Here is a 72089-nt window from a genome sequence, read left to right on the forward strand (position 1 = left end):
TTTTCATATTACAAACACTAATTTGAAAATATTCAAACTTTCATGAATTTAATGATGTTTAATGAAACTAGTAGAAAATATTTTATAAATTTATTGTTTTTGTTAACTAAAAATGTTTAGATCTTTGTAAGAAAAATCGAAATCGGAATTTGGTACCATATGGTGTAAACCCCTTTTTACAGTTATAATTCTTTGGGCCTGGCCTTTTCGTAGGCCCAAGGCCAGCCCAACTGTAGGACCCCCCATACCCCTTTCAGTTCATTCAGTATGCTCTTGTCTCCTTTTTCAGAAAACAGTTTCCTCTCCTCTCTTGTCTTCTGCTAGGAGCTCTGCTAGGGCACGATCTTCATCCACTTTTGAGCTAACGAAACCCATCTAGTGCCTTCTGGTAAGTTGAACTTCAGAGTCCTTTGGTCTATTCCCTCATCTTTTCGTTGTTTGAGTGTGTTGGTTGGGTAGGGTTCCAAGTAATTACCTCGTATTGTCCTGGTTTTCACAGTTCACTATTCGAGTTCTTGGAGTTGTAGTACCTCTTAGTTCAGATCGATTTGCTTTTGGTGCTCAATATAGAGGTAAGGGAAGCTAGACTCATCGGTCCTAAGTTACTCTTGGCTGTTTTTGGTCGATTTTATGTTTATATGCGTGCATAGTATGTTTTTATTGGATGAAATGGAGTTGCATGTGTATTTGGGCGTTGATCTGAGTTGTTTCCGCCACTGCATGTGGGCTGACAGTGGTGAGATCTGTTAGTCTCGCCCAAGCGAGCTCGTCTCGCCTAGGCGACAGTATCAAAATGCTCACTCTGGTTCTGCCACGAGCACTCGCCTAGGCGGCCAGTTTCCGTTTTGAGCGACGCATAGTCTCGCTCAGGCGAGAAGGTCTCGCCTGAGCGAGAATTCGGGAAGCCTCCACTGTCGCGCGTCTCGCCTGGGCGAGAATCCGCTGTTTCAGTAAGGCCAGCTTCTTGCCTGAGCGAGTTTGCGAATGTGTGCTATGTTTTCTTGACTGTTTGGATGATTTGTTGCATGTATTGTTTAGATTATTCCTCCTAAATATGATGTACGTGAATATGCTTGGGTGTTTGGATTTTATGAACGAAATTGGCATGCTTGGTATGAGATTGATCATGGGTTTGTGGCTTCGTGATGTTTTAACATGAAAATTGGATGAATGACCAAAAAGAGGTGGGAATTGTATGAGAAACATGATTCTGATTGTGAGTTAGGCGTAATTTCATAAGTCTCGTGGGGAGACTTCATGGTGGCGTGTAGTGTATATATTAAGATAAGGATTCAAGTAAGGACCGCATCCCGAAACTCTAAAGAGTCAGTGAGTCTCAAGTAGAGCAAACTGACCCAAGTGGTGAGAGTAGCGGGAGGCCCTAGTCTATGGTAGGATAATGGCCCTAGACGTTTAAAGGCTAACCTTGTGCGTGGTAGGGTGAAACCCATTGGCAATGGCTCTGCAGAGCAGTAGAGGCCACCACAAGTGCAAACGTCCAATGAATCCGATCTTAGTATATTTATCCGGATAATTGAGTCATAGTGTCTTGCTTGTTTGCTATAACATGATGTTCTGTGCCTGTTGTGTTGCATGTTAAGGAATATTTAAGTACTTGTCCATGGTATCATGATAAGATTAAATTATACTAGCTTACCCTTGCATTTCTGTTTGTGTTCTTGTTGTGTTCTTGTTGTGTTTTCTCTTTTGCGATGATCACCCTTGGTGGGAGGAGATGGAGGAAATTCTGGGAGTAGGCCCGGTGGTAGCAGTGGTGCAGCTTAGGGGATCTGTCTGTGTGACTCTCAGGATCGGTCTATGGCCCTAAGTGCCTTTTTGTAATCTCATGCTCTAGAGGAGCAACGCCTTTTGTAAAACTATTAACTTTCTCTTAGGTTGTTTATGGCATGGTGGTATGCCTAATTTTGTTTTCACCATACACTTCTGGATGACTGTAACAGTTACCTTTTCTATGTTTATGTTCATCTGAGTGCTTCTCGTTACTATAATTTTGTGATGCTTTATTTAATAGTTTAATCTATTGAGAATGGGATGTCACATTTATGGTATCAGAGCCTTCCTTCCTAAGTGTCTGTGGGCTATGTGTTTGCTTAGCTTTCGTTGTGTCTTTCTTGTCGTGTTTAGATGAGTTTCCGATCTAACCGAGTTCTGATGGTTCTTTCTGTGTGTCCAGTGTTATGGCACCCCCGCGTATCGCTCCTCCTCCACTCCCTCAGGGCGTTGGGCAAGATCTGGCTAGGGCGATAGAGGCAATGGCTGCTGCTTTGACCCAGCAAAGCAATGCCATGTTGCAGCAGCACGAGGCGACGATGCAGCGCCAGGAAGCCTCTCTTGAGCAACAGAACTTTATGATGCAGCAGATGGAGGCTGCTAGGCAGGCTGCTGAAGACGCTCTGAGGCAGCATGTGGATGCTCTATGTCAGTTAGGGGAGAATGCTGCAGGTGCACAGGTGTATGGTCCTCATCCCCAACCTCCACCCCCTGAATGGAGTTTGGAAGACTTCTTAAAGCACCACCTCGCCAAGTTTGATGGCAAGAAGAGTCCCGATCAGGCGGACCAATGGATGAAGGATATGGAGCGCATCTTTGATGCCAAGAGGTGCCCCGATGAGAGCAGGCTTGCTTTCACTATCTACATGCTCACTGGAGAGGCTGAGCATTGGTGGGCCAGCATGATACTAGTGATGGAAGAGAAGCATGAGGATATCACATGAGAAGCCTTCAAGAGGAGGTTTCTTTCAGAGTTTTTCCCTTATAACGTGAGGTACGCTAAGGAGGTAGAGTTCCTTCAGCTGACGTAGGGGAACAAGTCAGTAGCTGAGTACGCCGAGAGATTCAAGCATCTGGGGCGTTTTTACACCATGCCGCTTAATGAGGAGTGGCGTTGCAGGAAATTTGAGAATGGTCTCAGAGGAGACATTCGGTTGATGGTGGCCCCGCTGTCCATTAAGGACTTTGCGACCTTGGTGGAAAAGGCCAGGGTCATGGAGCGTATGAAGGTAGAGGTGGAAGCCCAGCAGCAGCCACAGCAGAGAGTTAGCGGACCATCTGGGTCCAGGCCACGAGTTGAAGAGAAAAGGAAGCCATATGCTAGACCTCACCCACAGCCACAGGGGTCTAGAGGTTTTTCTTCCCCGCCCAGCAGGATCTAGTGCTATCATTGCGGAGGGCCGCATGGGAAGAATTTCTGCCCGCAACTATCAGGTTTCCGCAGGTGCAACCATTGTGGCAGGGAGGGCCACTTTGGTAGGGATTTTCCCACTCTGAGGAGGGCAGTGGCACGACCCTCACCACAGACTCTGAGCCAGACGTCTGGTCAGACTCAGCAGAGAAGAGGAGCAGGCCTCAAGCTACAGGCAGGGTTTTTACGATGACTGGGTCAGAGGCGGCGAGTTCAGGTAACCTTGTGTTTGGTTGTTGTGTGATATCTGGCAAGTCCTGTTGTGTTCTTTTTGATTTCGGAGCGACACACTCTTTTGTGTCAGAGTCTTGTGTGCGGGAGTTGAGTCTGCCGGTGTGTGAACTACCGTTCGACCTCGTGGTATCTACCCTGGCATCTGGGTTGATTAGGACTTCCTCTGTGTGTGCTAGATGTCCAGTTGAGGTAGAGGGGCGCGTATACAAAGTCAATCTCGTATGCCTCCCTCTGCAAGGGCTTGATGTGATATTGGGAATGGATTGGCTCTCTGCCAATCATGTGCTCATAGACTGTCGGAAGAAGAAGCTGTTGTTCTCTAACTCAGAGGAGCCTGAGTTGTTGTCTTCCCATGGGGTAATGAAGGAAATTCAGAGTGGCGCATAGTGTTTTATGATCTTTGCCAGGATAGAGGTTGAGAAGGAAGAGAGGATCACTGTGATACTAGTGGTCAGGGACTTTGAGGACGTGTTCCCCGAAGAGGTACCAGGTTTGCCCTCGAGGAGAGAAGTTGAGTTCTCCATAGACTTGGTACCAGGAGCTGGCCCCGTGTCGATAGCCCCTTACCGCATGGCCCCAACGGAGTTGGTGGAGTTAAAGAAACAGATAGAGGGGTTGCTAGAGAAACAGTTTATACGGCCGAGTGTTTCGCCGTGGGGAGCGCCTGTCTTGTTGGTAAAGAAGAAGGATGGCGGCTCGAGGTTGTGTGTGGACTATAAGCAGCTGAACAAGCTGACTATCAAAAACAAGTATCCTTTGCCAAGAATAGATGATTTGATGGATCAGCTACATGGGGCATCGGTGTTCTCCAAGATTGATCTCCGGTCGGGTTATCATCAGATTCTGGTGAAGGCAGAAGATGTTGAGAAGACTGCTTTCAGATCCAGATACGGGCACTACGAGTACGTGGTTATGCCGTTTGGTGTGACCAATGCTCCGGCTTTGTTCATGGACTACATGAACCGGATCTTCCGCCCGTTTCTAGATAAGTTTGTCATGGTCTTCATAGACGACATTCTCATCTACTCCAGGACGCATGAGGAACATGCCAAGCATCTGAGGATAGTGCTTGGTATCTTGAGGGAGAAACAATTGTTTGCCAAGTTGTCAAAGTGCGACTTCTGGATGAGAGAGGTGTAGTTCTTGGGGCACGTGATATCAGCTCAGGGTATAGCTGTGGATCCAGCTAAGGTAGAGGCTGTGATACAGTGGGGATGTCCCAAGTCAGTGACGGAGATTCGGAGCTTCGTGGGTTTAGTTGGCTATTACAGGAGGTTTATAGAGGGGTTCTCCAAGATAGTAGCACCCCTGACACAGCTAACCAGGAAAGACCAACCGTTTGCATGGACTGATAGGTGTGAGAAGAGCTTCAGGGAGCTTAAGCAGAGGTTGACGAGTGCTCCAGTGTGGGTAATCCCAGATGTGAGTAAACCCTTTGAGGTTTACTATGATGCCTCTCATCAGGGCCTTGGGTGTGTCTTGATGCAAGAGAGGAAGGTGGTGGCCTATGCTTCGAGGCAGTTGAAGGTTCATGAAAAGAACTACCCCACTCATGATCTCGAGTTAGCAGCAGTGGTCTTTGCTTTGAAATTTTGGAGGCACTACCTGTATGGTGCGCAGTTCCGTGTGATTAGTGACCACAAGAGTTTGAAGTACCTCTTTGATCAGAAAGAGTTAAATATGAGGCAGAGGCGGTGGATAGAGTTTTTAAAGGACTACGACTTCGAGCTTCTCTATCATCCAGGGAAAGCAAATGTGGTGACAGACGCATTGAGTAGGAAGACAGTGCATGTGGCACACTTGATGATGAAAGAGTTAGAGTTGCTTAAGAGTTTCAGAGACATGAAGCTACAGTTTGAGTTGGAGCCGGAATTCATTAGGTGTAGTACCTTGGTTATATCTAGTGACTTCCTGGGCTTAATCAGGGAGAGGCAAGCAAGGGATGTTAGTCTACATAAGTTAAAAGAACTACTGGGATCAGATCAGGCTAAGGAGTTTGCCTTGGGCAGTGATGGTGTGTTGAGATTCAGAGGCAGGGTTTGTGTACCAGAAGATGCTGAGTTGAGGAAGTTGATCCTTGAGGAGGGACACAAGAGTCGCCTTAGTCTGCACCCTGGCATGACTAAGATGTACCAAGACCTCAAGGAGAACTTTTGGTGGCAAGGCATGAAGAAAGAGGTCGCACAGTTTGTATCCGCTTGCTTGACTTGTCAGAAGGCTAAGGTGGAGCATCAGAAACCTGGTGGAACGCTTCAGCCCTTGGATATTCCGGTGTGGAAGTGGGACAGCATAGCTATGGATTTTGTTACCCACTTGCCTCGCACCGTGAGAGGGCATGATGTTATATGGGTGATGGTGGATCGGCTAACGAAGAGTGCTCACTTTTTGGTAGTGAATCTCAGAATGTCTATGGCCAAGTTGGCCCAGCTCTACATCCGAGAGATAGTGAGACTTCATGGAGTGTCTAGTAGCATAGTGTCTGACAGAGACCCCCGGTTCACTTCCAGGTTCTGGCAGGCACTGCAGGAGGCTATGGGTAGCAGGTTGAGGATGAGTTCTGCTTATCATCCTCAGACGGATGGCCAGTCAGAGAGAGTGATTCAGTCCTTGGAGGACTTGTTGAGGACGTGTATCTTGGACAACCTTGGTAGTTGAGATGAGGTGCTACCGCTAGTGGAGTTTACCTACAACAATAGTTACCAGGCGAGTATAGGGATGGCGCCTTATGAGGCTTTGTATGGGAGGAGATGTAAGACTCCCTTGTGTTGGTACCAGGATGGTGAGTCATTTTTGGTGGGACCTGAGTTGTTGCAACAAACTCAGAGTCGGTGCAAGGGATAGGTTGCAAGCATCTCAGAGTCGGCAGAAGGCATATGCAGACCGGAGGAGGAGGCTCCTAGAGTTTGAGGCTGGAGAGCATGTGTTCTTGAGAGTGACCCGAACCACTGGTGTGGGGAGGGCTATCCGATCAAGGAAGTTGTCTCCTAGGTTCTTGGGTCCGTATCAAATCTTGAGGAGGATAGGGCCCGTGGCTTATGAGATTGCTTTACCACCCCAGTTGGCTAATCTACACCCAGTCTTCCATGTCTCATAACTACGGAAGTATGTTTTTGACCCATCACATGTGTTGGAGGCGGAGGATGTGGAAGTCAGGGAGGATCTCCAGGTAGCGGTACAACCCGTGGCCATAGAGGACCGTCAAGTGAGGGAGCGCAAGGGAAGAGCCACAAGTCTTGTGAAGGTCATCTGGGACCAGAGGACAGGGGACTCTACCTGGGAGCTAGAGGAGAAGATGAGGAGTTCATACCCACATCTGTTCTGGTAAGTCTAATTTTTCGAGGACGAAAAATTTTTGTTGTTGGGGAGATATTGTAAACCCCTTTTTACAGTTATAATTCTTTGGGTCTGGCCTTTTCGTAGGCCCAAGGCCAGCCCAACTGTAGGACCCCCCATACCCCTTTCAGTTCATTCAGTATGCTCTTATCTCCTTTTTCAGAAAACAGTTTCCTCTCCTCTCTTGTCTTCTGCTAGGAGCTCTGCTAAGGCACGATCTTCATCCACTTTCGAGCTAACGAAACCCATCTAGTGCCTTCTGGTAAGTTGAACTTCAGAGTCCTTTGGTCTATTCCCTCCTCTTTTCGTTGTTTGAGTGTGTTGGTTGGGTAGGGTTCCAAGTAATTACCTCGTATTGTCCTGGTTTTCATAGTTCACTATTCGAGTTCTTGGAGCTGTAGTACCTCTTAGTTCAGATCGGTTTGCTTTTGGTGCTCAATATAGAGGTAAGGGAAGCTAGACTCATCGGTCCTAAGTTACTCTTGGCTGTTTTTGGTCGATTTTATGTTTATATGCGTGCATAGTATGTTTTTATTGGATGAAATGGAGTTGCATGTGTATTTGGGCGTTGATCTGAGTTGTTTCCGCCACTGCATGTAGGCTGACAGTGGTGAGATCTGTTAGTCTCGCCCAAGCGAGCTCGTCTCGCCTAGGCGACAGTATCAAAATGCTCACCCTGGTTCTGCCACGAGCACTCGCCTAAGCGGCCCAGTTTCCATTTTGAGCGACGCATAGTCTCGCTCAGGCGAGAAGGTCTCGCCTGAGCGAGAATTCGGGAAGCCTCCACTGTCGTGCGTCTCGCCTGGACGAGAATCCGCTGTTTCAGTAAGGCCAGCTTCTCGCCTGAGCGAGTTTGCGAATGTGTGCTATGTTTTCTTGACTGTTTGGATGATTTGTTGCATGTATTGTTTAGATTATTCCTCCTAAATATGATGTACGTGAATATGCTTGGGTGTTTGGATTTTATGAACGAAATTGGCATGCTTGTATGAGATTGATCATGGGTTTGTGGCTTCGTGATGTTTTAACATGAAAATTGGATGAATGACCAAAAAGAGGTGGGAATTGTATGAGAAACATGATTCTGATTGTGAGTTAGGCGTAATTCCATAAGTCTCGTGGGGAGACTTCATGGTGGCGTGTAGTGTATATATTAAGATAAGGATTCAAGTAAGGACTGCATCCCGAAACTCTAAAGAGTCAGTGAGTCTCAAGTAGAGCAAACTGACCCAAGTGGTGAGAGTAGCGGGAGGCCTTAGTCTATGGTAGGATAATGGCCCTAGACGTTTAAAGGCTAACCTTGTGCGTGGTAGGGTGAAACCCATTGGCAATGGCTCTGCAGAGCAGTAGAGGCCACCACAAGTGCAAACGTCCAATGAATCCGATCTTAGTATATTTATCCGGATAATTGAGTCATAGTGTCTTGCTTGTTTGCTATAACATGATGTTCTGTGCCTGTTGTGTTGCATGTTAAGGAATATTTAAGTACTTGTCCATGGTATCATGATAAGATTAAATTATACTAGCTTACCCTTGCATTTCTGTTTGTGTTCCTGTTGTGTTTTCTCTTTTGCGATGATCACCCTTGGTGGGAGCAGATGGAGGAAATTCTGGGAGTAGGCCCGGTGGTAGCAGTGGTGCAGCTTAGGGGATCTGTCTGTGTGACTCTCAGGATCGGTCTATGGCCCTAAGTGCCTTTTTGTAATCTCATGCTCTGGAGGAGCATCGCCTTTTGTAAAACTTTTAACTTTCTCTTAGGTTGTTTATGGCATGGTGGTATGCCTAATTTTGTTTTCACCATACACTTATGGATGACTGTAACAGTTACCTTTTCTACGTTTATGTTCATCTGAGTGCTTCTCGTTACTATAATTTTGTGATGTTTTATTTAATAGTTTAATCTATTGAGAATGGGATGTTACATATGGTAGCAATCAATTTTTTGAAAACCGGTAGTTAACATAATATACTTTAACTTAAATTTTTAAATTGAAAAAATATATAAAAAATCTAACAAAATCATTTAATTTAGAAAATATATTCATATGTTTTACTTTAGTTTTTTTATTTTTTTTCGTTGATTAGCTAACATAATAATCATTTTACTTACATACATTAATATATTAATAAATGTATGAAATTTTATAATTAATGTAAAATAATATTACAAATAATTATTCTTAATAATACATTGGATAATAAGAGATGATTACAATCTCTATATTAACGAAGGTGATGACCATAATCTTCTAATTTATGCTAGTTTATGTAGATATTGACTTGAAAGTTATAAAGAGATATAAAAACTGTTTTATCCACCACATCTTTAATAATAAAAAGACAATTATATCTATGACTCTCTCTTTCTCTCTATATAAATGGTGTTAATAATTTTTTTTAATTTTATTTTTTTATGTAATATTATTTTAAATTAAAATAGCTATCTTAGAAACTAAACCACAAATATAAATAAAAATATAATAATTTTAATTTAAAGTAACGATTACATAAAATATAAAATAAAAAAATTATGTAGATTATATATATATATATATATATGATGAATATAATTTTATTTTTTAACTATTGTTTTAAATTTAAATAATCATATTTTTATTTTTATTTTTATCCTTTAAAGATTGTTAATTTAATTTTAATTATGTTTAATTTAAATAACTATTATACTATTTTATTCTTTTTAATTATTATTTATTTAAATTTAGTTATTTTTATAAATTTAATTAATTATATAAATTTAAAAAGTCACTCTATGATTATTAATAAATGAACATATATAAAAATGACAAAATTCACAACTATTTTTGTAACATCCCAATTTTAGCAGTTTAAGAAAGCATATAGTCCAATATTTATGGTATATTAGTACAGTTATATCAGATAAGACTACAATAATATCACATACATACATTACTACTCCAACTACTACTATTTCTTTTATTTCCAAACTATACCTAACATGATCTAATCTTGCTCGACCACCCAAACTGATAACGCCTCAACCACAAGAGGTACCACTACACCTGCATCTTCATTTGCTCACACCAATAAGGTGATCATTGCAAAAGAAAACAGACAACACAAAGGAGAAAACACAAAAGAAGGGTAAGCTAACTAAATAAGAGACTACAATTGCATTATAAAATATAGTCCACATGCATACAATTTCTCACATTCAACAGATACAGCACAACCACACAACATATTATATTATGAATCAAACTTTTCTAGACTCAATATTATCCGAATACATGCTCTTGTGTCAGACTAGTAAAGTCGTGCACCTGTGGTGAAATAATGAAATAACATTCTCTCCCCGAGCTACCACACATACAGTTAATCCCTTTTATAGTCATAAGAAAAATGGAATCATTCTTACGACAAGACCTCCTGCTACTCTCACCACCTAACCATTCTCCTCTACATGAGTATGAATAGCTAATAGAGTTCAGGATAGCTTCACAAAAATGGAACAGTACCCTCCACAGGATGCTCTATCTACACATAGAAACATCACAAGAACGATCAGAACATATCATTATGATCACTGACCAGCAGAGCATACAAATGATTAAAAGAACACATGCAAGTAGTAAAAACTTTACATGCGACAGAAACTAGAAGAAGACCAAGGAAAAAAAGTTGAAACTTAACTTACACGAGCGGAAAAACTGATCAGATAAACCTAGAAAAGTGGTTTCTAGAGAGATGATGTGTTTTAAAATAATGAAACTTGTTTATAACAATTTTATTTATACTAAAATCGTTTAATATTAAAATAATTGAGTCTCACTATTTTTAAATCACTATCAATTTTAAGACGTCATTTTCTAGATTCTTACGATTTTTATTATATAAGGTTTGAAATTAGATATACTTTTAGTTAATTTTAACGTAAAATTGATATATTTTAATCTTCCATTTTAAAATGAATAAATATAATTATTTTAATTTAAATAAATTAACATTTATTTTATAGCTTAAATGATTAATATATTTTTGAGATGTAATGTAAAATTATTTAAAATAATTAAATTAAAAAAGTTATATGATTTATTTTTAAAGCTCGTAATCAAAAATATATTAAAAGTTTAATATCCATAATAAATAATTTTAATTTTATATTAAAATTCAGAGATTAATAATATATTTAATTTAAAAATTAATTGAAAAATATTAAAGTTTTGATCTAGTAATAATTAAAAATAAGTTTAAATATACATTTCGTTCCTATTTTTGTTGTTTTTATTCAATTCGATCCCCATTTTTGTTGTGTTCAATTAGATTCTCATTTTCGTCAAATTTTGGTCAATTTTGTCATTTTCACTAACGGTGTTTAAATAGTTAACGTTTTTGAACCGTACATGTCACGTGTTAGCTCTTCATTTTTTAAATTTTTTTAATTTTTAAAAAAAAATTAATTTCAAAAAAAAAATTCATGTGTCACGTCACAATTGTGCGTGTCAGTTTGTTGTTGCATTATTTCTTTTTGTTCAATTTAATCTCAATATTTGTTATTTTTGTTCAATTCAGTCCCTATATTCGTTATTTTTTTTTTTTAATTTAGTCCCAAATTTTGTTAAAATGGAATAACTTAATTTTTAAAATTGACATTATTATTAGTTATTTTTGGAATTCAACTATAAATTATAATATTTAATTATAAATTGAATATAATTCTTAGATTCAATTGTTAAGTAGAATATAAATTGACACGTGACACTAGCATTGACACGTGACACAATTGTGACTTTAAAAAACATTAAAAAAAATTAGTAGCTGACACGTGGCATGTAATATTCAAAAACTTTAACTATTTAAACACCGTTAGTGAAAAAGATCAAATTGACCAAAATTTGACGAAAATGAGAACCTAATTGAACACAAAATGAAAATGAGAACCAAATTGAATAAAAACAACAAAAATATGGATCAAATGTATATTTAAGCCTAAATTAATTAAAGAATGAAGTTATTTTATTTTGGTTTATAAAATTTATTTTCTCAAATGATTTATATTTTAATTGTGCTAAATTAATGGATCTCAATTCTTTCTTTTTTTTAAGTCAATTTTAAGTTCCTAACAATTTTTGTTTTTCCAACCGGATTTTTAATAAAAAATTGTTTTTTCTAAATATTTTCAACTTAAAAATAGAAACAAAATAGTATTGATGTGAATTGTGGACCATTGTGTTGTGTGACACCAATATAAACGTGATATTCTTGTAAGTAATTTGAGTAAAAAAAATTTCATCATTTTGATAACTATAAAAAAATATATTATAAAATTGTTTGAATTGATGAAGTGTTACATCATCGATAAGTTTTCGATAAAAAGAAGAACAATTGATTAAGGTTAACATAATTAAAATAAATATTTTGTTTTGTTGTGTTCATTTTTTATTTTCAATTAAATTAAAAATTCATTTTATTTTAAATAAATAAAATAATAATTTGTTAACGTTACAAGAACAATATATAATACTAAATAAACTATAGATGATATGTTACTTAAAATAAAAAAATAAACGGAGTAGAAAAATATATTACCAAACCCCATATATATAATACTTGTAGTAAAATCTTTGCACAAATTACAATAATAACATATTACACAATTAGGTATATTTAAATATTCTATCACAAATGTTTATACTTTTTTTATAAAATTCCAAGAATTAAAATTATAAATAAATTATACAAAATATTCTTAAGAAAAGTAAATTTTATTTTCTACTCATTGTTTTTCTTTCTCTTTTTCGGCAAAAACTTTTATTTTCATTAAATTTTTAAAAATATTTTCACTTTCTAATCAATCGTAAGGGTGAATATATTAAATGTATCACAATATATTGTAAAAGAAATAACTTTTGTTAAAAAAATATAATATTACAAATTAATGAAAAAAAAACATTAATTAAATTGGAAGTTTTAATAATCTCACATTTTTAATCGATAACTCTAGGATATTGATCCTTAATTAATCCTAAATGAGAAATTAAAAAAAAGTTGATAAAAAGATATAGAAAAGATATGAACTAAATAATTAATTACATTTGAAAAGTATATAAAAAATAATTAAATATCCTATTTTAATTTAAATTTGACATGTTTATTTTTTTCATTTATATTTTTAAGATATTTTTCATTTATCAAATTATTTATCTTTTATATACTTTTTACTTATGTTTTGTTAATTTCAAGACCACTTAACGCACAAATATACATGTATTTATTGACAGTGGATTAAATATATTTTGGATTTCATGATATTCATTAATTCTTTGATATCATGATTTCTACAAAAGTATATATATTTCAAGACACTTAATATATTAATTATTTTGATTTGTATTTAGATAGAAATAAAACAAAAAAGAAGATATCATGTGTTTATACCTATTATACTCCTTTAGTTCTCTCGTTGAGTCAAATAAATAATTGATATTTTATTTTATGTATTTATTTCATAGTTTTGTTCTTCTTGTGATACTTATTAAATTAATTTTTTATTTTTTTAAAAAAGATAAGTAAATTAATGTAATAAAAATGACAATAATATAAGCATGTTTTTTTATTTTAAGCTTAATGAGAAATATTTTAAATGTCAAATAAGATTAAAATGAGAAATATTTTTATCATTGTGTTGGTTTATTAATTTTGGCTCATTAATTTTCTGCATGTGATTTCTGAACCAATTTCATATTCCAATGAATAAGACAAAAATGAATTGGTTTGTATGAGGTATTTATTATTGGTTCCTTCACTTATCATGTGTAAGACCCGAGAAATTTAAATAATTAAATAAATACTTATTTAATAAGTGTGGGTAATATGAGCCTTTATGGCATTTAATGCAAATTATTATGATGTGAAAAAGTATTAATTCAAGTGATTGAGAGTACTTTGATTGTGTGAGAGGTCTTGGGTTTGAGTCTTATGATGCTAATTGTATGTTATTTTAAGTTGTGCATTATTTTAAGGATAGGTTTGAATGTGATTAGTGATAATCTTAACTTGGTAATTGAATGGTTGTGGGTTCAAATCTTGTTAAGAATGAAATTAACTTTCTTTTTGCCAAAATTTCATTTTTGCATGGAGATGAAAAGGAAAAGGAACCCTAGCTGTCAAGAGAGGCAGCCTAATGGGGGAGAGACATTCTGTTATAACCATTAAGTCAATTTTAATTAATTTTCGTTTTAGTAGTAAAGGGTGATTAAGGGAGACATTAACTTTGAGAGAGAAGAGAATTAGAGGGGGAATCAGGACTGTATTTTCGTGGTGCTGAAGGGAGAGGGTTCAGAGACATCAAAACGTGCTTTTAGAAGAGTGGAAGCTGAGAATTTTGGTAGAGGAGAGGAAGGTTCTTGGACCTCTTGAAAGAAAGGCTTGGGCAGACCATTTGGGAGCAAGGATTCCAGGTTAGGGGAGTTCCTTTATGTGTATGAATTATCTATGATTATTATCGTGTTGTAATGTTTGAATATGATGCTCTACATGATCAAAAGCCTGTTATTTTCACGTTTCTGGAAAATTTCTAGAAATCGCTTGGCAGTGTCAAATATACCGTTAGGCGACGCATGAGAGTTAACCCAATTCTGGATTTTTTGTGATGAATCGCTTGACGGCAAGGGTGACTCTTCCAGGCGACGCGAATACTGTGCAGAAAGCTATTTTTCATACTTTTCGAGCAGCAGGGACCGTCGGGCGCAAGTTTCATACCGCCAGGCGCCAAGCTTTGATTTTTTGGGCGCTAGGCGCCACAAATTTATCTGGTTTGCGCAGTTTTTGTAAAACTACGTTTCCCGATTCGTTAATCGTCCGATTTAGGTAAAATTTTGACAAGAGATTCATAACATATTGTTATTCACTTTGAACAGCGGAGATATGAATTGGATGTATGCAGCTAGAGATATACATCACTCATGATTGGTTGTTTTAATTCCCTAATAGTATGATTATTAATGGATGATTAAGTGTGCTTAAGTGCTGGTATGGTCTTCATTGGTGCATATATATATATATATATATATATATATATATATATATATATATATATATATATATATATATATATATATATATATATATATATATATATAGTATAGATGTGTGATTGATGAAAATGTTTTTAGTAGTGCTTGTTGGGTCATGTTGAATATAGGAACCTATATATGTTATTAATGGTATTGTGTATGTATTGACTCTTTGGGAAAATGGTGAATGATGAAGCATGAATACATGTTAGGAATTTTAAGAGAAGTGATTGGAATCCAATTCCAGATAGTAAGGGTTGATGAACATTAATAATTAAAATTTGGGAATGAAATTTTAATGAAGCGCATGCGATATGGAGTGTTTTGGTTCTTTTAACAATTAGAAAACATTATGGAATAGGGCCTTGGTTACTCGCAGGTACAGAGATAGGAGGTTCTGTCTGGTTCTGATACACTGCTTGGCGGCACCTTGTTTGCCGTCAGGCAATGACAAGGAGCAAGTGCACTTTTGCGAACTGGAGTGGTTTGGCAAAGAGGGAAGAAAACCATGGACGTGGATGTTAAAATAAAATTAGGTGATGAAATGGGAAGGGATAATATACGTATATCATTAGAGAATGAGACTAGTAGAGGGAAGTGATGATGTGTTTTATGTTTATGAGTGGTGTAAGAAGGATAGTGAAAGGAAGGAAATGCTAATCCTAATAAAATTCTAAGTGCTGGAATGCGTAGTTTTCTTTAGGATTGGTGTTCTTTGTGATAGTCAAGCCTTAGTGAGTTGAAAAATCAATCTTAAAATTGTGCAGCTTAATGAGAAGAGAATTGAATAAATAGGGTTGGTATTAATTACAGTATAGCAAAAGTAGGTTGCCTGATTTTAGGATATTGGGTTAGTAACTCTTTTCTTAAGCTTGATTAAGTCATCTGCCAAGATTAGAGAACTTGATGAATCACGTGCCTAGAATCCAGGAACCTCTGAATATGAGTTATAGGAAATTGAATTGATTAAGGTATGACAGGGTGATTAGGTATGATGTCCTTATACTTGAGGGTGTAGTGATGCCTTTGGTAGTGTATTGGATTAAGGAATGACTTAATCTGGGTGCCAAAACCAGCAGAAATGCGCTACTAGTATGGCGCCTAGTGGCCAGAGTGTCTACGCCAGGCGATAGGGGCAGCAGGGATGTTCCTGCACTGCATGGCGCCTAGCAGCAATGTGTGATTCGCCAGGCGATAGACCCTGCAACAGTGGGTTTGTTAAAGGCTGGCGCCTGGTGGCAAAAGGTGTTCTGCCAGGCAGTTTGCGTAGGTTTCGCCTAGCGGCGCTTAGGCTACGCCAGGTGTTAAAGCTGCAGGTACCTGATAAGTGTGAGTTGTTATATGCAGTGATGTTATACTTGGATTAGGAGATGTTGTGCCATGAGCGGGTAGGTTCATGGATGGTGGTGAACACGTGATAGTATGAGCGAGGAGGTTCATATCCTGTTACTCTCGTGTGGGGATACGAGCGAGGTAGGTTCGTATGTTCTGTGCTCACACTTGAAAGATGCTGTGTGCGGGGAGGTACGTAGTTGGTGGATCACGTGTGTTGGACTATGGGCGGGCAGGTCGGTAGAGCAGGACTACGAGCGGAGAGGTTCGTAGAGCAGGACTATGAGCGGGGAGGTTCATAGAGGCAAGACCACGAGCGGGCAAGTTCGTGTGAGCATCATAAATCCTGAATCCAATACTAACTATTTGTGTGATTGGAAGGTTGGAAAGCCTTGGGGTATTAAGGTCTTGGCCAAGAACTAACTAGACTGAATTAGTTGGGTAATTGATATTATTAATGTATGTGCTATTTTCATTATGAGCTCACCCTTTCTGTTTGTGTTTGGTTTGGTGATGATCGTGTGATTCGTTACACGGGAGCAGATGATATTACAGGTGATGCTGGCGATGCATAAAAACATAGAGAGGGCTAGCTTGGGGACTTGAGCTATGAAATAAATTATGTTTTCTTCTGTTTTGTTGAATTTTGGAAATTGTAATAAGATTATTACTTTAGCTTTAATCGAATTTTGGCGCATTGAATAATGTTTTAAATTTTCCTACATTTGGGAATAATAAAATTTTTTCGTTGATCTTCATTTCTTATTTATTTATTTTAATTAAGTAATTTCCAGTAGGGACGTTACATCATACATTGTAATTTAAATTAGAGAATGAAGTTATTTTAGTCTAGTTTATAAAATTTATTTTCTCAAATGATTTATATTTTAATTGTACTAAATTAATGGATCTCAATTCTTTCTCTTATTATTTAAGTCATTTTTAAGTTCCTAACAATTTTATTTTTTCAACTAGATTTTTAATACAAAAATTGTTTTTTTCTAAATATTTTCAACTTAAAAATAGAAATAAAATACTATTGATGTGAATTGTTGACCATTGTATGACACCAATATAAATGTGATATTCTTGTAAGTAATTCAAGTAAAGTTTTTTACATCATTTTGATAATCATTAGAAAAATATATTATAAAATTGTTTGAATTGATGAAATGTTACATCATAAATAAGTTTTCACTAAAAAGAACAACAATTGATTAAGGTTAACATTATTAAATAAATATTTTATTTTGTTGCATTCTTGTTTATTTAAAGTTAAGTTAAAAATTCATTTTATTTTAAATAAATAAAATAATAATTTGTTAATGTTACGAGAACAATGTAACAGTAAATAAACTTTAGATGATCTGTTTCTTAAAATAAAAAAAATAAACGGAATAGAAAAATATATTACCAAACCTCGTGTATATATATATATATATATATATATATATATATATATATATATATATATATATATATATATATATATATATATATATATATATATATATAATATTTGTCATAAAATCTATGTGCAAATAAGGATAATAACACATTACAAAATTAGGTATATTTCAATATAATGTTTATACTTTTTTTTTTATAAAATTTCAAGAATTAAAATAATAATAAATTATACAAAATATTCTTAAGAAGCAAGTAAAATTTATTTTCTACTCATTATTTTTCTTTCTATCTTTTCGCAAAAAAAAATATTTTCATTAAATTTTTTAAAATATTTTCACTTTCTAATCAATCCTAAGGGTGAATATATTAAGTGTATCACCATATATTGTAAAAATTTAATATTTGTTAAAAAAATATAATATTAAAATTATCTAAAAAAAATTAGTTTGTAACTTTTAATAATCTCACATTTTTAATCGATAATTCTAGGACATTGATCCTTAATTGATCCTAGATGAGAAATTAAAAAAAGTTGATAAAAAGATATAGAAAAAAAATATGAACTAAATAATTAATTACATTTGAAAAGTATATAAAAAATAATCAAATATCCTATTTTATTTTAAATTCTACATGTTTATTTTTTTCATATATATTTTTAAGATATTTTTCATTTATCAAATTATTTATCTTTTACATACTTTTTACTTTGTTTTTTTAATTTCAAGACCATTTAACGCACAAATATACACGTATTTATCGATAATGGATTAATATATTTTGGATTTCATGATATTGATTAATTCTTTGATATCATGATTTCTACAAAAGTATATATATATATATATATATATATATATATATATATATATATATATATATATATATATATATATATATATAAATAAGATATCATGTGTTTATACATATTATATTCTTTTAGTCTCTCGTTGAGTCAAATAAATAATTAATATTATATTATATTTATTTATTTATTTCATAGTTTCGTTCTTCTTGTGGTACTTAATAAATGAATTTTTTATTCTTTTAAAGAAGATAGAATACAAGATAAGTAAATTAATGCAATAACAATGACATTAATATAAGCATGTTTTTTATTTTAAGCTTAATAAAAAATATTTTAAATATCAAATAAGATTAAAAAGTAACTAGTGTAACACAGGCACGATAGCGCTTGTGTGTATATATTTTTTAAATATACGTGATATTATATTAGTAAATGATAATATTATAATGTTATTAAGTTAATATATAAATTAAAATTATATTTATTAAAAATAAAGTAAAATATATCAGAACAAATAAAAGAATAACCATTGATAAATAAAGAAGAAGAGAAGAAACAGAGACATCCAATTTTATAAAAAGTTTGTAAAAGTAATGGTCAATTTTTAAAAAGTTAATAAATTATTATATTTAAAGGATAAAATCGGTATTTTGAAAAGTGGACACAAAAAGAAGAATTCCCTTTATGTATTGTTATAGATATAATATAAAATACAAATAATTAAATATTATTTTTATCATTATATTGGTTTATTAATTTTGACTCATTAATTTTCTGCATGTGATTTCTGAACCAATTACATTCCAATGAATAAGACAAAATGAATTGGTTTGTGTGAGGTATTTATTATTGGTTCCTTCACTTATCATACATTGTAATTTAAAGGTTCAAATATACATTTGGTCTCTATTTTTGTTTGATCCATTTTCGTTTTATGTTCAAGTAGGTTCTCATTTTCGTTCAATTTTGGTCAATTTGATCATTTTCACTAACGGTGTTTAAATAGTTAACGTTTTTGAACAGTATATATCACATGTCAACTCCTGGGTTTTTTAATTTTTTTTTTAATTTTTTTTTTAATTTTTAATTTTTTTTATTTTTTTAATTTCAAAAAAATTGTTCACTTGTCAAGTCACAATTGTGCTCCGTTTGTAGATGTATTATTTCTTTTTGTTCAATTTAATTCCGATATTTGTTATTTTTGTTAAATTCAGTCCTTATATTCGTTATTTTTGTTTTAATTTAGTCCTAAATTTTGTTAAAATGAAACAACTTAATTTTTAAAATTGACATTATTGTTAGTTATTTTTGAAATTCAATTATATACTATAATATTTAATTATAAAATGAATATAATTCTTAGATTCAATTGTTAAATAGAATATAATGATTTAAATATTATTAAAAAATAATTATTAAAATTTTAAAAATATATATTGACATTTGTAAAATTGACATTTAAATCTAAAATATTTAATATTTTTATTGCATTTTAGATATTAAAATCTAAAATATTTTATATTTAAATGTTAATTTTACAAATATTAGTTTACTTTTCTAAAATATTTTGAATATTTAAAATATTTTTAAATATCAATTTTAAAAGTATTTAAAAATATAAATATTAGAAAAAAACATTTAATAATTATATTCTTATAATATTTTAAATAATTATATTCTATTTAGTAATTAAATATAAGAATTTTATTCAATTTATAATTAAATTTAATAATTTATAATTGAATTTAAAAAATTATAAATTCAAATGTCAATTTTAGAAAAAATATTAATATAATTTGTATAAAAGATATTAAATTTAGTGTTATTTTGAAAGGAATAAAATTGATTTATTTTATGATATCCTTCTTTTTAATTTCCCTTAAACAAAAACACAACACCATCCCTCATCTTTCTCAGTCCTCTGCTCCCCAACTCTCTCCCTATCTTTCTTTCTCTCAACTTTGCTGCCATCTCACAGTCTCTTTGTTTCTGATCAGATTCTGGGGAAGTAACCACAACTGAGCCTCCTGCTGCCTCCACTCTTAGCCTCCTTTCCTCTAGGTAAGTCTCTCTTTTAGTTTTGAGGTTCAATTTCAGAATTCAACTCGAAATTTCTGCTTCCATTCAGAGTTTAATCAAGTGTTCCTCCTTTCCCTGTGGCTGGATGATGAATTATCCTAGGTTAAACTGAAAATTCTGCTTTCTTGCAATTTGCTTGACTCCACCAAACTGAATTCTTGGCAAAAGGTAAGGGAAGCTGACTTTTCGCCCAATTTTTGTATGAAATGTGTTCATGAGTGATTGAATTGCTTGATTATGTGTTTAATTTGTGTTTGGGACTGCCTGTTGTGTGAAATTGAGTGTTGGATGAATTTGAGTGGTTCTTCATGTGAAGAACAGATGAGAAATCCTGGTAATTTCGCCCAGGCGAGCAACTCTCACTTGAGCGAAAATATCAGAAGATTGCCTCTATCACTGCGCGAAGTCTCGCCTAGGCGAGCTGGAGTCGCTTGAGCGAGAGAACTTCTCGTCTAAGCGAGCCAGCTTAGCCTGAGCGAGAGATCGCTCAGGATTATTGAATTGCCACTGTAAGAGGTCTCGCCCAGGCGAGAGCAGCTCGCCTAAGCGAGACAACTCTCTAGCTCAGACGAGACCCTCTAGCCTAAGCGAGATTCCCTGCAGAAATTGAGTTCTTTCTCTGTTTTTGATTAAATGAAGTTTTACTAATTGGATTGATGTGATAATGGCTAGTCTTGTATGTGATCCTTATGCATGATAGTCAGTGTGATGGAATTGTGTGAAATTGGTCTGTATGAGAATATGTTGGAGTTAGGATTTCAAGGGAAATTCTAAGGAAGATGGTTTTAAAAAATGTAAGGACATGAGGACTCATATTGGTGGCTTCCTGACGCTCCTAATAACCATTAAGACTCATATAGAGTATAATGGATTATGTCAGGAGGAGTAGCAGGAGGTCCTAGTCTATGGACCCGATCCGTCATAGACGCGAATGAGACTTACCTTGGGAGTGGTTGGGTGAATACCCCTTGTTCCTAAAACTCTGCAGAGTTTGGGAACCGTCACAAGTGCAAGCCACCGAGAGCTCCAATGTCACTTACATAATCCGGATATTGAGTCTAGAATGATGATATTGTGTTATGGTTGTGGTGATTTGGATGATTCTGATAATTGTGTGATCAACCCTGATTGATGCTTAACTACCAAATTGCATGATTTATTCTTAATTAAGTTAGCTTACCCTTCTTGTATGTTGTGTGCTCTGTGTGTCTTCTATTTTTGCAATGATCGTCCTTATTGAATGGTGTGAGCAGATATAGGTGCAGGTGAGGATACACCCCTCCTGGACAGAAGTTGAGTGCTATTTGGACGCTTCCAACAGTAGTTGTCATCTTTTGTTCCGCCTAGATATTTTGGGCGTTTTGTAACCCCTTTTGCTTAGTATAGGCTATATGTATAGACAATATATGTATAGTTATTTTGAGGATGACTGTATTGTTACCTTATACTGACCTATTACTATCATCTGCTTCTGAATTATCATAATTTAATGTTTTGTTTGATAGCGTAAAAACTATTAAAACGAGATGTTACATATTTTAACAAAAATTGGGATTAAATTGAACAAAAATAATGAATATAAAGACTAAATTGAAAACCAAATAATAATATTAATACAAACTGACACGTGGCACTAGCATTGACTCGTGACACAATTATGACTTCGACAATTTTTTTGAAATTAAAATAAATAAATAAATAAATAAAACTAGGAGCTGACATGTATTGTTCAAAACCATTAACTACTTACGCACGTTAATAAAGAAGAACAAATTGATCAAAATTTAACAAAAATAAAGATTTAGTTAAACACTAAACAAAAATAATGATCAAATTAAATAAAAACAATAAAAATAAAGACCAAATATATATTAAAATAAAAAAACAAATTGAAATTCACCGCCTTCTTCAGAATTTAAAGGATTAAAAAGTATTCTACGAGATAATTACGAAACGTGTCCAGATATAAAAACGTAAATGGATATAACAAGTTTCCCAATATTCCTCTGTTTGTCTTCTCTGATCTCACACAATTTTTCTCTCTTCTCCACTGTTCTTCACTCTTCTCTCATCTCTGGTAAGCAATATCATTTTTCATTGCAAGCTATCTCTGTTTCCCCCTTTTAATTTTTGTTTTATCGTTCATCAACGGATCGTTACCTTCCTAGCAAACCCTAATTTTGTATTTATTTTGGGATTTTCCAATCTGTGTCTTTTGCTACAGAATCGTTGCCATGGCTAAGAGCTCGTTCAAAATGGAACACCCTCTCGGTTCGTTTTTCTCGTTTTCTTCAATTTTCATCAAATGTTATCGTGCAGTTTTAATTGGGAATTTAAGTTGAGGTTTGGGATTCTCGAAGGCATTTTTAATTTTCATGTTTCTGCTTTGTATTTTCCCACTTGGAGCTTGGAATATTTATTTCCTAATCCCATGATGTGTGTCCTCCTCCCTACAAAAAATGGAACTTTTTAGTCGATTAGTATTTTCCGTTTTATTTTATTTTGCTTAGTATGAAAGTGATCTGTGTTATATCACCTGAGTATGCACTTTCCTTTGTTTTGTTGAGAAGATTGTGTAGATTTTTGTTTTTATATGATATCCTACTTTCTATTAGATGGGTTTGTTGTTGCTAGTACGTCTTGTCTGGTTTATTTACTCTTCAATTTCATGGGCGATCTGATTTTTGCATCATGTTAAAGAAAAATGACTCTCTGGAAACTAAACATCATTAGTGAGTGTGCAAGTTTGTATTTCTCTAATATGTCCTAAACTTTCATGCCAGAGAGGAGACAGGCTGAAGCAGCTCGCATAAGAGAGAAGTATCCTGACAGAATTCCTGTAAGACATAATTTCTTTTGTCTGTATACGTCCTTATCATCCTCTTTTTGCTGATTAACCTGGATGCCTGTTTCAATGTAGGTAATTGTTGAAAGGGCAGAGAAGAGTGATGTTCCTGAAATTGATAAGAAAAAGTTAGTCTTTTTTCTATTCTTTGGAAACTGCAATTGTAAACATTGGCAATGTTTGTTTACTCCAATTATATTTGTTTAAGTGTTATTACTTTTTGAATGTCAGAATAGCTACCAATTTAAATTTTGGTAAGCATACACCATAGACACTTCAAGTTTCTTACTTTTTACTTGAACTTGAGCTATACTGGCCTTTATTTTGTTTGGGGTATTTTGAGTTTTCCCCCTTTATGTCTGTTGTTGCATCGATTGAAATTGTTCATAAGACCGCAAACCTATATAGACTTTGCTTCCAACATGGTAAGCAGAATCAGAATCCGTATGTTCTCTTCCTAATATGGAATTAAATGGGAAAATAGTAAAGACTATATATAAAAAAGAAGAAGAAGATGCTTTTGCGATTTAGTTTATATGAAAACTCACAAATTTCAGTATTGGAGGATGTAATAACTGGTTAATTTGATCACACAGAGAACTTGGGTTCTAGCCAAAGCTTATGTGAGTTAGGTTCTAGCTAATGCTTGGGTGTTAAGCAAGTGAAAGTTTAAGAATTTAGAGAATATTGGCAATCATCTAAGTGTTCAAGTGGATACATAATTCATCTCCTTTGTTTCCTCTTTATTTACTGTTTATATTATTGTTCTTTTGGATGACTGTAGGTATCTTGTTCCTGCTGATTTAACTGTTGGGCAGTTTGTGTATGTGGTGAGGAAGAGAATCAAGCTGAGCCCCGAGAAGGCAATCTTCATTTTTGTGAAGAACATCTTACCACCAACTGGTAATGTGTGTGTGTGTGTATGGATTTTTTGGGTTTGTACGTGGAATATTTGTTTACATAAAATAATGAATGTTCTTATGGTTAATTTTGTGATGTAAGTTGTCATTGTCTGTTCATGCAGCGGCAATGATGTCTGCAATATACGAGGAAAACAAAGACGAAGATGGATTCCTATATATGACTTACAGTGGAGAGAACACATTTGGACTTGTGTTCTGAAGTAATCCTTGACTGGCAACCATACCTGAATAGAAAATCCTAAAATGACCAATGTGAAGAAAATGCTTAATTGTAAATTCTCTTGTTTGATGCTTTTATTGTAAAGTGTACTTTTATGTCTACTGGAAGTTATTTGAAAATTGTCGTCTTTGTTGTATCACTTCTAAGTTGTTAATGTCTAAGGGTATGCTTGTTATGTGTTCACACTAATGTATTTCTGATTGGCGTAATACAATTATATTTTACATATCTTAAGGGCCCAAAATATCATCTGTGATAAAATTTGACAAAAAATTGGAAGAGAAACTATGACTTCAGAGCAAGCGTAGTAGGTCATTTATTTGACATCAGGCTTTCTTACGTGAAGTTCTTGTGCAAGTTACTCAAAATTTTGTCTACTTATAGCTTGCAAGTCACATTTAGGTAAGAGAAGTATTAACAACATAGTTTAACGTGACTTTTGGAAAAAATCTTCCTTGATCATTGACATTTATGATACATTATAAAAGTATGCGTCTTACTTAACAAGTTACACGATTGCTTATGATTTTGAAAAAAAAAATTATAACTATACAAGAAGAATATAAATTATATATATATATATATATAGAGAGAGAGAGAGAGAGAGAGGGAGTTTCCTAGTTAAAAATAATTATGCGTGATTAATTATAATTAAGTTTTGGATAAGAAAAGAAATAAATTGAAATTATTGGGCTTTTCAGAAGCATATTGGAGTATGTACTAACATCGGGTAAACTTTTTTTATTAGTCTAGTTTAGATGAACATAATCTAATTCAATCTAATGTAAATTATAAAAATTGAAAATGAAAAACAAAACAAAAGAAAAACTGAATACAGAACTAAATAATGGAAAGTAAAACCATTAAATTTTTTATATAAATTATAAGTATTTTCTGATGGAGATAATTGTGATCAAACTGGGTGTTGACCATTAAAGATATCTTGAGATTGACCTGCAAAATTCAAATATTATTTTCCAAAGCGTGCAAGCACAATTCTATTTGTAGAGTTACCGTACCTACCAGCCACTAATCTTATTATTTAAATCGAATCTTATTTTTCTAATACTGTTTTTAAAGTGGATAATTTCCATTGAATAAATTTTCACTATATTCGTTGTGTATTTTAAGGTTGAATTCTTTCGTCTTGAGAAAACAGTAAAAGCCAAAAAACAACCCAATTTTAATTTCTTCCGATCAAATTAAAATCGGTATACATTTTAAATTAAAGTGATAACAAATAAAGAGGTTAATTAAGAAGAGTTTTCTCTTTAAACAAATACTTCAAACAAAAGAGTACATAAATTATTCCTCCCCAAAATGAAACTGTCTTACGCAGCCATATTTGAAAAATTTTCTACTTTGTTAGCGTACGACATAAACTCATCATGTTGTGCTACTTCAAATATTAAAATCAAACAACATATCTATATTGAAACATTAAAATAATTTTAATGATTTAGTTTATCTGATTTGGATTAAATTATAACAGATCTGATATTCAAATTCATTGGCATTGAGTTGGTTCATGTGAGAAATAAAAACCAACCTACGCAGCCCCATTTGTGTATATTCTAGTTTCTAGTTGTTTGTTTCTGTACAAATAACGGTTGTGTATTGCGTAAAAGGTAAAATAATGTTACCATATCACCACTGAAATGTGTGCCTAAAGTAACAACGGAATCTAAAACTCACAATATAATATTTGTAAAGCATCATCACCCTGCAGTCACAGAAAGATTCAAGGTAAACTAATAACAAGATCAACATCCAACAATTTTCTACAAACAAATGAAAAATACAAATAACAAGTTCATCTGAATTGTTGTACTGGAAATTGCACACAAACAAGCAAAACACTTTACTAGATCATCATGTATTATTTACCAAAGCTATGAACTGAAACTGTCTCAGTGAAACTTCACTTGGAAGTCCTTTTCTGATACTGATTTTTGACCCATTTGATTCCAGCAGAGGTTCCACTCTTCACCTTCTGGGCACCCACAACAGCAGCAGTTTTAGCCTTGTCAGCACCAACAATGGCTGCAGCTTTTGCCTTGTCCATACCAGCAGCCATCTTCTTGCTGCTTCCACTGCTCTTCTTCACTTTCTCATCCTCCACCTCATAGTGGTCACTGCCAAAACCTCCATTCCCCCATTGATCAGACCAACTTGGTGCCTTGCTCATTTTCTTTTACCCTTCAAAACATATCAATTCATTAGAATTTGTGTTGTTGGATGTTGAATCATTCAAAATCACATTGAAATATCAACCTACCTGATCCTTACCACCAGATTCTAATTTACATGTTCGACTTCACATTGGATAATTTGATTTTGATCTAGAATTGATTGAATTGAAACAAATCTACCTAACTTAATTACAGACTCAACTCTTTTCTTATAGATATTAGCACAAAATATCTATCAGTCTCATTGAGGAATAATTTTCACTGAGGAATTTTCTCAGTAACCTTTGACAAAGTCTCCCTCTGTACCATGTTTTTCCAATCCACAAAGCTCAAAATGAGAACTGAAGGAGATCAAATTCAGTCCCACTCAGACCCAGTGTTCTAGAATCAATTTGATTACAGTTTCTTTCATACTTTTTTTTATACTAATGCAAACATGAATCACTTCCCTCCCAAAACAATTCTAGCTAGAAACAAATTACAGAATTAATTTGACAATTGCTCAACCAAAAAAAACTCTGATTCTAATCACGAATCAGATCAAAGGCTGAATTGAAGAAGAAAATTAAGAGAGGAATATAAAAAGACAAGAAAGGGGCAAACAGAAAACCCATCTGAATCCAAGTCTAACTCAGTCAAATTAATGCTAAGTCCACGCGTTTGCATGGATTGTGACAGATAATCCATACGATTATTCAACTTTTTAACACGAGAAAAGAAAAATAATTTGGGGGTCATGAATTGGTGAGAAGAATCAAACAAAGGGTACATCAAAATCTTCCTTCCATACAAGATCTCTCCAGAAATTCCAAGAAAAAGGATCGAAAATTTTATCAACCCAAATTTAATTCTAATGCCCAACAAACATTATATTATAAACAGATCAAGATATGAATCAAAAACCAAGAAAACACTCATGTTTATTAGGGTCAAATTTTCTTAAAGAAATTTATGCCTGAACCAATTAAGGTTAATGGGGGTATTTTTTAATTTCTTTTTTCTCATGCATGTAGAGACAGAGAGAAATGTTAATAGAGATAGAAAAAGAGAGTACCTTTGTAATTGGTTGGTGAGAAGGGAAGAAATTTTCGATTTGAAAGCAGAGAGTATGGAACAGCGATGGTGGGGTCGAATGAGACCAACCCTTTGGTTTTGATAGAGTGGAAAAGTGAAGGACAAGATTATGAATTGAAACCCCTTTTAATGTTTGGATTTATACTTAGTTTTTCACTTCTTTACTAAGTTCTGTTTTGTTTCTTGTTCTATCTTTGTACAGTTCTGGTCAGCAGCCAAAACAGTTGACTTTTCCTTTTACTTCTTCTTCTAGTTTGATATTTTTAATTAGATTTTATATGATTACATTTAAGATTTTAATTTAAAAATGTAAAAATTTGTTTTTTCTTTCTTTAAATTGGTTAGAATTTGGTTTTATAAAATATCTTGATTTATTCTTCTTATTCATAGAGTGTTCCATTGAGAGTATTGTTGATGAGGAATGATACTCTAACAATTATTTAATGCTAATTGATGACATCTGATTAATAAATAACATACAAAAATTTCAGGATTTTAACTAAAATAAGGCATGAATAAAGCGTTTTTTCTAAATATTTTTATCAATAATTAAATAACATAATAATAAGAGTATAAATCTCATCAAATATCTATATAAAAGAATTTTTAATTACTTGTTGAATCATAATAAATTTTAATAAATTTGAAAATTTTAATTTAATTTCTATTAAATTCTTTTTGTTTATTAAATTTCAAATTTTTAAAACTTTTCAATTAAGTTATTCCTATTAAATTTTACTTTTAACTGTATGACGTATATGATACTTATATTAAATTTTACTTTTAACGGTATGACGTATATGACACTTATCTTACACTGACATTATATCTCATTATATTATATGTGATTACATATTATAATATAATATTTTATTACGAGGTACTTTAATGATACATTTTCTCAAAAAAAAGTTTAATGTATTTAACAAAAATTATTCTCATAACAAATTAAAATTAAAAAATGTAAAATTATATAATTATATAATAATAAAATTATATAATATTTAAATATAAAATAAAAATTGTAATTTTATAATTTTTAATTTTTTGTACTATCTAATTTTATTGTAAATTACAAATTATAAAAATAATAAAATTACGAAATCATAAATTTTAAATTTCGAAGTTATGATATTACGACATTATAAAATTACGATATTATAATAGAATATATGAATTGCAAACTTAGATAATTAAAAATTATGAAACTAAAATTATCAAATTATATTTTTTATTTTTATTTTATAGTTTAATGATTTTATTTATTTAATTTTTTATTTTCAATGTATATTTTTTAATTTTTTATAAAATATTATTTTCTTTAAATATAGTAAATTTTTGAGGTAAGTCTTTATCATTAAAGTTTTTTTAGTATTACGTGTCAACATTTGACGGTATAAGGTAACATGTAGTATAATTAATAGTAAAATTTAATGGCAGTGACACAGACTCATTTAAAAAATGAGACTCATTTGAAAAATGTTAATATTTAAAGGACTCAAATATACCACAAAAAATTAACAAGGAGTCAAATGAACTACAATTTTTTTTTACAAGAACTCAATTGAAAGTTTCAAATTTATTGGGACTCAAATAATTAAGCCTAAAAAAATATAATTTTTTAAAAGTTATGTAAAATAGTGAAATTTATATAAATTAAATTAATACCTCATCAAAGTAACACTGTTTGAAAAAAAATAGTTAAAAATAATTGTGAAGTTAAATAATTAAAAAGATTATTAGTTAACTTATTAAATGATAAATATTCAATTAGTTATTGATAAAGATGGCTAGCATTTTACATGAATTACATGGTATAGAAGAATATTATTTTTCCTTATATTTAAATTACAATTTTATAAATTATCATTTTTATATAATATTTTATTTATATATTAACTATTATTATTTTAATATGATATTATTTTTTATAAAAAGTATTTGTCAAAATACATTAAAAAAAGTGGGTTTTGATACTTGCTCTTTTATTTTTTATTTAAATTCATTTGACAACTCCTCTTTATAATAAAATAATTTAAAAGTTTGAGAAAAGTGGTGTCACCCTTTCCCCATTTGAATGACATATATACCAACATGGGAAGTTAGGTTAAACTTTCACACTTTATTTTTTGTGAAATATCACAGTTTTGGAATGCTTCAAGTGGTTTTTGACGTGACGAAGCTTCTGTAAGCCTAATTTGTGATTGTTATCTTAATTAACTACGTCAAGCAAAGCACCTATACCTAATTATCCAACATTTTTGTTACCTCTTTACTAATATTTCTAAACTTTATTGATTTTTTTTTAATTTAACTTTTTATCTCATTATAATTTCAATTACGGTAGTCATTTATTTTTTTCTTTCTGATCAGATTTGTGGATATTTGTATTATAATACTAGCGCGTAATTTATCTTTTTTTTTTCTTTCTGATCGGACTTGTGCATATTTGTATTATAATACTAACGTAAACATAATGTTATATATATATATATATATATATCACAACAACAAAAAGTACTCGCTAATGGTTTTATGTTCAGTCATCACCAATCTTTGTCTAACAAAAATTAAACTATTAATGTTAGTTCTAACTTTCAAAACATCACTTTTGTCTCTAAGTCTAACTCTATTAAGTTAGTGCATAACTCTTTAGTGATAATTCTATAGAGAGAAAAATACCACTAACCTTCCCTTCCAAAGGATAAATATTAGATAGAAAAGGTTTAAAGACTAATATAATTGAATTCTATTACAGAAACCTATACATTACACAAACAATGGTATCCAACCATGACCTACCATCCAAACAATTGTCCATACAACTGAATTTAATAAACAACATAGACATGATGACACAAAACTATATATATATTGGTACCTTGTTAAAAATTAAAATGTTGAGACTATAAATGGGAAGTAACCACTATATCTGATATTTAGTAAATAAACTAATTGAGTATTTATAGACAGAATCAATAATATAGTCACATTCCTTAAAAGTGGGAAAACACAAATAATCTATTATTTGGTGACTGTAACCATCATTAATGCAAATACCCTCACTAGGTAAACCTAACGTAGTTTCTTGGTGAAAACCATAATATTTCCTCCAAAATTAAATAGGTAAACTATACTCAATTTCTGGGTGAACAAATGACATACATACATTACTACCTTTTCCTTTTGTTTTTTCTAATGAAAAGAGTATATGTTTTTTGGATTCGATGTTATTGTTTCCTTTTGTTCCATATGGATATTCTCCATTCAACTATTGTTTCACCACAAAACATATATAATGATTCATTGTGGAGACTAGATCCAGTGATCAATGATGACAGGATCTCCATATGAATCTCCGAGAGACATGCTTCATCTCATGCTAATGGTCTTGATTTTTCTTATGGACATCCAACAACAACAAGAACACATGCAAGTGCATACACAAAATATCAAACATGAAATTTCATATACTTTAAACATTGGTTAATACTCTCAGTCAACTTTACATCACCATATAAACTGCATATTTATAAATGTTTAATACATCTAAGACTAATTGTGTATTAAGATAAGATTTTCTCATTCAATAATTTGATTTCTTGATTTGTATTTTATAAAAAGTTATTAGGCAAACTCCTATATCTTTTTTTAACAGAAGTGTTTAATATCTAGATCATTAAGAATGGTGCATCCCATCCAAAGAAAATGATATTCCCAGAAAGTAGTATTAAGAAAATGCATCTTGTTCAATATCTCCCTTCGCTCCTCTCTTCTCAACCAAACACAATATTTAATTAAAATCCCTATCCTCCCCTCCTTTGAACCAAACAAATGTCTTTCACAGACGTGGTATTAAGAGAATAAAGTTTTATTAGAGTTACTAACACAGTTAGGGAGTTTGTTATTGTTAGTGTCCAATTTATATTATAAGAGCACCATCCACACTTATCAATTCAATAGTTTACTCCTGCTCCTGAGTATGCTTTCTATTTGGCTTAAGCCTATGATACACTTCTCATCATCTGATTACCAACACACATTACACCGGAACTTCTCATCTGAGTTAAAAGACTTTAGCAGCAGAGAATAGAAATTTTTGAAAAGCAAATAACTATCAAGTCCCACAATTCATTCTTGGCCATTTCTTTCTAGGCCAATTACTCTGATCTCCATATAAACTAGTTATAAATAACACTATTCTCTTGTTTGAGAATTTACACCCGTATCTGTTATAGCTTGGTGGTTATGATGATGATACTAAAATACCAGTTTTGACAACATCGTATTAAAATGCAGTCACATGCTAATCTTAGTTCCAATTCTAATACCAGTATATTTCACTTTCATTCCCTACTTTTAAGGGGAAAGAAAACTAGTAGATGTTAACCTATTAGTAACACTTGTCATTTTTCAGTTTGACTGTTAGGCATGGAAGTAATGAGACGGTTAGGAAGAAATTTAAAGATAAAAGTAGTAAAATGGGTAGTTGTTTCAGGCGGAGTTTTTGAGAGTTGATGCTTGTGACAGAGAGAACCCTCTGAGAAAGGAAAGCAATTTTCCTTTGGAAGGTTTTTTTACTGTGTGAAAAGTGAATAATACAGTGTAAGACTTTGTCCTTTTCTTCTTTTTCTGTCTTATTCTTCAATCACTGTTTCTAGGTTCTTAACATTGACGCTCATTTCTCCCACCATAATCTAAAAACTAATTCCCGCTATTCACCTCTGTTCTATGTTTCATGGGAACGCCCTGGGTAGCTAACCAGAAAATATTGGTAGACAGGGAATACTTTGGTTGATCTTTATTACTTAGCTCATTTAACTGAAGAGGAATTGCATACAAGATGACCTAGTTCATAGCAAGACATGTATATATTGGACTCTCTTTTTCATAAAAAACTACACTTTCTCATTCCCAAAGAAAATATACGTCAAGTCCAGAAGATTAAAAAATTAACCAGAGATTGTGCTTTGTATTAATGCTTCATTGAAGCATAGTCAAATCAATGAAATCTACAGAGAACGGGAATCCATATCAAATTGTAACCTATAAATTGTCAAGATCCATGAATTACAAAGAAAATGCAAGGAGAGAGAAGATATTAAAATTCTTAATCAAAACTAGTATTTGTAACTTGTAAGTTTATATTCCAGGATCACAAATTCAATCCGGATCAGATCAATGAATTGGTAACAAAGGGATGCTTCTCACATAACATCCTTGGAGGAAGAAACTTACCTTGCCTCCTCTACAGATATAGCACTGGCTAAGACACTGGTGCAACAGCATTGCAGATGAGGATCATGAAAAATACTTTCTGAAGCTCACTACCAACTACAATTCCCTATAATCACAACAAGTCTTTGATAAACTCAAGGTTCAGGGTATCACGAACAATAAGGAATAACCCCAGAATTATAACAAGCATAATTCCAGAAGACATAATAGTTTGCTCCACTTCCAATGGTAATTTTCTCCCACCCCTGACAGCCTCAACGAGGATCAATGCCAATGTGCCTCCATCTAAAGCAGGCAAAGGAAGAAGGTTTATAACCGCAAGGTTAATGTTGAGTATTGCAGCAAACTGAAAGAGACCATCAACATTCGACCGTGCAACCTCAGCACCAACAGCAATAATGGCCACAGGACCTGAAACCTTACCAGCTGACTGGGAGAAGTTTAAGAATGTTTGCTTTAACCCATCTAAAACATTAGATGATAGACCCCAAAACTCTTTCCAAGTAAACTCCACCGCCTCCCCCAAATTTTTTGGCCTAACCTTACCTATTTTCACATTAGGAGCCAGCTGCACTCCAATTTTCCCAGTTCCATCATAATTCTCATCTGGGGTGACCTTTACATCAAAATTCTGCTCCCCCCTTTTAATCTTGAGCAAAACATACCTTTTGGGGTTCCTCTTGATGATCTCAACAACTTCAGAAACAGCACTAGGACCTGGTTTAGCAAACTCACTACCATTAACCTCAAGGATCACATCCCCGGCAAGCAATCCATCCCTGGAAGCAGCTGAAAAGGGTCTAACATCAGGCACACTCACCCCAGGAAACACCTCTTGCTCAGGCAATCCAACAGACAGGACTTGGGCAAAGATAATAAGAAATGCAAAAATTATGTTAGCCACAACACCAGCTGAAACCACAATCACCCTATCCAATATTGGTCTGTTCTTAAGCAAGTTCGCATCATCAACAGGAATATCACTCTCTGGATCATTATCAGGGAACCCCACAAAGCCCCCCAGAGGAAAAGCTCTGATGGAGTATTCCACATTTTTGGCATTAAACTTTGCTAAAATTGGACCAAACCCTACAGCAAACTTACTCACATGGATGCCTTGGAGATAAGCAGCAAGAAAGTGACCACTCTCATGCACAACAATGATGGCTGTCAACACTGCAGCAGCCTCAAGCACAGACTGAGGCCCCTCAAAGTTCCCATAGTCAAATCCAGCAACAGACCAAGTCCTAAAATCCAACCTGTTCCTGCTGTTTCCATGCAAAAACTGCTTCTTGCACGCGAAGTTCACGCTGGGGGAGGCAAAAGAAGGGGAAAGAAGTGGTTTTGGGAAGTGGGTTTTGAGCCTGTGCCAAGATTCTGAAATGGGTGACTTTGAATTGGCCAATCTAATGATGGAACTGGAGTGTAAAAGTGGAGAGGGAGAGAGGTTTACGACCATGGCTTCTGTGAATTTCAACACTTGCAGGTGTGAGAAGGGTGGACAACATTGAAAGTGGAGTTGGATAATTCATTATGCTATTTTTTTATTTTTATTTTTATTTTCTTGCTTTGGACCTGTGGAGGTGAAGTGAAGGACATGTCTTCCTCTTATTTCCACAAGTTGTTGTGTCTGTCACTGTTCTCAATTCTCATTATCCTTTTTTTATTTATTATTATTTAATTTTCTGTGAAGCCCAAGAACTACAGAAATTTAGGGCATTTTTATTAACACCCCCAGTATGCTATTGAAACCTTCTGTCTTTTCATGATTTTGCTTCTTTTTTTTTTTTTTCTTTAAGGAGAATATTACTCCTTGTCACTTTGTATAACAAAACCCAAGGACAATTTTGTTGAAATATGGATGTGAAAATATATAAATAAAAACTAGATTTATTGAGATATATATTTAATTGGATATTTTAACATGATTCTGTTTATATTCTAATGTTTAATGTTTTTAATACTAGATTTGTTACGAAAAATTCTAAATTTAATGGTTTGCCTACAACTAAATTGAGATTCAACAGTATTAATGAATGAGTTAAACGTATTTATAGATCATAAATTTAAATACGAAATTGAAGTTTCTTTATATCTCAATTTTAATATATTTTAGTTGTAAATTTTGTGAATGAATAAATAAATATAGTCCTCTAATTCGATCACTAAATTTATTTTGTTTGTTAAATAATATTTTAGGTTGGTATTTGAATTTAACATATAAATAATTTAAAAATGTCATTTCAAAAAAATCATAATATAATTAAATTTGGGAAACTATATATATTTTTTAAAATTTGACATCGAAACTATGAAAGTTTAATACAAAAAGAAATCATAAATTCACATCAATTTAATCTTTAATAAAATAATACTACTAATTAAATAATATTAAATTAATATAATATTGTATCTTACAATCATATAAATTTGTTAAAAGTCCCACATTGAGAGATAAGACAATTTCATAATATATAATCAAAAATTTACATACTAATAAAATAAGAGGTTAAAATTTTACTTACAAATATGTCATAATATAAATTTCATATGTTAAAAGATAGACTTTAAACTTAATTCAAGTTCCACAAAACTAATTTTTAAGACGAGATTTACAACTTTAAATCTAACTCAATTCCATAAAATTGATATCTAATGTGAGAATTACATCCAATTATATATTATCCAATTATATATTATGAAATCACTTTAAATCACTTTATCTCTAATCAACATGAAACTTCCACACATTTACCAAAAGAATATAATTCTCAAACAAATTTGCAAAATTTCACTGCTATAAGTAAATTTTACACATCATCGTAAAAACTATCAAAAAATTATGCATAAGATATCAAAAGAAGGCCTAAAACTATCATTTATATGAAAGTAATTCTTCTAACTACTTAATAAAGTTTCTTCCCAAATAATCTAATATTTTCCAAACCAACTTAATTAGTTACATAAGATAATAATAAAATAAATAAATATATAAGTCAAAATGAAATTAACATAAAACCAAATTACCTTAAAGAAAATTGAATACATATTTAAAATTATCTCCTAACAAGTTATTATTTTCCAAAACGGATATATAGATAATTAACATAAAAGTAAATGACTTTAATTAGTATAACTCAACACAATTTTGAAGATCAAGTTACAATTTATAACAATTGAAAAAAAATATTAACCGTTTTTTACTATAACTAAATAGAAATTGAAACCATCAATAAAATAAACAATAATTAAATAGTATAAACAAATATAATGTTGAAAAAATGTATCATCAATTAATAAAATTGTCATCTTTAACCCAAATCTTCCTAATAATAGATAATTAAGATTAATACCAACAAAACAAAATATAAGGTGGAGACTCCAATTACGGACTCTAAGTCCATGATATTCTTTGTTCCAAGTCAAAGACATTTTGAGTTAGTGTTTGATTTTTCTTATTCTCTTGTAACAGAGTGTCAGGAAGTGTTGCGAAATTCTTGCTCTGGAGGGGGTGTACTCGGGGTCAAAGGGTTGAGAATGTTTTCTGTGTGTTGTACAAATTTACACATAATGATTATTCTCTACTGTCGTAGTTTTTTTTTTAATTTTAGAATTTTCACGTTATATTATTGTGTTCTTTGTTTTTATCTTATTTATCTGTTAATGGAATGATTCTCTAGAGTTTTTTCCAATAATAATTTATTAATATCATGATGAAAATAATCCATTTATGAGTCGTCACGATAAAAAAAAAAAAGCATTATAGTTTTTAAAACTATGAAAACATTTTCGTCACGATAAAAAAAAAGCATTCTAGTTTTTAAAACTATGAAAACATTTTTATGATAAAGATACATAATAAAAACTTATCTTGAGTTATGGAATGTGTCATATGTTTGAAAGTTTTCTTTAAAAGAACAATTTTCTAAATAGGTTGAAAGGATAAATAGTATGAATTTGAGAAGTGTCACTAGCAATGCCCAAAACTTTTGTTAAGTCATTATCAATTTGAGTTAGACGCATACAAACCATAACAACTAGGAAACGAGTTTCCCAGATTTAAATTCTGATGAAATTACTTTTTGCACATCACGATTCCTCTAACTTTATATAGGTGTTGAAAAAGTCTAAAATGAAAAAAAAAATTAAAATTATATTTAAAATTATAAAATTCATAATAATTTTAATCTATTAATCATTTAGATTTCTCCCACCATCATGGAACGGCAGAGAAGGTAGGGGTGAAAAAGGAAATCCCAAATTGCCAGCTAATCTCCCAGACTCAAGGAAAATTAGGAGATTTTAATGTATTTGTGACAAAAAAGATAAAGTCAAATACTGTTTTATAATGTTTCAGGGTTTATTAATTTATGGATTTGGTGGGGAATAGCTTTTCTACCCAACCACTATTTTTAAATTATTTATTTGTGGTGGTTAAAGAAATATAGTTTTATAACGTGACCATATATATTATAGCTTTTCAATTTTTAATATGTTGACTTTACTATAATTAATGGATTTAGAGTTCCTAGTAAATTTATTTCAAAAATTTATTTAAGCAAAATCAATATTTTAAAGATTTTGAAATAATATTTTCTTGTGAGAATCTATCAGAATCTACGATGGATTTATTTTAGTTTGATTTGTTCAATCAACCTTTCTAACGAATATCTCTCTTCAAACATACTTTTAATTTCTTTTTCTTTCCGTAACAGAATCAACAATTAATTTAATACAGCCAAATGTCACCTAACAATACAGTATCTAATTTTTTTGGTAAAAGTTTGTGTTATTTATATCCATAAAAATATAGTTATATTAATTAAAGTATATTATGAGCTACAATTGGCATTTCACACTCCATCCTTCTATAAATGCTTACCATCATTATCTACGCATATTGCTTGCGTATTTATCTTTTGATTATGTTGTTTTATTTATATTATAAAAATAATATTTAAAATAATTTTAGTTTATATTAGTAGGTAATTGTGAATGAATCAATTATTTGTGTTTAACAGTTGAAATGAACAAATATAACTAAGTGGGGAATGACTTGTTTAATGAGCAGTAGTTAAAATATGATTTTTTTTATTCAGGAGTTTAATAAAAACACTTGTATTAATTACAAAAATAGTAAATATGTTGGAGACAACTTTATGAGAGTGAACTTTTATATGAAAAACAAAATCATAAAATAAAAAACAGTGCATGGACATTGACATTTTTCTGTAACATTAGCGATTGACATTGACATCTTTCTACAAATTTACAAAGACAATTATTTTCTTGGACATCATAAAATTGATATTTTATCGTGCTTGTCTAATTATTTTATTTTAATCTTTCTTTGTTCTCAAGTGTAATTATTCAGATGATACTTATTTTGGTAGAGGTGTATTAATCTGATATCCATTTTTAAAAAAGTGTCAATTATATCCATTTTTTAAAAAATGCTTTGATTAGGTTACTTTCAGACGAAGTTGACTAATGCCGTTAACGACATGCCATTGATACAAATAGAAATTTTGGTTTAAAATTAGTAAGAGACAATATTGTTCTATTTTGAAAAAAAAGAATAATTAACAAAACAAGAGTACTTAATAAAAAAAAGTAATTAATAAAGTAATATGTTAAAAAATCGTTTTTAATAAAAAATATTAGTATAACATTTATACAAATAATAAATTTGGTCTGAAATTGAGAGAAACAATATAAATATTAGTACTTAATTTTGTAAAAATATTTATACTTCATTAGTTTTAATCTTATAAAAAATGGATTACAAAAATATTTTAATTATTAAAAAATATTGGGACAAAATTGAATCAAATACACATAAGTATATATTAAATTGAAACAAAAAGACATATATGAGGACTAAATCGAAATCAACACAATGACATCTGATAGTGACACTGACACGTGACATTGCAATACCATGTGTCACACACAGGGACCTGACACGTGACATTTTTTTTTTAAAAATTTTAAAAAATTAAAAAAAAATTAAAAAAATCACAGACTGACACGTGATACGTCGTTAATAGCATTAGTCAACTTCGTCTCAAAGAGACCTAATTGAAGCACTTCTGCAAAAGTTGGGATGTAATTGACATTTTTTTTAAAACGAATACGAGATTGACATATATCGTGGGTACGATCCGATTAATTAAACTATCATTTTACTTCATGAATAAGTTTTATATGTTCTACTATTTTACGTTTTTTCTGACTCCACTTGCCATATGTTTAAATTTATCTGCTTCTTTAAAAATGTTGGGATGCCAAATCATTCTTGTAACTTAGTATCTCTTTTATTCTTTCTTTTTTTGGTAGTATTATCCATGAGTTTTTATTTTAATTTCTGGTTAATTTATTATGCACTAACTTTGAGTATTTGGAGGAGAGTATTTTCCACTTAATTATATTTAACTTTTATATTTAATTTAATGTTTTAACTAAATGATCAGTTATAGAAAAAAATATTAATTTAAAAAAAAATAGTGTTTAACATAAATGTCAATGTCCGTCTATATCAATATATTAAGATCATTGTTCTTGCATAAAACATATCTTTATTAGGAAAGATAAATTGACAAATTCTTCATGATTTTGATAAGTCTTATTTCATTCTTTTTGTGAAAACATCATCCAAGTGTAACACTTAGCAAAGTATTCTCAAAACTTTTTTCTCTTTATTTTGTGTCTAAATTGGAAATAAACCATTCAAGTATTTTATTGTATTTTATTTTATGAACTCAACATTGAACCTATACTTATTTCATTTATACATGTTAAATTTTTTTAATATAAATAAGGAAATGTGAAGAGATGAAAAAAAATTGTACAGATAAATATTTAAAAGTAAAATTCATAATAAGTATTAAATATATTTTTTATTGATTCTTAGAAAAAAATATTTTATTTATCCACATGTTGACATTGATGGGACATGTAATGTACAATTTAACCCGTGTAAATATGTTCCAAAAACATTTAATTTAAAAGAGAATATTTAAAGAAAATCACTATTATGTCATATATGGAAAAATAACAAAAAAATGTTTACATATTTTTTAAATAAAAGATAAATATGTTTTTGGTTTTTTAACTTTTAGTGAAAAATGAAATTAATCAATCTTTGAAACTTGGACTCAATTTAATCTTTCAATTTTAGAAATTCGTAGATTTAATCATTTTAATTAAATTTTGTTAAATTTATTTGATATTTCAAACATATTATTCAATTGAATTGATTCTTTTTTTGTTTCATTTTTTATTCAATTATCTTTAATTGTAATGTAAAAATATAAATTTTGGACATTTGTGAAAGATGCAATTTAATTTCAAAAGTACAAAAATGGATTGTAGAGGACATCTTTGACCTTTGTTAATTGTTTGATGCATAACTTTTGTCATAATTATCCAATTAGGATGAATCATTTTGCATTACATTCTTGATTCCATTATCTTTAATTTGAATGTAAGAACATTTTTTTTGGAACTATGTGGAAGATGTAGTTTTGAAAAAAGCATACAAATTGTAGAACTGCTAATTTCTGATTTTGAGTGTGCTTCATATTTTTAACCTATGGTATTAGATGTTATGATTCTAGTCTAGTTTTAAGCATTGAACTTAAAGTAAATATTGAATGAAAGTATGACAGAAACTAAATGACTTGTTGCAATCAACATAGGCCAAAATATATCAAACACTAATCTTGGTGTTAAGCAAAAATTTTGTAACCAACTTTGAATTTATTTTCTCTATTGTGTTTTATTCTGCAAAATAATTGATCTTTAAACAATCTAGAAAGGAAAACAAGAATAAGGCTAATAAAGGTTAAAATAAAACTTTTCTTCAATAAGTGAGATGACTGGTCAAACAGATAATGGAGATGGTAGAATAATCATTTGAGAATGTGGTAGTAGGGCCTTCCACTTTAACGAGATTTTGTCATGCACCTAAGACCCAAATTTTTTTCTAGATTTTTCATTCCATCTGTAATAAGGGGAGTTGAAACTTACCCTATATTTCTTAACCTTCTTCACATTTATTTTCAGGAAAAGATCATGAATATCCTTGAACTCTCATGTATGGATGTCACGTAACAAAAGAAATTGGAATATGGACTTTGAACCCTTAACCCTCACTTAAAAGACACAACTAGCCAATACTGAAGCTGGCCAAACAAGTCAACGATTTGAATCAGAAAACAATTTGTCAATATTGAATTTGACCATCAATTTGACCAATCTACTCATTTATTAATAAATCAAAGTGCACTCTAAGAATCTTGGTATGAAGTACTAAATTCTAGTTGATTGAAATTTTGTTTAGAATAAGTTCATTTCTACCACTTCTCATAAGTTCAATTTCCGAAAAATTTGCATGTGCATGACGGAGAATTCTTGCATGTGACTTAAACAAGTTCAAAATAAATTTATTTCACTATAATTACTAGAGTGTATTCATATTATTGATATGAGTTTTCTATTTACAAGTAGAACATTTACCGAGAGCTAAAGTCTTAAAGGAAACAAGCTATTTTTTTATTCTTTTATGAAATTGGCTGATTTTAATTGTGTGAATAATTTTTTGTGATAATGATGAGTAATCATGTTGATTGTTCGTTGAATATTGGAATTTAACAAGGAGGAAGATTATGTGGCTATGTGTGACGGAGAAAGTATGACATTTGTCTCTAAGTCATGAACACACGAAATTAATCCAGAATTGGATTTCCAAACATGAAATTGTATTGTATTCTTATCATTCTTACATCACCAAGGATCTTGAAGAGAGGTGAAGATACTCTTGTTTTGCCTATCTCTGCATCATAGATATGCCTTACGTATTGAATTGTTTTACTATATATGTCTTTCACAATTTTCAACTATTCCTCTGCCCTTCTTCGTCAACATTCATGGTTAACCAATTGGCTTTCCATACATGTTTGAGACCCCACAATACTTCATATACAACTAATCTATAATTTATAATATATAAATAAAATTAAAATTCATTTTATTAAACAATTTTGTAAAGTTAAATTAAATTCTAAATTCTATTTTTATAAGCAACAAAAACTTAAGATTTTAAATAAAATCCTGAATCTTGTGAATAAAAATTAATTTTTACCTTAAAAGTAACTCTTGTTCTAAGAAGTTCTAAGAAGTTCAAAGAAAAATATTATTGAAGCGTTACACCAATACAAATTAAAATGAAGCAGAAATATTTTACATTCTTTTACGAAGTTGAGAGAAATTGATATATGTTTTGAAGCAATAACAAAATACAATATTACACATAAATGTCACCAAATGTATTAAAATTATATCAAAATTTATATAAGATACTTCTCATAAATTATAAAAATCTTAATTAAATATCACTATTTTTTGTTATCCTCCTAATTTTTCTTTATAATCTAATTGAGTAGACTTATTTATATTATTTGAAAGTTAAATGACACGAGTTTTTCTGTATATAGCAACAACTTTTAAAACTATATATATCGTTAATCTAAACAAAGTTTTATGCTAACACTTCTTGTTTCAATAATAAACACCTTTATATATAGATAGAATATACTAACAGAATATCCCCATATTTTATGGGGCTTTTCCTATGAATACTTCGTGAATCTTTAAAAGTCTACATATTATACAAAAATTATTTCCTGCATTCTTTTTAAATTCACTCAAAATGTGGAAAGTTCTAATGCTGATTGAAGAAAGCAAAGAGAGTTTTTTTTTTCTTTTTTTAAAAAAAGATTGAATTGAATAATTTCATGAAGGTAAACTTTTTCTTTAACTTTTTAACGAAGTAGAAAAATATTCCATTATCCATAGACTTTTCCTTTCTCTGTTTTCTCTATAGTAAATACTATAAATGGGAAAGGAAGGAAGAAGGCACCAAATAATGATGACCCTAATTTTGTCTAAATCAAAACTAATCTGCTTTAGTGGGCCTTTTGATTATGATTTTGTTAGAGTAATGACAAAGGTTGAAGAAAGCAGGATTATAATCAAATCATCAACTTGTGCCAGCATGTAAAATGCAAGAGTCACCAAAAGAAAAAGGAAATTAGATAGTGGTAGATATAACAAGTGTGATGAACCTATGATGTTCCTCTCACGTCATTGTTTTTGCTTAGAGTGACATAAAGAAAAGGTAACCCATATAACAAATAATACAATATTGCTTTTCTATAGTTACAATTAATATTTATAAAGTAATCGTTTTTCGGAAATATTGATTGTATATATTCTAATAATTAATAATAAAGTTATCATGCTTTGATATGATTATTTAACTAACAATTTTAATATCAATCAAGACAATATTTTATTAACAACCAATTTTAATAATTAAAAGTTGTTAATCATTATAACGATAAATTTAGATATCAATTTATAAAATAAAAAATTATTAATATATAAAATAGTCACGATTATAATTAAAAATTATAATTGATTGTTAAATTAGCCATTAATTATTTAGAAACTAATTTAGAAATAACTTTCTGTGGTAGAAAAACCTTGTAGCTAATGTTTAATAGCAAGTTTCCTTTGGTTGTTAAATTTGGAAACCAATGTAGAGACCAATTATAATTTTTATTCATAATAATAACTATTTTAGTAATCAATAATTTTTTATTTTGTAATTTGGTATTTAAATTTGTCATTATAGTAAGTAACAACTTTTGATTATTATAATTGGTTGAATTTAAAATAAATACAACATTAGAAATTCATTGTATCATAAAAATTATTTAACATCTAATTGGAAAAAGTTTGTATAATACCCATTAGTTGAATTAAAAGTGAAACACGTTAAATTCATTATATAACTAAGATCAATGGAGTACTAGCCAGCTCCACCACTAAACAGCTAGCATCGAGCTAATACAATCTCAAAATAGTTAGGTTGCATTAATTTAATTTCCAACCTTAAATGTATAAACTCAACTCTTACTATTTTATGCTGATATAATTAGGTCAATTCCCAGGTTGGTCAACCTAATTTTCATAAAAACATTATACACAAATTATTCAGATTCTCTATTAATTTATTGTACTATATATTTCTGTTATATCTTACAAAAGATAAATAGAGGAACAACTCAAAACACTCAATAAAAAATTTAAAATTCAATCAAATATATATTTTTTTACTATTATATATGAACAAGGATATTTTTACACTTAAAAAAAAGTTTTTACACCCATTTAATACTATACTTTTCACTTTTTTCACTCTTTTTTTATAAATATAAAAATTTGCCTTTTTAAGACTTTTTTACCTTCTCTTGTCAAGTGCAATTGACTGGTGGACCAGTAGATTGAAATTGAACTTCTCTTGTGAAGATTGACCTTCCCTTCCCTCCATGTTGACCATAAAGCTATAAACCCTAATTAATTGTTTTAGGATTTTTTTCTTTCTTTCCTTTTCAGATTTTGCATGAGTTAATTGGAATCTCAAAAGGACAGGATAGTTGGAGAAACATCACAATTCACAATGCCTGCCCCGCCGCTAGCTATGCATATGGGGACACAACTTAAGGTATGAGAGTTAATGCAAACACAAACAATAAAGAAAAAAAAAGAAAAAAGAAAAAAAAAGAGGAGGCCCCACTTGAGAGTTTGCACTTGGAAGAGTTTCAGTAGCTATAACTCTGTGAATAGCTCAACCATGAACCCTTTCTTTGATTCCCTTCATTAATTCTCCCTATAACATCATTCTTCTCTCGTTTCGATATCACTTTGCTACACCAACCCCCACCCTCTCAACATAGCACAGAATTTATAGTTCTACGTGCATATATTTATTGTTTCACATAACTGGCATGGACATCCATCACATTAAGTATTTCAGATGAGTAGCTACACAATTTCGCATTAATTCTTTCTATCAGTACATTGCAAAACCTAAAGTCAAAACCTTTTTTTACCTCTCTTTCAACTGTGGAAGCTATAACACAAAACATGTATGTGTGTGACTTTGGACTTATATTTCTTTTCTCTTCTCTCACTTGAATTTAATGTTAATTTTTTGTAGGATTCTCTCTATTTTATGTATAACAGATAATGCAATAGAATATGGATAGTGCAAGCTCTGATGGCCGACCTGATACGCCAATTTTACCTACTCTTGCTGACGTTAATAAGCATTATATATGCGTCAATTTTTCATCATATATAGTTCTTAAACTATAGCAACGTGCATAGAAGAAGTAGAAGTTTTGAATACTCGTGATTCCCAGGATCAATTATAGAGAGGAGAAGACAAATCAAAGATACCGATATCTAGGTGGAAAAGAAAAGTTGGTGGCCAAGAAAAACCAGAGATTTTGTGTCCAACAAGATCGATATCTACACATCCTACCTAACATAGCCATAGTGTGTTTCATAATAATTCTTCTGCTCAATGAATATCTTCGATAATCACTACTTATATCTATCAGATATATATGCATTATACACATGGCTATATAATATGTGTATGCTTTTCATCATCTTTAGAGAGAGAGAAAAGGGGTTGGTTTTGTTTTCTGCATAAATACATAGAATTAATTTGTTTGATTGTGAGGATGGACAAAGACAGGAGGAGAACAAGGTTGTTCATATAAGAAACAAAACAAAGATACAAGGTTGACCTAGTGGTCGGGTTGAGGTGTTTTACACAAAGTTACAGGTTCAAACCTTAATTATACTGCATAACTCCGGGAGAGTAATTGAGGGTGTAATTGAGAAAAAGGAAAGAACATGAAGATTGAAGAGAGAAGAAGAACATACCAGGGAGGATATCTGAGTTTGAGGGGTTGGAGATGGAAAGAAGTGCAAGATGAGATATTGACGCGGCTCAATTAAAACCACATGGTTGGTTTTCTTGTTAACCATGTCTTCAAATTGAGGCGCGCCAATACCTTGGCTTGTGCAATTCATAGAACACTTCTCCATCACAACCTATGACCGACCCTTTTGATTCTTCTTGCCATGAGAAACATACCATGATGATGTTGTTGATTGTGCCACTTTTCTTCATTCTTTGATTTGTGAATGATCTTGATAGAAAGAAAAGACCAAAGGGTATGATATATAACATGAAAATTGAGTGATGAGAGAGTAGGTTGGAGGGTAGAACTAGAACTAGAACTAGAACTGGTTTGGTTTGGTTTGGTTTTGTTTCCAAGCTTCTGGTTTGGGCCATGAAGAAGGGGAAAAACAAAAACAGATATATCGTCAAAAGTGAACGAAACTGGTTTGTGCTTATTATGTACGTGTGCGCTGTTTGACTAACCATTTTCCATCTTCCACGAACCCACCAGCCACCACGTAGGGACCCCTATTTCTTGCATTTAATTTTTTTGGACTTTTTTTTTTTATTCAGTGGTTAAGTTTGAGGGATCTTTAAAATATTCTTTTACAATTTGAAATTTTAATGTTCCTTTTCATACTTCAAATATTAATATTTTGAAATAAAGGGTATTTTAAAAATTATATATAAAGATAAATTGGGAATAGTTAATAGGGATTGTTTTTGGATATTTGTGTGAAATTCACGTCTAAAACGAGATAAAAGATAAAAAATATTAAGAAAATTGTGTGTGCGCGCATTCTATTTATAATATAAGAGTAGAAAAACGCTTTCTAGAAGGGTTTCATCCTTTGATAACAATCGTGATTGTATTTTAAAATCCTAAAATTCTTAGAACATTCTATGTTTAAGACTTAATATATATAATATACAATCTAATAATATTACTTTTTGAATTACAAAACCACTACCCAAATTTTCATAATGAGTTAATTATAATATGTGGCTTTTAATAAAGCATATTGTGGTTAATAAATTCATTATATATTACAATATAATTTCTCTCAATTATGATTTAAGTATTTTTAATTTTAAAAAAGAGACTATTCAAAAGTGATAACAAATACAAATATTATTCTGTAAGAAAATAGTTACAATTATTATCAACAATATTGTACTTGTGATGCACGTAGTTTGAAAGAAAAAAACAGAGCTCAAATTCGGGTATAATGATGCTAAATCACGATTAACAATGATTGTAATGGTCACCTAACCTTAAACCATTTTTAAAAACTAATATAATATTTCCTCATTTAAAATTTAAATATTCATTCAAATAAAAAAAAACATAATATCATATATTATTCACAGTGACAGTGTCACTCTTGATAAGTAATGTAAAATATGCATACAAAATAAATATGAATCAAATCTTTGGTTGAAAGCATAATTCCATCACTATTATTTTAACTTTTGTAAAAGACATGTTTCTTACAAAACTTGGGTTATGTATATATATGATGTATCCATTTCAGGAGCATGCGTCTGTCCGTGTGCTTTGAAGTAGACAATATTTCCAACAATCTTTTAAATGAGTATTATGACATTTATGTAAATTTCTTCATTTTTTTTTAACTTGAGAATTTACAAATAGCATCTTATAGTTTATACTAGACGAATGAAATGGGACTTACTTAGATCTTTTAAAATGTAGAAATATTTTCCTAAAAATAATTAAATTACAATAATATATTTAATAAAACTACAAGATTTATTAAATAGTTTAAAACTTACACTGTTTCTTTTTCTTTCGCATTAATATACCCAACTGTGAATCGAATTTAACGAAGAAGACGGGATGAAAAAATATATGTTTTTTCTTAGTCAAAATTTAATGAAACTTCAGTAAACATAACATTTGCAGCACTATTTTTCTTATCATCACAACTATTTTATTTTATAATGCGTTGTCTTATCTTCCTTTATTATATTCGACATGATATATAAATTTACTGTAATAATGTAATTTTTCTTGAGTAAATATCCTCGATTACTTGGTCATAAAGTTTTTCACATGTTTCTGTTTGATCACACTTTAAATAAGATTTAATATATATATATATATATATATATATATATATATATATATATATATATATATATATTACCAAAGTTTTATTGATACTGTTCCTATAAATAATATGTTAGAGTCATTGAAGTTTTGTCATGTTAAAAAATAAAAGATGAATTTAAACTGTTATTTGACTCCGAAAAATCTTCTACATTATTCGTCAATCAAACTTTAGATATTCAAATTTGACTTTCCAAAAAATACTACATTTTTTTAAGAAGAGATACCAAGTCATAAATTCTATCAAATTTTAGAAAGAAAAATATTAAAATTCTAAATATTGATTTCACATTGGAGAGAGTTCACTAAATCAAAACTAAGCAGTGCTAATTTAGAGCAACTGGAATTAGGGTTTGGCCAAACCAATGGTTAAGAAGATGATAAATGAAAAGTTTAGATATTAAAAAACACATTTTTTTTTTAATTTCTTAACCAGTGAGTGACATAGCGTTTTCCTTTGATTAATGAAGATTATAAAGTATTTATGATTGCATTAAGTAAGTTTAGATAAGGTAAAATTGAACTTTTGGAAAGTTGTAGGTAGATAGTTGAAAAATTAGGTGGTAGTTGAAAGAGAGATAGGGTTTGGGGGTAGCATAGTAGCAGAATTTTGTGTGTTTCACTTTTATTAAATGTGGTGATGTAGATATTAATTAAAATTATTATGAAGTGCACCAACCACTCTGGACCACACTGACAACACGATGATGCCTTTTAACAGTTGGGAATATAAATTGAGGTCTCTGAATTTATGATTTTCACTCTATACATACCCTACACTCTTCCAATTCTATACCCTAAAACTTTCCTCTACCTTTCACAATATAGTCTCAACAAGGGACCACTTTAGAACAATCACTTCTTATATGCATCAACTTTCCATTCAAATATCAAAATATCAAAATTGAAATGTCAACATGCATCACCATTTTAAAATGCAAATCTTGTTAATCTTCATCACAGATAAACCCATTTCATTTTTTTTAATATTTAGTTTCAACAAGACCTTTCAAATTTAATTTTTTTTAATATTTTCAATTAAATAAAGTATTTCGATTACTATTACTAGTGTACACACAGCGCGACAACGCCTGTGTGTACGTATTTTTTAAATATGCGTGATATTATATTAGTTGATGATGATAATGTAATGTTTTTAAGTTAATATATAAAATAAAATATTTATTAAAAATAAAGTGAAATATATCAGAAAAGATGAGAAAATAACTATTGATAATTAGAGGAAAAGAGAAAAAGCAGAGATAGACGATTTTTTATAAAATCTTGTAAAAGTAATGGTCAATTTTAAAAAATATAATAAATAATCATATGTTAGAAAGTAAAATTGGTATTTTGAAATATGGATACAAAAAAAGGAATCCTCTTTATATATTGTTATAGATATATAAAAAAAATTATTTAAATATCAAATAATTTTTAATAATTTACAAATATTAATATCAATTGTAACTTTTATTCTCAATTAATATCAATTTAGATTGTTTTACGTTGATTCTATCACAATTATTTAGGTTAACATTGATCATATTTCTAGAATGTTTATGGTTGAGAAAGTTTTTTCTGGACTTTTTCTAGTAAAAAATTTCCTAAGATCATATTAATAAAAAATAATTGTAATTGATGTTGACTAAAAATTTTCACACTTGATATTAGAAAACAAAAATGTTAACAAACTATTAATAAAGAATAACATTTATATTAATAATAAAAGAAATTACTACAAACATCGATTAAATTTATTTAACTCAAAATTTTTCTCACTTCAATCATCTTTATTCTTCCATATTTAATAAAAATATTGAACAAAATTAAGAAAAAATAATTGATGGTTTTACACACAAAAATAGGATTTTATTGATAAACATACAAAATGTAGTTAAACAACATTATATAGATGTGGAAGTCAATAAAGACTTGGTCAAAATAAGTAATAAAAACAGCACACACACTTTCAACTATGAACATCCATCCTCCTATATTCTTAGGTAAATCACACTTTCGAGACACAACTTAGCCTATTATCTTATTAGATTGAATCACTCGACAATGTTGAAGGACATGAAGCATAGGTTGTGGGTTAGACCAAGATCCTAATTTCCCTCTGAATTCTTTTATGCACAGTCACAACTAATCACAAATATATGGGAGGAATCTATATACCTAATTACTTAAATTATGTTTTTTTATCTTCATTGAATGTAAAAGAGACATGTCACGCTATACAGAACACCCAAAGATTCTGCAAAGGTAAGTAACTATCTCTTTCATCAAGTTTGACAAATTATGTAAATCTCATTTTGATTGTTTGTTAATTGCAAATCCTGTTCAACTTAGGATTCCATCACCAATTGGGTGCGTCTTATATATATATATATATAAAATCTTTTTGGACTTTTCTTTTTAATGTTAGATTACAAATATAATAAGGCTTCGATATAGATCTCCCTAAATCAGTCAGTTATGTAAGGTAAAGATTGTTATACCTATATGTAATGTAAAATTTGACTCTCGTTGATATGAAATTTTTAACAAAATGATATATAAATTTTTCTCCCTTGAGCTATTCAAATATATTTTTGAAGATCAAATATTTACTATTATTACTTCCTATTAGGTTTACTTGTCATGGGTTGAGCAAACTCAGCTTGACCTGGACCCAGGCTTGACCTTTAGTTAGAGTCAACTATGCACGACCTTTGGTCAGGATCGATTAGGCATGACTTTCGACCGTGCACGTCTCGACTCGACCTTCAACTTAGACAAACTCGACTCGACCTTCAACCAAGTCCAACCTGGTACGACCTTCAACTAAGATCGACTCGACTAAATCTTCAGTTGTGGCTAACTCGACTCGACCTTTGACCAAAGCCAACTTTGTTTAACCTTCAACCTAAGTCGATCCGACACAACTTTCGAGTCGAACCGAATTGGCACGACCTTCTACTAAATCCAACTCATTTAAACTTTCGACCAAGGTCGACTCGACCTTTGCCCTGGGCTGACTCGGCTTGATGTTCAAATCTTCAGTCAAGGATGAGTTAGGTTGACCTTTTACTGAGGTCAACTCTACTAGACCTTATGTTCGCATCGACTCAACTTGACCTTCACCTCATTCTTATTCAGCTCGACCTTTTTTCAGGGTCAACTTTGCTTAAACTTCATATCGAAACGAATTGGTTTGACCTTTAGCCTAAGATGACGCAACTTGATCTTCAACCTGAGCTGACTTGTCTCTATCTTTGACCCAAATAAACAAGTCTTAACCTTCGGCCCAAGTTGACTCAAATGACCCCCTTAGCTAAGGTCGACTCGGTTTGATGTTTCAACCCAATCTGAATTGACTCTACATAAGCTAATTTGAATCGACCTTCGTTTTGGGCCTACTCGACTCAACGTTGTCCGTAAACCAACTTTGCTCGACCTTGAACCTTAGTCCGACTTAGTTTGATTTGATCCTTAATCACTTTGACTTGACTTTGAAACACCTTAAATTTAGATTTTCAAAATCCAAAAAAAATCCAATCTAAATCCAATTAACCGGATTGGATTTAAAATTCAAAAACATGATTTTGGATTTGAGATAAATCCACTTAAATAGAATTAAAACAATATAGATTTGGATTTAATATATATTAAATCTCGTTATTCCAATTTTATCCTTAATTATTATTTTAAAAATGTATTATTTTATAAATAATTTATTTTTAACCGTCATTCTAAAATTCTCTTTTGTCTTTAATGGTTATTTAAAAAATTTCTTTTGTGCATATATTTTATTTTTCTAATTTTATATTTAACAATTATTTCAAAAATTAATTATATAATTTTTTATTGATCTTAACTAAAATTTTTATGAAAATTAGAAAATGCGAATATTGCACCTGTATTATTTTCACTGGTTGAAATAATGACAATAATAGCAAATTAACGTCCTTTATTTGTCTTTAGTGTTCTCCATTGGGTTTTTGAAGAACTTTAGTTATTAAATTAAAATTATTATGTTTCAAAGCTTTTAAAAATCATATTTTATTGTTGGTCAAAATCCTATGATCTTAATTTTTTTTTTCTTCTTCTTAACAATTAATGTAAGTTCACTGCAAGAAAATATCTAATTAATGATTAATTTTAATGATAAAAAATAATTAGTCACTACCAATTTAGATATCAATCTATAAACTAAAATCATTGATAAATAAAGTAGTTTCTAAACTGGTTCTAAATTTATCATTATAGTGAATTAGTCTCTAAATTGGTCACTAACATTAGTTACCAAGATTTTAGTTATCCAAAAAATTAGTCACTAAATGTGCCCCATTAATAATAAATTTAGATACAAATTCTGAGAATATTTTTTTTTTGGAGCTAAAACTTTGATAGTTAATGTTAATGACCAATTTAGATACTAATTCACTATAGTGACCAGTTTATAGACCAATTTAGAAACTATTTTAGTTACCAATAATTCTTATTTTATAAATTAATATCTAAACTGGTCACTATAATGACTAATCATTTTTTGTCACTAAAATTGATCATTAATTAAATATTTTTTGTAGTGGTTATACAATGAATTAGGGGGTGTAAAGAAAAATTGAAAATAAAATATTTTATTAAACTAAATTGTAAAATCTTGAACTATTTATATTAAAAGTTAAACAAGATTATCTTTTTTGTTCAACTTTTAAAAATTGAAATGCTAAAAAAAAGTAGTTTAGTGCATTATGTAATGCTATTATACGAATTGAGAAAAATCTATTTACATAATTGTATATTTTAATCAGTAAAGTTAAATATGAAATACAAACCTTGTTTAAAATATTTGAGAAAAATAAAGAGAGAGACAATATTCATTAGAAAGTTTGTATAAGATCATCTTCTTTTCTGGTACTTATATATAAAATTTGTAAAGTAGATATAACAGGAAAAAAAAAGAGTAGAAAAATAGGATAAGACACCAACAAGTATATAGATAACTCAAAACAATATTTGTATATAAATAAAAAGACACTGTAATAAAATCTCACATCAGCAACCAATTTTAACGAAAAAAAATATTAGTTATTATAGTTTAGATATTAATTTATAAAATAAAAAATTATTTGTTAAATCAGTCATTATGATTAAAAAAATATAATTGGTATCTAAAATTTAGCTATTAAGATTTTGTCTATCAAATAAATTAATTTATTAATTGATAACTAAATATTAGATATCAAGGTTTTGACTACCAAAGGAATTGGTTTCTAAATTAGTCTCTAATTAAATTGTGACCAATAATATTTTAGTCATAATAATGATTATTTTAATAACTAATAATTTTTTATTTTGTAAATTGATATTTAAACTATAGTCACTAACACTTTTTTGTTACTGAAATTAATTATTATTTAAGAATTTTCTTGTATTAAGAGTCTATTTTAATTTTTTTTAATTTTATTTCAACATCTCTTCTCAAATTGAAGTATACAATTTATATGTACAAAGAATAAAATAAATAAATTTAATTTGGGACCTCTCATTTATACATATACAAGTTTATTATTCAATCCAAAAAACTTGGTATATATTTTCTTAGACAACAACTTCTCTCGTATAGTCGAGTTATATGTGTTTGATCTTCTCATAAAATACATGATTGAAAATAATGTAGAGAACTATTTGATTATTATAATGTATCTTATTTTTTGAATCTCATCAAATGTTAGTTATTGGAGGAAATGTTTTACTAACAAGTTTGCAAATGGGAGATGTCGTCACTCTATATTTAGCTTCAACATTTGATAAAAAAAAATTGCATTTCTTTATATTTATTTCAAGTTATGCATTGGTTCATGTATGACAAATGATTTTTTATTGGGTTTTCAATTTATTTTTTCACAAATGTTCTATTTTAGTTAAAGTAGATAAAATAACATGTAATGTAACAAATTAAGGACATAAAAAGATTAATCAATATTTTTATATTGGTTCGTTTGATAATACAAACTACCTTCACTTATTGATTAACTAGTCAAGTTTCATTGGACAACTTATTTCTATAAAATACAAACAAAAACCATTTTAGTTCATAGCCACTATCGGGCAACCATACAAGTATTCTTTCATAAATATTCTTGACTTAACAACAAACCATTGTTGACTTAACACGAATATTCTTTTAACAATAAGTCACTTGTGACTTAACACAAGTATTCTTTTAAAAAGTCACTCCTTAAGACAAAACTATTGTCTAGGATGAGATTAAAAGATCACACAAGACCACTCAATAGTAAAGAGATTGCATAAGATGAAACACTTTATAGAAGTTTCTTAAATGAGCACAATTAGTGTTTTTACAAAGCTATTTACGACCAGAAATATTTTGATAGCAATTCAACACTTTTGCAAATCAAACTCTTCTACCTTTTAAAAAAAATGATTTTATACAGGTGCAAGAGAAAAAAGTCATCGCAAATGATTGTTTGGCTCTTGAGTCAGCTTTAGACTAACTTGAACATCTTCATTAGATATGAACAACTTTGATGTAGAAATGCATTAAATGTAATCATTCTCTTAAGCACAATAGCGCTTATCAATGGCGGAGCATAGAAGGAGCTGGGAGGGGCCATGGCCCCTCCAAAGATTTTTGAATTTTTTTTAAATATATATATTTTAAAATATTTTAAAATTTTTTAAATTTTTTTAAAATTTTTTAAATTATAAGTAGTATATTTTATAAATGGATGAAAACTTTTTATTTCTTTTATAAAATACAATCAATTAATGTTAATAGATAATAAAACATAAAATTTAATATATAAAGAATAAAAATATTTAGGTTTAATTAATCTTTTTGTCACTATTTTCATCTAAAAATATCAAGTTGGTTCTCAAGTTTTTTCTAGTCTCAATTTGGTTATGACTTTTGAAAAATTGATGCAATTTGGTTATTCTCATTAAATTTGTTAAAGCGGAACAAGGATTTCATCAAGATTGATAGTGAGAGTATATTAATTATACCAACAAAACAAACTATCTTTATTTGCAACTTTAAGTTTAATGAAAAAACATTGATTTGTTTCAAGAAATTTAATGAAAATAACCAAATTTCACCTTTTTTTCAAAATTCAGAACCAAATTGAAACTAAACAAAATTGGAGGACAAACTTAAAATATTTGACCTAAAAAATAATAAAAAAATAATAATTAAACCAAATATTTATTAAGATATGTTTTATGTCATTTCTTGTTGTCTTGTTAGTTTTACAAAAATTGTATTTATCTCTCACTCTCATATTTTATTTTTTAAGAAAAAAATAATTATTTTTTCTCTCATTTCTCATTTGTCTTATTTCTTTTTCGAAGAAAAGAAAAGTAATTCTCTTTTATTTTACTTGATAATGAAATATTAATTTAATAGCTAACATTGTTTTTTTATCTCATGAGCCTTTGGTATATTCATTTTTTATGAATATAAAAGAAAAAACAATGTATTATGTGTTTTTCATAACCGAATTTTAATTGTTACTTAACTATACTATATTTTTTCTTTAATATTTACACTTCTCAATTTTTTTAGTAAGGTATGATAAATTATTTTTAATATTATTTTAAAAATAGGTATATTGATGAAGAATAAAAGAATATATTCATTATTCAAAAATGATAAAAGTAAAATTATTCGTGAAGATGAAAACAAGATATATTATATTTTTCACAACATTAAACTAAAGATCAAATTATTCGGTTAGAGGAACCAATTTTTAAAACATTATACTAATGATCGAATAATTTAATGATGAAAGAATTATACTATTTGGCCCCTCCAAAACTTGTGGTTAAGATCCGCCACTGGCGCTTATGAAACTTATCATAACTTAATCATAAAGTCTTTACTTAAAATTATATATGTAAGATGGAAATCCATATATAATCATTTACAAAGTTGACAATGTAAGTACTAGAGAATTGGTAAAGTAAAACAACTTTAAGGCAAGTTTCAAGAAATCGTTACGTGAGGAATTAACATTTTCTGGAACATAAAATAAACATAGATCATTGAGTACAATATTATTTTTAAATTATATATACTGTCTAAACATGAACATGTAAATATTTATCAAATATAAAAATAAAATTACACAATATTATATTTTTAATAAAACGTAAACGACATATAATCATATTGTATATTGTACTATTTTTGACATTTAATAAATATTAGACTTTTCTCTATAACATCTTCAACATTAAAATGTTTATCATGATTAATCTATTTGGTTATTAAATAATCAATAAAAGAAAATACTTCTAACAGTCCTTATTACTCTGAATGGGTTTAATCGATATTGTTCATTAATTAATCAACGAGAATACTAAATATAGTGAATGGTTTCACCTTGACAAAACTGGATTCAATATATTTTCTGGTTTGATTGGATTGTATATTTATTTGATTTTATTTCATTTTGAAATTACATAATGTTTCGAAATATTGATTATAGAAATACACATTATATTTTTACGACGACATAGATTGTTTTCAAATATGTACTGAAAATATATTTAGTTTTCACTATTTAAAAAATAAATTTGACTGTACTGAAATTGGTCAAACTCAAATATTAGTATGATTAGTACCCAAAAGAACGTTATTTGGTTTTGCTTTTTCGATCTTTCCATCTAACCCAGAAACGTATTTTTGTTGGGCTGGTCATAGATGACTTTTAGGCCAAATGTCCAATAGTTGTAAGAAAATAGGACATGAAGATGGGCCTTAACCTAATACAAATAGGGGTAAATCATAAATATATTATAGCTCCACTTTCGAAAATAAGATTACAAAAGTTATCTCTCTAATAAGATGTATCAATCTCTGCACTGCCATGTCAATTGAGTGATATAAAATAGTTGTACAGGTTCTAATATTAAATTGAATTAGCTAGTTTTTAATTATCTTATAAATTTGAGTATTTTTAAAATTTAATTTTATTACATACTTTTTGTTTTATTAAATAAAATATAACTTTTTATTACTTTTGTTTAAATACTTTAAAGTTTGATTCTTGTTGTAAATAGAATGACATGACTATAACTTTGTCTTTTTCAACTGACTTTCTTTTTAACTTTAGATTTTTTAGCTGGATTTTTTATGTTGTTTTTCTTTCGTTTTTCTATTTTCTTCCAACTTAACTCACTTTTTTATTTTCTTTTAAGAGTAATTTTCTCCAACTTAACTCACTATTTCTTTCTTCAAGGGCAACTTAATCAATAAATTCAAAGATATTAAAGAGAAAAAGAACACATTGATCTGATAAGTTGGAAATAATGAGATGAAAATAATAATCATGTTGTCTAGTTAAAAGTTGATAAAAAAATGGCATTCCATTAAAAACAGAATATAATAGAGTGTTGACATCGCGGGTAAGTTCACTCTATTTTTGTTAGGGGTGACAATTAGGGTCTGACCCGTCGGGCCAGCTCGCAGGTCCGCGTAAAAAATGCGGAGCGGGCTAAGGTAGTGAGCCCGCAGGTTCGTAGTGGCCCGACCCGCATAAGCCCGCAGCCTGTGGCCCGTGCGGACCGGCTCGCAAGCCCACATAATTTAAAAAAAAAACTTGCATTTGTGTATATTAATTACTTTTTTATGGACTCTTGCATTAACGTTTCAAATTCTTGTATAACTGAAAAAGACAAGTATTATGTATTTTTTTAATGATTTAAAAAATACATTGTATATGTCATAGTATGAATATGATGAAAATGTTGAATTATCAATTTATCATCCAATTTCCCAAAGTCTTTACTTAATTTTGTGAACTTTTTAAAGTTTCTCAATTTTTAAATATTGAAAATTTTATCATAAAAGTTAAAAAAATAAAAAAAAAAACGGACCAGCTCGCGGATCCACTGATCAAAAAATATATAGAACGAACCAATGTTTGTAGCCCACATAAAATGTGCGGAACGGAATGGACCAGCCCGCATTGTGCGGGCCTAAACGGGCCGGCCGACCCACATTGCCACCCTTAATTTTTGTTTATCTCTCATTTGATATGTAGGTGCGTTAGGTTTATTAGTTCCACATAAGAAATGCAAATTATTTTTTCTGATTCATCCGAGATAAACATCTAGAATGTGATCTAACCTGTATAAGGATTTTTTTTTTAATTAAAAGCATAATATATTGCATCAAAAGAAGACAAACAAACATAATTTAAATTATTAATTTTTATACTTTTTTTATTCTATTTTCTTAGTCATAGCTTTTAATATTTTTTTATTGAAATTATCAGCATTATTAATTATAATGATTAGGTTGACACATTTATATTAATGTTTAATTAATTTCCCGTATACCTATACATATTTACAAATCATCTTTGTTACTATTTGTCTTTCCAGTTAATATTAAAAAAAATGATTTTTTAATAAATATTTTGTTGACAAAATTACTAAATAGAATAATTTTTTATTTTATTTTATTATAAAAGTTACAAAAATAAAATAATAAAGTTTTAAATTTTTTTTTACTAACAATGATTATTTGTCAAAGTTTATGTACCAAAATTTTGTCAAAATATCATCTTCCTAATATTAAAAATATAAGATTTTACGATTTAAACTTATGCAGGTTATGGATGTCGGCCTCTTCCACCTGTCAATAACTTATGCAAACTGTGGATTAGGCAACAGACTCAAAATCTTAATTCGTACCACACTTTTCCTTTTTGGGTATCCATGCTGACATGCAAGGTCTTTCCCGTTTTATCATATCTCTAATAAAATGATTATTTGAACACAATTAAAAAATATAGTTACACACTCATTTAAATACAAATTTGTAATAACAACTCGACTCAAAATACCAAAAAAAAGTTAATTAAACATATAAAATACACAAATTCTGGTTTTAAAAAAATGTACAGTAAATTTACTTTACTTAAATCGGTGGTCTCTTGGTTTCTTCACCAGACACTTGTAATTTTTCACACACAAAGGGATTACTTGAAGACAGTGCTTAACTCCTAATACATACTATATAATACTCCTGTACTGTATGTCCCATCGGGCTATCGGCCAAGGCCAATCCTCAAATCCATCGGATGAGGCTGGGAAAGCTCGCGTATAAAACATAACCATCGGTCGAACGGTCAGACGAATGAACTATATAGGACCATCAACCAATCGATGTATATATTATAAATCGCATCATAGGAAACCATCGGTCGAGCGGTTTAATAAATGAACTGCATAGGACCATCGGACAATCGGCGTATACAAATAAGTCATTGCATCGTCAGAAAGAATCGGTCGACCGGTCTCACAATCAAACCATGTTTCGGGCCATCGGTCAAACGGTAACACAAACAAGTGACATTCTGATCCGCAATGGAACATCGGTCGATCAGCCCCGTACGAACAGCAGCGTAACCTAGTAAAGGATAATTGGTTGACCATATCATCGGTCGGTCAATCTTAAGATTCGCGCATTGTTTATATGTGTCCATCGGTCGATCAGCCACACATTCACTTGTTAAAATCAGGATATAACAGGCCCGGTCAAGCGACCATCGGTCGCACAGTCAAACAACACAAGCCAATTGGATTAATTAACGTTAAACGAGATCATAATCTTGATTAGAGGGTCATTGGGCCGTGATTAAGGAACCCTAACCACAGACCCACATCGAAAACTATAAATAGGGCCCAAAGGTAGGTTGGTGGGCATCTTTAATTCACATTTATTACAACAGATACACTGATATCCCGATCGGTCCCTTACTGACTTAAGCATCGGAGCCTTTTAGACAAGTACCCCCGATCGTCAGCCCAGCCGATCGAGCAAAGGAGTGGATTTCTTGGAAAAGAAGTTATTGCAGTATCGAGGAGAGGAGGTTTTGAGAAGAGGAGTAAGATCAAATGAGTTCCTTAGTAGGCTCTTGGTCCCTACACCCGAAATATTTTGGCGCCCACCGTGGGGCCGAGCAGTCTTCTTTAGGCAGTATACCCTTATGGTGACCACAAGAAACCGAAATAGCAACATGGACAGAGGAAGGATGGTAGATGATCAAGCCGATACTAGGGAGATGATTAGAGCAATGCAACAGAGGATGGATGAGATGCAGAGGAAACATGAAGTGCAGATGCATATTCTGCGTGAGGAGAACGCCGCCCTTCGGCGAAAGGAGGATGGAATGTCGTCCACACCCACTGTGCCCGATCCGCTCAGACTGAGTCGGGTACAGCAACATCGGGACGCCGAGCGGGTGGAAAGTCGCCCACCCCCGACGGGACAAGAGCAGTCACAGCCTGCTCGGGTTGAGAAGACGCAAGCATCGAGGGGAAATCTCTCACATACGATGGCCGAGAGCTCTGGAGCCAACGAGGGAGGTCGCCCTTCTCGCCAACCGATCCTCGCGTCGGGGCACTCCCCTTTCACCCCATACATTCTGGAGACGCCACTACCGGAGAAGTGGAAAATGTCGACGTTTGACAAGTACGATGGCACAACGAACCCCGACAATCACATGCGAGTCTTCATGCACCAGATGATGTTCCACGCAGTTAGTGACCCGATCTGGTGCCGCGTTTTCTCGACCTCTCTGACCGGGGAGGTGTTGGAGTGGTTTTCTGAGCTACCGGCCAACATCATTGATTCCTTTGTCACTCTGAAGGCCAGGTTCAGCACACAGTTTGCACCCCTGAAGCCGGCCATCCTAACGGTCGACAACCTGGTGAACATCCGACAAGAAGACGGAGAGTCGCTGAGGAGTTATCTTGATCGGTACAACTGGATGTCGGTCAAAATGAAGGATCTCAGCGACGAAATCGCCCGACATCACTTCTCGTATGGGCTCCAACCGGGTGTGTTTGCAGACAAGATAAGCCGCAAGAAGCCGAAGACGATGGAGGAGATGAGGGAACGAGCGGCCAAGTTTATACAGATGGAAGATATGCAGGAATTCAGGGTGAAGAAGAGAGAGAAGGAGGATGCAGCCCCTCGACCAAGCAAACCCTTGGCTCGGCCCAGCGAGAGAAAGGTACCAAAGTTCACTACGTATACTCCCTTGGCCGTCCCTCGGGCTAAGATTTTGCAGGAGGCCTTTAGCACCGACTCACTTCCTGTGGCTAGGAAGAAGCCCCCACCTCCCGATGCCGATGGCAGCAAGCACTGCCAGTATCACCGGACGATCAGCCACACCACTGAAGAATGCCACACGCTCCGCGACAAGATTGAGGATCTAATTCGGCAAGGGCATCTGAAGAAGTATATTCAGCAAGATCGTCCTCAGCGGAGCCCGATGAGAAACAAAAGCCCCGCGTGAAGGCCCCCCGGCCAGATGGGAGAAGCGGAGAGAGCCGGAGCCCGAGAGGCGAATGAGAGAGCAGTCCCAAACCCATCGGAGCCTGAGGAGAAGTCGCAGCCGGAGTAGGGATAAACCCTTAATGGGTTATATCAATACCATCAAAGGAAGGTTTTGCCGGGGGAGGATCGAGCTCAACCGCTCGAAAGAGGCACGTTTGGGCGTTGAAATCGGTCCATCTAGTAGAGAAGAAGGTCCGGTCCATGCCCTCATCACCTTTACTGATGAGGACTTCAAGACTCCTGATCCTGATCATGACGACCCGATGGTCATCTCCATCGAAGTAGCCGAGTATGGAATAGGGAAGGTGCTGGTGGACCAGGGGAGCTCAGTCAACATCTTGTACTTGAAGACTTTCCAGAAGATGAACCTCTCCGAAAACTTGATCGTCCCCTACAATGAGCAGATTGTCGGATTTTCGAGCGAACGAGTAAACACAAGAGGTTACCTGGACCTCCGCACCAGGATCGGATCAAGAAGGGACGACCGGGAGGTAAGAGTTAGATTCCTATTGGTAGAAGCTAACACCTCCTACAATGTATTGCTAGGAAGACCTTGCCTAAACGCCTTTGGGGCGATCGTCTCCACCCTGCACCTGGCCATGAAGTTTCCATCTGATAGGGGGACAATATGCACTGTACATGCGGACCAGCAGATCGCCAGGCAATGCTATGCTGTAGGGTTAAAGATCGCTCCCTACAGCCGACCTAGAAAGCAGCACCGATCGAAGGTTGCCATGATGGATCTTGACCCCCGAACGAACACAGATGATCGAATTCAGCCAGGGGGAGATACAAAGGACATCTCGATCGGGGAACGACCGGGTCAGATCATGAAGATTGGGGGAGCTTTGAAGCCGGACGAAGAGGAACTCCTGGGTGCGATAATCCTAGAAAACAAAGACCTCTTCGCATGGTCCTAAGCCGACATGCCGGACATTCATCCGAATGTAATGTCCCACAAGCTGGCTATTTTCAGAGAAGCTCGACCGGTCGCCCAGAAGAAGAAGAAAATGGGAGAGGAGCGGAGGAAAGCGGTCGAAGAGGAGGTGAGGAAGCTGGAGGGAGCTGGCTTTATAAAAGAAATTAAGTATACCACATGGCTGGCGAATGTGGTGATGGTGAAGAAGGCAAGCGGGAAATGGAGGATGTGCACGAACTTCACCGATCTCAACAAGGCGTGCCCGAAGGACGCATACCCTCTACCCAGCATCGATCGACTGGTGGATGGAGCTTCGGGGCACAACTAAATGAGCTTCCTGGACGCATACTCAGGGTATAATCAAATCCCTATGTACGGTCCATACAGATCCAAAACGGCGTTCATCACAGATTGGGCGAATTTCTGCTACGAAGTCATGCCGTTCGGCCTAAAAAACGCAGGGGCTACCTATCAGAGGTTGATGGATCAGATCTTCAGAGGACAGATCGGTTGGTCCATGGAGGTATACGTAGACGACATGGTCGTGAAGTCACAAACAGCCACAGACCACGTGCGACCTCAAAGAGGTCTTTCACCAAGTGCGCAAGTGCAACCTGCGCCTTAACCCTGAGAAGTGCGTTTTCGGAGTGCCGACCAGAAAATTTCTGGGATTCATGTTGACCGCCGAAGGTATAGAGGCCAACCCAGACAAGAGCGCCGCTATTGTCGAGATGAGGAACCCCAAGAATCTAAAGGAGATTCAGCGATTGGTCGGGCGGCTGACCTCTCTTGCGCGTTTTCTGCCCAGGCTCACCGAAAAAATTAAGCCGATTTTGAAAATCATGAAGAAGCAGACCGCATATAAGTGGGACGATCAATGCGAAGCGACATTTCAGCAGATAAAAGAGATGATCAGCAGTCCCCCAATTATGAGTCGATCGGTAGAGGAGTTGCCTCTGCAGTTATACCTATCAGTTTCGGACGACACGATTAGCGCGACCTTAATACAAGAGAATCCGGAGCAACGACCAGTGTATTTCATCAGTCGGGTGTTGCAAAGCGTAGAAACGAGGTATCAATTGATTGAAAAGATAGCCTTAGTGTTACTGACGGCCGCGCGCCGATTGCGCCAGTACTTCCAGAGCCAGCAGGTGATCGTCCGAACCGATCATCCCATAGCCAAAATACTTCGAAACCCGACCTGGCGGGAAGGATGATCGCCTAGTTGGTTGAATTATCTGAGTTCGGTCTCAAATATGAACCAAGAGGGTAAGTAAAGGGGCAGCATTTGGCGGATTTTGCCGTGAAACTCCATGGGCCAATCCCCCCGCCGGAACAAGCATGGGTCCTCTTCGTGGACAGCTCATCGGATAAACGTAAAGCCAGAGCGGAGATTGTCATCGAAGGCCCGACGATTTTACGGTTGATCACTCCCTACAATTCAAGTTCAAGGCGTCAAACAACCAAGCGGAGTATGAAGCACTGATCGCCGGACTGAGACTAGCGAAGGACCTAGGTGCAAGAAGAATAAGGTGTAATACCGATTTACGGCTCGTCATCGGGCAAGTACAAGGGGAATATCAAGTTAAAGACGACCTGCTGCTGCAGTATTATCACAAGGTGATGGACGCCCTCAAGGAGTTCGAAGAAGCGACCCTCCATCATATTCCCCGAGCAGAGAATGCCAAGGCCGATAGGCTATCCAAACTAGCTGAAGGAAAAGAAAAGGGTCAGTTGAAAACTATCATCAGGCAAACCCTGATGAGACCATCGGCAGGAGAATGCGCAGCAGTAGATCGGTCGGCGGACTGGACAAGCGAGATAAAAGAACTTTTAAGAAGATGCGACGCGGGGGAGGACGTCAAACCGATCGAGCGACGACGAGCGCTTCGATTCATTGTCATTGGGGAAGATCTGTACAAGCGGGTTTCACCGCACCACTCCTCAAGTGCCTATCAGGAGAAGAAGCGGAGTATGTCATGAACGAAGTCCACAATGGCATATGTGGTATGCACACCGGTCGGAGAACGATGAAGGCACGGATACTCTGGGCGAGTTATTATTGGCCGACCATGGAACAAGACTGCGAAGTCATGATATGCAAATGCGAAGGTTGCCAAGCCCATGGAAACGAAGTTAAGAGAGCCCCGACCGAACTACATAGCCTGACAGCCCCTTGGTCGTTCGCACAGTGGGATATGGACATCGTCGGGCCATTCCCTATCGGCCGAGCGCAAAAGAAGTTTATACTAGTCGCCGTGGATTATTTCACCAAGTGGGTCGAAGCCGGAGCCCTAGCCAACATCACCGCTCGACAGGTGCATTCGTTCGTCTGGCGAAATATTGTTTGCCGCTTCGGCCTGTTGCATACCATCATTACCGACAACGGCCGTCAGTTTATCGACAAGAAGCTGAAGGATTTTTATAAACAAGTGGGGATACGTCATGTGACCAGCTCGGTCGAGCATCCCTAGACCAACGGCCAGGCCGAAGCAATGAACAAGGTCATCGTGGCGGAGTTAAAAAAAAAGATTGAGGGAAGCCAAATGAGCGTGGGTGGATGAACTGCCGCAAGTCCTTTGGGCCTATCGGTGCACCCCACACGGGACGACAGGAGAATCCCCCTTCAACCTGACGTACGGAACCAACGCCATGCTACTAGTTGAAGTAGGAGAGCCGACCCTTCGGCGGGACATGCAAAACCTAGATGTAAACTGTGGACGCCTACGAGAGGAGTTGGATTGGACGACTGAGCGGAGAGAAAGAGCGGCCGTGCGAGCTGAAGCATGCAGGAGGATGGTGGCGAGGAGATATAATGCAAAAGTTAAACCAAGGAGCTTCATCTGAGGGGACCTAGTGTGGAGGAAGACCAACGAAACACGCAAAAAGTCAGCACAAGGAAAGCTGTCACCGAATTGGGAGGGTCCGTTCCGCGTGACCGAAAGCCTATAGAACGGAGCCTACCGGCTGGAATACTTGAGCGGCCGAGAAGTACCGAATACTTGGAACGCGTCGCACCTAAAAATGTACTACAGTTGACATTATAAATAAAACGAGCGTTTCCTACAAATTCCATTGACAAAACTGACCGACGGGGCTCCCTACGGGACCCGAGTAAAGCCTGACCGGTCAAGGCGCGGACTTCCACGAGGAAGTCCCGCTCGGTCAGCACCGATCCAAGCGATCAAATTAACCCCACGGGTAAATAAGTGACACGAGCTGTCCAAAGCGATCGAGGTGCTACGCCTACGATCTAAACAATTAAAATTGAACGCGATACCAAGGGTCAACCGTTCGGGTCAAATAAGCAAGAAAACATCGCAAGAAACAAGTCAAAAGTCGAGGGCCGATCGCCCAACTAATAGTCGATAGTAAGCGCAACCGACCGACGAAAATAATAGATTATTAGAAGTGAAATGGCCGATCGCCAGCGAGAAATGATAAAAATAAAAAGACGGCCGATCGCCAATACCAACATCGAAAGAGAAGCAAATCAACAGATAGGACAGAGGAAGCCAATTAATATTTACATACTGGTGTTTATAAAAAAATAACCTAATAACCGATCGAAAGCGATCGACCACGAGGCCGATCGGAGTCGATCGGTTATGTCAAAATATACAATGAAATTAAAAAATTAATTATCAGCGGGAGGATCGTTCACTTCATCTAGCCGCTCGAAAACCTTCTCCAGCTTCCCATCCACCACCCCCAAGTGTACATCGAACCGGTCGGGGGAACAGCGATAATAAAAGACAGCCTGGTCGACGGCGCTCGGGAAGCCCGCCTCATATTGAGCAAAAACTTGCTCATCGGCCACCTGCAGCTCGGCCTGATACTCCTTGGCTTTCCTTTGCCAATCTGTAGCTGATCCGACGGTGACCATGTGCTCCAACGTCAGATCATCAAAACGTCGTTGGAGCTTGCGAAGTTCCTCTGCCGCCTCCTTGGCCTTCGTCTGCTCCTCCTTTGCCCGATCATCGGCAGCCTTAAGTAGACTGACACACTTGGCATGCTCAGCCTTTATGTCGTTCAACCGGTCGAACTGAGTCTTCAGGTCTGACGCGGAGGCCTTCACCTCGTGGAGCTCCATCTTCGCCGCTGCGAGCTCCTTCTCCAAGCTCTCCATCCTGCTCCGGTCGGGGCGAGGAAACTTGGTGTATATCGCAGCAAGCCTAAGGGTCAGTTCCCTGGCTGTTCGGAGAGCCTCCTCTTCGGACACGTCCTTTAGCATTTCCTTGACACGAGGCCCCAGGTGGAAGGAGACCTCCTCGTCGAGCCGAACTTCGCTGCCAAGGAGAGCAGTAGCTAGCGACCCCGAAGCGATGGTAACAGGAGTTGGAGCCGTCGAGGGGGCAGTGGGGACGCTCTGGAGGGGCGCGACCTCCTCAATGGCATCATCTTCCCTTCGTCGAGTCTTAGCGCGAGCCAAGAACTCAGCGTTGGAAACAGTCATCCGGGCCATGATATCTGCGAGGCAAGAAAAAACATGTAAGTTAATTACAACCACTAAGACGATCAAGAAGATCAGAACAACTAACCATAAACCGCCATCGGAAAATTCGGGGAGCGGAGGCATTGGATCAGCGGCCGCGGAGGGATCTTGTCGGGCAACGTCTTGAGGACGGCCAGGTCGGCCCGCTCGGCGGGAGTCAAGCGGTCTTCAGCCCAAGGATCGGTAGGTGGGGGAAAAGTCGTCCAGTATAAGGGGAACTTCGGCCGACCCTCCTCATCAAAAATGAACTTCCTTCCTCAACCAGGAATCGCGACCTTAAAAAAGCCGATCTTGAAACCTTTGTAGGAGGCGAGGTAAAGGGTGAACAAACTCTTGTTCGCCCCAAGAAAAGAGACCCAGCCTTTCGACGCTGTCGGTCGGGTCTTGTAGAAATGTAGAAACAGAGGCATAGTCGCTGTCAGACCGGCCGCTCGGCATAGAACCTCGATCGCCTGCATCGATGCCCAGGCGTTCGGATGTATCTGGGTCGACGCACATTGGATCTGACGAAGGACGACCATCTGCCAGTCGGCAAACGGCACAGTCAGACCCAAATCGTGGAAGAGACAAGCGTAGACGTAGAAGAACTCTAGCTTCGTCGCCCCCTTTCCGTGACAGACCCTCTCGTTACCGGCACACACCTTGACCCGAAGAAATCCGTCCTCCACCTCGTTGCCAAAAACCTTGGTCCGCTCAACCAGATCCCCAAGGTCATTGCCCCATCGGAACCTCGTCGCATGCGTACGCAGCTCATAGGGGGCCCAATCGTATCCATGTACTTCTGGCAGATTAGCCTGATCCCCCTCATCGCGAACGTTGATGTTGATGACGTCCCCACTCTCTTCCGAAGCAGCGATCTGCTCCGCTGCCTCGGCGACCGGTTGCTCGGCTTCTGGGCTGCCGCTGAGAAGGATGGGAGAATCCGTTGAACTTGACACTCCCCCGAGCGAGGTCCCCGAATCAGAAGAGCTGAACAGAGCGGAGATCGACCCGCCGCCCCCGGACGCCTCGACCGCCCCACCCGACAAACCGTCTGAACTCGATGCGCTAGAAGACATTCTTTACCTGCAGATAGAGAAACCGATCGGAGGCTCGGGTAGAAAGAGAGAGGAAAGTGTGAAAATAACAACAGCCACACATACCTATTTATAGGAGGACCCAGGGACACGTGGCAGCATCAGAACCACACGACCATGCTCAGATCAACGACCTATACTCCGCGACGCTTCAAATCCTAACTGACAGGCACGATCTACGATGCAAAATAACCGTCGAGAGACGCCGTCGGTCCATCGGCATTACGGTCTTGGTAAACCTTCTCGCTTCACTTACATCATCGCTCAAGGCTGGGGGTGCTTGTGTACTGTATGTCCCATCAGGCTATCGGCCAAGGCCAATCCTCAAGTCCATCGGATGAGGCTGGGAAAGCTTGCGTATAAAACATAACCATCGGTCGAACGGTCAGACGAATGAACTATATAGGACCATCGGCCAATCGATGTATATATTATAAATCGCATCATAGGAAACCATCGGTCGAACGGTTTAATAAATGAACTGCATAGGACCATCGAACAATCGGCGTATACAAATAAGTCATTGCATCGTCAGAAAGAATCGGTCGACCGGTCTCACAATCAAACCATGTTCTGGGCCATCGGTCAAACGGTAACACAAACAAGTGACATTCTGATCCGCAATGGAACATCGGTCGATCGGCCCCGTACGAACAGCACCGTAACCTAGTAAAGGATAATCGGTTGACCATATCATCGGTCGGTCAATCTTAAGATTCGCGCATTGTTTATATGCGTCCATCGGTCGATCAGCCACACATTCACTTGTTAAAATCAGGATATAACAGGCCCGGTCAAGCGACCATCGGTCGCACAGTCAAACAACACAAGCCAATTGGATTAATTAACGTTAAACGAGATCATAATCTTGATTAGAGGGTCATTGGGCTGTGATTAAGGAACCCTAACCACAGGTCCACACCGAAAACTATAAATAGGGCCCAAAGGTAGGTTGGTGGGCATCTTTAATTCACATTTATTATAGCAGATACATTGATATCCCGATCGGTCCCTTACTGACTTAAGCATCAGAGCCTTTTAGACAGGTACCCCCGATCGTCAGCCCAGCCGATCGAGCAAAGGAGTGGATTTCTTGGAAAAGAAGTTATTGCAGTATCGAGGAGAGGAGGTTTTGAGAAAAGAAGTAAGATCAAAGGAGTTCCTTAATAGGCTCTTGGTCCCTACACCCGAAACAACTCCCATTCTAATAATGTCCATTCATTAAGGAGATTGATTACTCGAACGGGAATCTTGATTAATTAAGAAGCATCCAACAAAAAATATCGTGTAAAACATTAGCCTCATTTGATGCTCAAAAACTTTATTAAATTCGTGTTTTCACTCTTTTCCCCAAAAAGAGAAACGTTAAACAGATGCTTCGCGCACCTACCATACCTTTTTTACAGCTATAGTCCCACATCCATGATGTTATGTTCCTGTCTCTCTACTATGCTCCTTAAAACAACGTTTGCGTCCACATTCAATGAACCATCTCAATTTTATTTTTCTTACTCTTTTCTATTTTCGACCCTATATAATTGTTTATGGTTTAAACCCTAAGCTCTTTTTCGAAGAGGAGTGGTCACACCGTAAAACATGGCTGCTCCTCCTTCACCCTCTTCTTCATCTCTACAATCTGAGGCTTAATCTATGGTATGTTCATAATTTCATAGCTTTATTATATTTCATATAACCTATGCTTCATCATCTTATCATAAAACCCTTTTGGTTTCTCAGTTATCTGAGTTGTTCTTATGCAACCAAGTTTCTACCTTGCACGACAGAACAAGGAAAACCAGACACCCAGATGTTATTACAATTTGATGGAACATAAGACATTGTTGCATCGAATGATGGAAGTGTTTTTCTGTTGTTGTTTGTTGTTACAGCTCTGTATCAATCAGAGTCTCAGTATCAATGAAAGGTGGTTTTTGAAAGCAACATTAGTTTCTTGTTCTTCAGCTATTGGTTCGAAGTTCAGTTTACCTCAAATTTTGGGATACAAAGCTATGTCTCATAAAGAACCAAATAGCAGTTGCTTTCAGGTACGTACTTTTTTTGTTTGTGTCCTTTTTTATATGATCGTTTGAATATTCTTCTTTCTTCACATGCCAAGTTAGGTTCAAATTGGGTTAACATTAAACTAATCTTGGGGTGTTTTTGTTTTTCTTCTTTCTTCTTTCTTTCGTTATTTTATACAACTTGTGATACTTGTACTATGGTATAATAACGTAATTGGTTGTTTTTAATGAGTTTTTTTTTCTCTTTTGTTTTAACCCCGGATTATTTGTTTTATTAAGGTTTTGAAGGATAATATGTTGTTTTGAAAAATGATAATATTAAGCTTTTCCCTTTTTATTTCTATTAATAAAGTTAATGGGGATTCTCTAAAAAATTGCGATTGTGGGGGCTTTGTAATCTATGTTGGAAATTTAGTAACAATGAAGTAAACAAACAAAGGGATCGATGATTTCCATGCATGTTGGGTTATATAATACTTCAAAAACCAAAATCACATACAAAATATGAGAACATTTATTGGCATCTTGTGTAAGGAAAGGTAATTGGGTTGTGTTGTTTTCCAGTTTTGAAATCTAAATAAAGAGGTTGATAATAATTTAAGTAGCCAATAGAAGTACATGCTTTGATTTGGGGCAAGATTTAGATGTAGTAGCATATGTTCTCTTGGAACATTTTTATGCATATGATAAGGGTTTTAGTATAAAATATTACGATTGAATTTTATATAAGATTCTAAAGCTTTAGAACAACTTTTTAATATCAATAATATGTAATACTATATCATTTCATTAAAATTCAATTCTAGTAATTAAATTAATTTTTAAATTATAAAAAAAAATAGTTTAAATAAACAAGTATAAACTTGTGAGGCTTATAAAATTTTATTATTGAAACAAAATTTATAAAGTTGTTTAAAAGTAATATGATTTGATAAAATTTATTTAAAATCAAATAAGATATAGTAAACGTTTCTTACAAGATTCTAGGATCTAAAATTTAGGTTAAAATACTCCGTTGGTCCTCGTTTTTGTACTAAAATCTCAATTTAATCTTCGTATTTGTATTAGTCTCAATTAGGTCCACATTTTTGTAAATCAGTAACAATTAGGTGCCACGTGTCAGTTCCTCATTTTTTTGAATTTTTTAAAATATTTATGCCACATGTCACGTTTGTAGTGGGTCACGTGTCAATCTAATATGGTGACACGTGTCAAATTAGTGTATGAATCTCAATTTGGTCCTCATTTGTTAATTTGATTTGATTTCGGTCCCAAATTTTTTTAAAAATTTTCAATTTCAGACGCTCCAAATTTAGATCAAATTTAATTTTTATATAAATGTTATGATGATACTTTTATTACAAGTGATATTTCTATTACATATTTTTAACAATATTTAATTTATTTAAAAACGTGACTCGTGGCATAAATATTTGAAAAAAAATTCAAAATTCAAAAAAAATTCAAAAAATTTTAAAAACGAGGAGCTGACACGTGACATCTACTTAACGGTGTTAGTTCTATATTAACGAAAAGAACCTAATTGTTACTAATTTATAAAAATGTGGACCTAATTAAGATTAATAAAAATATGATGACCAAATTGAGATTTTGGTACAAAAACGAGGACCAACAACCAAATTGAAATTTTGGTACAAAAACGATGACCAACGGGGTATTTTAACCTAAAATTTATTAATCAACTACAAACATCATACATATTAATTTTTTAGTTTTGGAAGATTTTCCCCCTTTTTTCGTATTGCTATAGTTGCTTCTCTAACAAACTTTTCTTCCTAAAAAAATGTATGTGTATTTTTACATAATTTCTTAAATAAAATTTCCGAAACCTGATATTTGAAAAGGGAAAGCTTTCTCGAATCTCCCAAATGCACTAATTTTTTTTCATTAATAATTTGTATTTATGATTTAAGAAAATGAAAAATGAAAAAGAAGGCAAAAGTCAATCATCTTCTACTTTTCCCCCGATCAAGAATCAAATTACAGTTATTATTTCTTGAAGATATATTTTAAATCCTAAACCAAACTTGGTTATTTCATTGTAAGTAAATAAGAGTATGATTGATGCTGAATATATTATTGAATAATCACTTATCTATTTCTCTACACACACTAAATGCTGATCTCATTATAAATTTTTTTATTCATAATAAAATCAATTAAGAGTTTACTAAACTCTTGCACATTCTTCAATAAACTCAACACTTATTTAGTTCTTGTTATCATGTTTTAAGACCTCAAGTTATTCTTGTTATATAATTTGATTATTGCTAAGAAAAGAATTTGG

The 72089-nt window shown here is 33.1% G+C and overlaps 4 protein-coding genes and 1 long non-coding RNA gene across 5 annotated transcripts in view; 3 read left to right on the forward strand and 2 right to left on the reverse strand.

Annotated features, from left to right (window-relative positions):
• The first annotated feature begins 3391 nt into the window (after positions 1-3391).
• On the forward strand, positions 3392-3823 carry LOC114170378 (uncharacterized). The gene has a single exon (XM_028055857.2). The coding sequence runs from the start codon at positions 3392-3394 to the stop codon at positions 3821-3823; it is 432 nt and encodes a 143-aa protein (XP_027911658.2).
• Positions 3824-22401: 18578 nt separating this feature from the next.
• LOC114168482 (autophagy-related protein 8C-like) lies at positions 22402-24668 on the forward strand. The gene is made up of 6 exons (XM_028053319.2): positions 22402-22529; positions 22677-22723; positions 23236-23291; positions 23373-23425; positions 24082-24200; positions 24322-24668. The coding sequence occupies exons 2-6, from the start codon at positions 22687-22689 to the stop codon at positions 24417-24419; spliced, it is 363 nt and encodes a 120-aa protein (XP_027909120.1). The 5' UTR covers positions 22402-22529; positions 22677-22686; the 3' UTR covers positions 24420-24668.
• A 1501-nt stretch (positions 24669-26169) lies between these two features.
• LOC114168688 (uncharacterized) lies at positions 26170-26639 on the reverse strand. The gene has a single exon (XM_085668716.1). The coding sequence runs from the start codon at positions 26626-26628 to the stop codon at positions 26362-26364; it is 267 nt and encodes an 88-aa protein (XP_085524842.1). The 5' UTR covers positions 26629-26639; the 3' UTR covers positions 26170-26361.
• Positions 26640-32719: 6080 nt separating this feature from the next.
• On the reverse strand, positions 32720-34515 carry ARASP (chloroplastic membrane metalloprotease). The gene has a single exon (XM_028056066.2). It carries the CDS (start codon positions 34401-34403, stop codon positions 33057-33059), a length of 1347 nt encoding a protein of 448 aa, XP_027911867.1. The 5' UTR covers positions 34404-34515; the 3' UTR covers positions 32720-33056.
• A 34740-nt stretch (positions 34516-69255) lies between these two features.
• LOC114168886 (uncharacterized) overlaps positions 69256-72089 on the forward strand; it is a 3364-nt gene continuing 530 nt past the window's right edge. The window contains exons 1-2 of the long non-coding RNA XR_003600783.2: positions 69256-69413; positions 69498-69805. This is a non-coding gene — a long non-coding RNA (uncharacterized LOC114168886). The remainder of the gene's footprint in view (positions 69414-69497; positions 69806-72089) is intronic.

This window comes from Vigna unguiculata, chromosome 11 (genome assembly GCF_037176805.1).
Source record: "Vigna unguiculata cultivar grain cowpea cultivar isolate G323 ecotype 2 chromosome 11, ASM3717680v1, whole genome shotgun sequence".
Classification (NCBI taxonomy): Eukaryota; Viridiplantae; Streptophyta; class Magnoliopsida; order Fabales; family Fabaceae; genus Vigna; species Vigna unguiculata.

Bases quoted from the DNA above. Each gene is read 5' to 3' on its own strand.
- LOC114170378 (XM_028055857.2), top strand. From the start codon at position 3,392: ATGACTGGGTCAGAGGCGGCGAGTTCAGGTAACCTTGTGTTTGGTTGT.
- ARASP (XM_028056066.2), bottom strand. From the start codon at position 34,403: ATGGTCGTAAACCTCTCTCCCTCTCCACTTTTACACTCCAGTTCCATC.
- LOC114168688 (XM_085668716.1), bottom strand. From the start codon at position 26,628: ATGAGCAAGGCACCAAGTTGGTCTGATCAATGGGGGAATGGAGGTTTT.
- LOC114168482 (XM_028053319.2), top strand. From the start codon at position 22,687: ATGGCTAAGAGCTCGTTCAAAATGGAACACCCTCTCG. The intron at 23,426-24,081 runs GTTAGTCTTTTT...GGATGACTGTAG, and splicing joins CCTGAAATTGATAAGAAAAA to GTATCTTGTTCCTGCTGATT. The intron at 24,201-24,321 runs GTAATGTGTGTG...CTGTTCATGCAG, and splicing joins GAACATCTTACCACCAACTG to CGGCAATGATGTCTGCAATA.